Source organism: Myodes glareolus, chromosome X (genome assembly GCF_982192425.1).
Source record: "Myodes glareolus chromosome X, mMyoGla1.1, whole genome shotgun sequence".
NCBI lineage: Eukaryota > Metazoa > Chordata > Mammalia > Rodentia > Cricetidae > Myodes > Myodes glareolus.
The window spans coordinates 75,231,451-75,303,539 of NC_142053.1; the positions used below are offsets into that span (position 1 = coordinate 75,231,451).

At 39.3% G+C, this 72,089-nt stretch overlaps 1 protein-coding gene across 1 annotated transcript; it reads right to left on the reverse strand.

The window, feature by feature from the left end:
- Nucleotides 1-30,131: 30,131 nt before the first annotated feature.
- LOC125389197 (uncharacterized) lies at nt 30,132-42,291 on the reverse strand. Its single transcript, XM_087902554.1, has 2 exons — nt 40,428-42,291; nt 30,132-30,401 (listed from the first exon to the last, which is right to left on the reverse strand). Exon 1 carries the CDS (start codon nt 42,289-42,291, stop codon nt 41,467-41,469), a length of 825 nt encoding a protein of 274 aa, XP_087758680.1. The 3' UTR covers nt 30,132-30,401; nt 40,428-41,466.
- Between the last annotated feature and the right edge of the window lie 29,798 nt (nt 42,292-72,089).

Below are 72,089 nucleotides of genomic sequence, written 5' to 3' on the forward strand. Positions count from 1 at the left end.
AGGCTATTTAAACTGCCCCTCCCAGAGAATGAACACGTGGTCTCCCAGTTCCTTATGGTCTTCCCTCTTCCCTCTCCGGTGGTCATTTTGGTCCCCCCCTCCGTGTTTTCCTGGGACCATCTGGGAGCACTGGCACCCTTTAAACCTGAGTATTTTTTAATTTGGTATGATTTGGTCTGATTGGAATTATTTGCATCAGTGGAGAGGTTTGTTGGCCAGAAAATATTTAACAATTGGCCCCACTGTTTCAGGACTATGGTGAGTCCACACATCATGGTGAGAGTGTAGGGTGGAGAACTGTCCAGGTAACTGCATAGCATAGAAGTAAAACAGTGACAATTGTGCTTGGGTCTCAGCATCACCTTCAAGGAACCATCCCCAGTAATCTGACACTTCACATAGGCTTCACCTTTTAACTGTTTAACTTCTATATTTTTGACCCCCCCTTTATTATTGACTTTAATAATTTGAGGCTTCTGATATTTTGCATGTCCAGTATGGCTAGGAAAATCTCAGTGTGTTGAATGTTACAGTGAACTGCCTTTTGGCCCCACTGATTTTTATTCAATTTATAGTTTGCTTTTTATTTCTCTCTAATCTAATATTTATAACTATTATTTTATTTATTGTGCTTGGCTTATTTCAATCTTATTTTTAAGGCACGGAGTCAGATTACTAATTTGAAATCATTTTTCTTTTCTACAGATATTCGCAACCACAAATTTGGTTCAAAATATTACTTTTTCTACTGAGCAGCCACTAGTTCCTCCGAGTTTCCAGTAGGAAGCATCTGTTGTTAGACTATCTGGTATCTAATTGTGTTAAATTCCCTTTTTAAAATATGAACTGAAATTCCTACAAAAAGAAAAACTTTGCACCTGTTGATGATCCTATGAAGCTGACTGATTAGAACCTAGAGGAGAGTTGTAATGTTTTAGGTCCAGTATCAAATTATCCTGGGACATCTTTAGATCCCTGATAGCCATCCATTATCCTCCTCCATGTCCATGTAGCTTATTGGAATACATTAACAGACCACTGGTTTTTCACTAAAATGATAAGGATGTTATCAGATAGCATTTAAAACCTATATGAGATATTTCTCTTTTTTTACTGTAAGCACTCAACTTACTGTTTCTACTAATATATATGAAATACTCCTTTGTTTATGACATTTTTGTTCTTTAACTGCAAAAACATCATAAAGCTGTTATTAAATTGACTGGTAGCATTTGTGTTACTTGGTTAAACTGGTTTATTATTATTGGTATTTGGTTTCAGAATAAATTATCTCTTATTATCTTTTATATCTTTTATTCTCTGAGGAGAGAGCTGTGTTTTTTGTTGACAGGAATCTTTTGTTTTCATATGAATTTTAGAATTTCTTTTTCCTTGTTCTTTGGAGCATATCATTGGAGTTTACATGGAGGCCACATTGACTCTGGAGGTCACTTTTGGGACTTTGGCTATTTTAAGAAGTATTAATTGCGATGCTTTATGGATACGGGTGGTCTTTCCATGTCCTGGTGCCATCTTATTTACTCTCCCTAGTGTTTTCACAGTGTTCAGTTCAGAAGTCTCTTACTTCTTCTGGTAAGTTTAGCTTATTCTTTGACACATTATTTTCAGACACTATTATGGATAAGGCACTGTACTAGTTAGTTTTTGTCAAGTTGACACAAACTAGGATCAAATAGGAGAGGGACTCTCAAGTGAAGAGTTGCTTCTGCCGTGCTGGGCTGTGGATATTTCTGTGGCAGTTTTTAAAATTGCCAACTGAGGGGGAAAGTCCAGCCCAGTGTGGGTGGTGCTATCCCTAGGCATGTAGGCCTGGATTATATAGGTAAAGTTAACTGAGCCAAGAGAACCAATCCAGTAAGCAGCATATTTACATAGTATGTTGAAAGCTCCTATTATGAGTTCCTGACTTGACTTCTCTCTTTGATGGATTGTAAACCAAAAGCAAAAGAAAAGTCCTCCTCCTCCCACAAGTTGCTGTAGGTCAGTGTATCACAGCAACTAAAACCAAAGTGAGCCAGTCAGTGGTGACACATGCCTTTAGCCGTTAATCCCAGCACTCCGGCGGCAGAGGCAGGCAGATCTCTGTGAGTTCGAGGCCAGTCTAGTCTACAGAGCAAGTTCCAAGACTGGTTCCACAGCTACTCAGAAACCCTGTCTCAAACAAACAAATAAACAAACAACAAACAAACAAAAGCAAAAGCAAACCAAAGTAGGACAAATAGTTTTCTTTATTTCTCAGTGAGCTAATTGTGGCTTAGGTGTTTTGGTTTTTCTATTCTAACACTGTGCCGAAATTGTTTCTATTCAAAAGTCTTTTGTTGTTTTGCATTGTTTTACTTTACTTTGTGGAGCTTTTTCAAATGTCAAGTTTCTGGCAATCTTACAACAGGCAAGTTTATTGGTGTGATTTCTGCTACAACAGTAATCATTTTGCTGGGCTTGCTCAGGAAACTCTATTGTTGCGAGTCCATGGGTTCATTTTCCCTGTCATATTTAGGGTAAACTATGTAATAACAGACATCCTGGGCTCCTGGATCTTATACCCTTGCTGCTCCTCCCTCAACCTTTTTACGGATTTCTCTGAGCCTTAGGCTTAGGAGTGCAGTGAAGATTTAGCAGATGAGGCCAAGCGCCCCGTAGTCAGTTCTTCTCCACATCTGGATCACTTGAAGATCTCCCCAATAGTCTTTATCCATTGCTAAAAGGAAGCTTCTGTGCTGAGCGAGCGACTATACTTGTCTGTGGATATAAGGATAAGTATTTAAGAAAAACAGGAATTCTATCCAGCTTAGGAAACTGGCAATAGTAGGTTCTCCTCATGGGTCTATGTTGTCTTCAGCCATGAATACTGGATAGGTTTACAGTACCAGGCATAAACCCTTCCTGCTGAATGGACCATAAATCCAGTTAAATACCTGATGGTTAAATCCAAGATAAAAAAAATGCCACCCTTGCACCATTGTGCATATCTTGTTGGTAGCGACCTTGTTGTCCATAAGCTTTACCACTGCATAGGTCATCTGTCTGCAGATTGCTCCTGTCTCTTGGCAGCTTGTATAGCATGCTCTGATATGGGCAGAGGCGCTTCTCAGTCTTTCAGCTCAGTTCTTCCAGGTCCTGTGTCTGAAGTGTGTAGAATCTCCAGCAGTAAAGATTTATCTTCAGATTTTAGGAGCCAATCAAGGGAAATGCAAATAGCCTATATTGCTGTGAAGCCTGTTAAACTTCCTTGATAACAGCTTGACATGAGGTTTCTCATTCCTGGTACAGAATTTTTGTGAGTTGACGGCTCCTGTGGAGAATTATCCGTCAAGTAGCTTAATTTCATTGAAACTATATATCTACACACATAACACACACACACACACACACACACACACACACAAATGCGCATGGGACGGCAGTAGTAGGGAGGAGGAGAGGGGGAGGGAGTAAATTTAGATAAATATAATATGACTCCCTATGCCTTTTTAAAATGTCCTTATTTGCTATTCGTTCTCCCTCCCTCCCCCCCCTTCCTCCCCCCTCCTTTAACATATTCCCAGTTAAAGATCCCCTGGAGCAATGGCTCAGTGGTTAAGTGCTTGGCGCTCTTTCAGAGGAGCCAGGATCTATGTCTAGCACCCACATAGTAACTCACAACCCATTTCTAATCAGTTCCAGGGGGTCTGAAGCCCTCTTCCGGTCTCTGAAGACACTGTGTGAACACAGTGCATTCATGTGCTAGTAGGCAAACACAACACACCTAAAATAAAAATAAAAAATATTTGTACAAAGAACTGATGTTTTAACAAATCTATTTAATGGAGAGGTCATTGTCCTGTAATTATAGGGTCATACAATTAAATTTTTAAAATTTTGAGATCACATCACCTACAACATTTAATATATTTCCTATTATTTGTGCCACATTTATTTCTTTCTTGCCTTATTGATATAAGATTTTAAGAAATATATTGATCAAATGTGGAGAAATCTGAGACCATTGTCCTATTTCTGATGTTAGATTTGACTCATTATAATATTGGCTGTATGTGTCTTATATATAACTTTATTGTATTGATAAATGGTCCTTCAATTACTGGTTTCTTTAGAACGTTTATAAGGATGGGAATGGGATTTTGTCACAGTCTTTATCTGCATCTACCAAGATGTGATTTTTATTTTTGTTTTTATGCATTGCTGTATTATGTGATTAAAATGTATATTTAAGGAAGGACATAGCCCTTGATTGAAAGCAACTATATCATGCTTTAGGATATGTTAACTACAACATTTAATTTGTTTTGCAAATATTATATTGAAGATTTTTTTTGTGCCTGGATTTATCCAATAAAGTAATTTATAGTTTGTTTTTATAGCCTTACCAGGTTTTGGCATTAAGTTGATTATTTACTTTGTCCAGTAACGTTCTATCTTGTGATCCAGTCTGAAGAACATTGATGTTAGTTTTATTTTGGAGTCTGATAATATTCAGAAGTGAAACCATCTTAGGCCTTTTGGTTGTTGCTGTGAGACATTACCCTTTTGACCTATAACTGTTCATTATAGATTTGTTTAGATTCTTTGTATCTTACTGGATTTATTTTGTTAAGCCATATGCTTCTAGAAATTTATATGCTTCTGTATTTTCTAATTTCTAGAGCATAAAGTTTTGTGCTGAAGAGATTGTACAGCAGGTAAGAGCACTGGTTGTTTTTCCAGAGGTCCCGAGTTCAATTTCCAGCAACCATATGGTGGCTCATAACCATCTGTAATTGCATCTGATAGGACTTTCTAGTGTTCAAGCATACACACAGACACACAAAAGCACGGATGTACATTTTTAAAAAGCTATCAACCATCATATTTTCACCCATTTGTGCTTTATGTCCAGGAATTTTGAGCTTATCGAAGTTCATTCACTAACATTCAATGTACATATATGTACAGTTCTTACATCTCCTTGATGAATATTTCTAAGTATCTCAATTATTTCTATCTATTCTATCCATCTCTTCTTTATCTTCTCTTGTTTACTTTGGCTTGAAATTTACTTTGTTAGATACTAATAGTATCACCCCTGCTTATTTTCAGGTTCAGATTTTTTTTTTCAGTCAGATAGTCCTCCACAGTTCCCAAATTCCTGACATAAACAACTTAAAGAGAGAAGAAATGATGTTCACCTGCTTTAGAGTAGGTCATTGTGGTGGTCAGCTATGCATTTATGAGGATTTTCAAGATTTCCCTTCTTCTTTTGCGGAAGACCTGTGAAGGGAGATCTTTGTCTTCTCTAGATGCTTTATAGACCCCGACTGCATCACTTAAAATTCCGAAGTCTGATATTCTGGCTTTCCTCTGATCGCCAGCTACTGTTGCACTCTTGTTTCTTTCCATGGCCCCCATCACTCCTTGTGACCTCATGTCTACTGATTTGCTTCAGCCTCCTGGAAGTATAAGAAACTGCAAAATTCTCTTACTTGCCATCTATCATGTAATCCTTAGATATATATTTTTAAAATACTCAGTTTTGTTGCATGTTAATGAATGTTTTGCTAGCATGTATATTCTCATACCACGTGCATGCACTGCCACAGTGGGCCATAAAATGACACTAAATTCTCTGGAACTGGAGTTATGGCTGGTTGTAAGCCACCGTGCGCTTTCTGGGAACCAAACCCATGTCCTATGCCAAAACAACTTTAATTGTTCGACAAAAGGTATCTCAGTGAACTTGAAACATATGGATTTGGTAGACTGGTTGGCCAACAAGTTTCAGAAATCTGTCTGTCTCTGCTCCAACCCCCCACTGCAGTCATTACAGGGATATGCCTCACTATTTTTTCTTTCTTTTTTAGTATTACCATGAGTTTGGGAGATCCAAAGATGGGTTCCTATTATTTTATAACATGTATTTTTTTTCTAACTGAGTAATTGCTCCATCTCTTTTCCCTTGTTGTCATTTTTATTTTATTTTAGTGTCTATTTGATTCATTTATTGTAGATATTAGCTATTTGTCTCCTTCTAAGATGTTTATTTACTTTGTTTTTATTTTCATATGTCCTTGAGATGACTTCTTAGGCTATTTGAGATCTATGTAAATATACATTTATGTAGATGTGTATTGTTTAAGCTTCTGTATTAGTTTTCGAGATAGGATTTATCTGTGTAACCCTGGCTGTCCTGGAACTCGCTATGTTGACTAGGCTGGACTCAAATTCTGAAATTCCCCTGCCTGTGTCTCCTGAGTACTGGGATTAAAGGCATGCACTACCACACACGGCCTGTATTATTGCTTTTGATGTGTTTCACATATTTCGGCATGATATGTTTTAATTTTCATTTGTTTTGAAAAATTTATTAAAGCCCATTTATCCAGATATAAATATAGTTAGAAATGGACCATTTAGGGTTACTTTTACTTGGGATATTAATTTTCCCCTTTCTTTTTATGTTCTAAGTGTCTTTAATCATAAGGGATTACCTGCAGAATAATATTCTTCTTTGCTAATCCATTGATCCATCCTGTGTCTCCTGATTTAAAATTTTATCTCATTTACTTTAAGTTATTTTTTGTTTGAGTGCATATGCATGTACGTGTGTTTGTGCAAATTTGTGTGCATTTATGTGTATGTGAAAGGCAAAGGTTAGTCAGGTGTGGTATAAATTAGGGTTCTCTAGAGGAACAGAACCCAAAGAATGAATGCACATGCATATATAATCAGCTTACACACACACACACACACACACACACACACATTCACCTTAGTTTGAATAACAATAGAAGGATAATACCTAAGAGTCTGATAACTGGTAGCTGTTTGGTCCTTGAGGCTGGGTGCCTCAACATTAAGAGTAATCATACAGTGGCTGTCTCACTAAGAACCGAGTAGTTGCTCAGTGATAGACTGGATGTACCAGCATTCTAAAAGTTTGAAACTGAAAACCTGGAGAGTTCTTGGAAAGCTAAAGTCTGGAAATGTTGGCTCTTAAATTAGCAAAGAAATCCTCATTCACAGCAATAGGATAAATCACTTTGGTAGCCGGAGAGAAGACCCAACCAACCAACTAACCAAAAAAAAAAAAAGCAAAAAAACAAAAAAATCCTTCCATCTATCATGCTCCTTTTAATCTGAGTTTTTATTAGTAGGTGTCACTCACATAAATCAAGGTATTTAAAAATAATTTCTCACTTGATACTTTGTGCTCAGGTGATTCTAATTTGTGGCACTTTGACATTAAAACTATCATAGATGCCTTCCTCAATTACAGTTCTTTTAAAAATATATATAAGATAAGGTCTTTTACTGAACAGGGATCTCACAAGTTATTCCAGACTGGCTAGCCAGAAAGTCCCTGAGATCTTCTAGTCTTCACCCTCCCAGCACGGGGACTTTAGGTGGATGCTACAGTGGTCAGCTTTTCTACATGTGTGCTAGAGGGCAAACTTAGGTCATCATGCTTATACTAAACCACCCTTACATTTAGTTATTAATAACAGTATGGACTATGTGACATTGTTGATTTTCCTCTAATTGTTCTAAATATTCATTTTTTTTGCTGTTTTTCGTGTTTGATGCCTTGGAGTTTTATGTAAAAATGTTTGGTTATTGTCTATTTCTCCTTCGTGTTTTCTTCTTGTGAGATTTATAATTTTATATTCTCTCTAGAATTTTTTAAAATGGTGGTTTGATAGCCATGAAGTCCTGCTGTTTTCTATTTGTCTGAAGGGACTTTATTTCTCCTTCACTTCTGAAAGACAGCCCTACTGAGTACAGTACTCATGCTGGGAATTACTCCTTTTAGAACTCAGACTATGCCTTTTGTTCCTTTTTTTGTCCTGTAGGGGGGAAATCTGCCTTTAGTTTCATGAAGCTACATTTAAATGTGACTTGACACACTTGTATTTTAGATTAAAAATAATCTTTCTTCATACTTTTGTCAGTTCAATCATATTCTACTATTATTAATAGAATTTCTCATCATATTCATTTGGGATTTATATGGACTTTCTTAGGGGATGCTTATAACCTCCCAAGATAAGGGAAGATTATTTCTACTAATTTATTTAATATGCTCTGTCATTAACTTTGTCCTTCTTGCTTTCAGGTATTATAAAAATGTGAATATTTGTTCATTTAATGGTGTTTCACGGGTCTTTAACGGTCTTTCCATTTTTATTATATTTTTTCTTTTTTAAAAGAGACTTTTCATAAAAAACACTTTTTAATTTCAAATATACATTCTTCCAATTGGTCTTCTGTTATTGAGACATTCAGTTTTTTTTGTGATACAACAAATTGCCTTTATTTAAGTATGCATACACATTTCAGCATTTAGTGGTTCTTAACAGAGTAGGGAACATGGCAACAAGTAGGAGGTCAGGCCCACCATCTGAAAATATGATTACACAGAGCTCCTCTGGGTCCCCATTGAGGATTTGAGGAATAGCAATGCTGAAACCTGAGTCTGAAGGAGACTTTCAATTTTTAAAATTTATATAATTAACATCTTCATTTACAGCATCTTTTTTTTTACCCTCAAGATATCTCTTGGCTGAATAACTTCATATTCTATATGGTATTCCTGATTACATCTGCCGTGTATATTCTTTTGGGTCTCATTGAGCTTTTAAACGTTATTTTGTTTGAGAATTTTATACATGTACATATTGTATTTTTGAACTTTTTGTTAATTCACTGAGAATTTCATACAATGTATTTTGATCTTATTTGTCACTCACTTCATTCAGGTACATTCCACCTCCTTAACCCATTGTCATTTCACATTCTTGCTTTTTAAATAGACAATTAACTCTAATTTAAGTTGCACATGTACGTTTGGGCATGGAACCATCTAATGAAGCCTAGTTGACTTATCAGGTTGACTTAAAGAAAACTGACTCTCCTTCCCCTAGAATCCACAAACTGTCCATAGGTCTTGAATTATAGGTGGAGGTTTATAACCCCTTTTCCACTCCATGTTAGAGTGTTGCCTGTTTTGGTCTTCTGCAGTTGTTGTTAAGCAACCTTAGCTTCTGTGAGCTCTTGAATCCTGCCATATCTAGAAGATACTATTTTACTCCAGTCCTTCTTGATCTCTGGTTCTTACAATGTTTCTGACCCCTCTTCAGAGATGTCCCTGAGCCTGGGTGTGTGTGGTACAGATGTCCCTTTTGTGGCCAAGGACTTTCTTAACATTAATACTCTGAACTCAGAACAGTTGTGAGTTTCTGCATTTACCACTGTCTTATTCTACAAAGAAACTCCTTTGATAAGGTCTGAGAGATGTATTAATCTGCAGATAGATACATACTAAGAGAAAGTTTGATACTATGTCCATTTAGCAGAAAATATAGTAATAGGTTTACCTCTAGGGCTTGTGAGATTCTTACTGTGGGTTCTTGGCCACATTTATGTGCCAAACACGTGTTTCTTCCTGTGTAATGGACCTTAAATCCAAGCAGAAAGTAGTTGATTGCTCCCATTTCATTCATATTTGTAGTGTACCCATGGATCTATCTAACATCATTGGTCATTACTACAGTTCAAATGGTTCCAAGCTGGGTAAGACAGAGATTTACCTCCTAGTAGTGCACATAGCACCTTCCAGTACTATGAAAATAGCAGGGAGGAAACTTCCTGGTCAGGAACAACTTAATTTTTCCGTTTCTTATGACCACTGTGTGTAGTGCCTTCAGCAATACTGTCTCACCATCAAGTTCTGGTGGATGTCTAAAAGCAATGTCAATAGCCTGCATTGTTTTGGAGGAGTCTCCCGGACACCTCTGACTGAAAACTTGAGGAAATGTATCTCCCAATTAGCTCAGGACATTTTATTTGGCAATCTATGTAGAGTAACTCAAATTTCACTCTTTTGTGACTGTATATTATATGGTAGGTTTTCATATGACATTTTCCAAATATCCTTAGAAATATCTATCCCTTACCCTCTTTGCTTCTTGGAAATACACATTCTCCATTACCCGTTCCAGTTTGGTTTTCTGCTGCTATTGACAAAACACCGATCCAAATCACCTTGGAGGAGGAAAGTTTTCATCTGGCTTATTATTAAGGAAAGTCCAGGAAAGCGCTCAGAGCAATATCTGTAGGCAGGAACTGAAGCAGAGATTGTGGTGGAATGCGGCTTACTTCCTTGAACTCCAAAGCTTTCTCAATGCTTTCTTTAGTACCTGCAACCTCCTTCCCAGGAGTGGCACTACCCATGGTGGACTGGGCCCTTCCACACTAGGCACTCATTAAGAAAATAGTCCCACAGATTCCCCACAGTCCATTCTGGGTGAAGAAATTCCTTAGTCATGATTACCTAACTTTGACAAAAACTAGCCAGCACCCCCAACTTTCACGTCTTCCTTTTATATTTTTAACTCAGAGTATAAGAAGTGCTGTCCATATTCATATGTGTGGGGTTGTTCACTGAAACATGGGCAACCTATCAGGGGCCACAAATATAAAAAAAACTGACTTGCCCTTTTTCAGTAGTAGTAATTACCAAAATAGCTCCTTAGCTAGGCATGGGGCTTCATGAGCTTTTCCCCTGCTCCCCCAAGACTCAGGGGACACAGAAGAAGAGGAGGCAGGAAGAACACTGAGATTTTTAATAATCAGAATTTTAAATGTTTTATTGATAATTTTGCCACAAATAATATTGTTGAAATCTATTGCCAGAAATTATTATTTATAAAACATCATAGTGTCTTGGCTCCACCCTGTCCTATTGCTCTTATTGTTTCAAGATCAGAATTTGACAAGTCATATATTTTCACCAATTTTATTGGGGGTGTTATTCTTTTTTGTATGTGTGATAAAGTCTCCTGGATGACCTGGAGCTCACTGTGTTGGAATGCATTATGTTGACAAAACTGGCTTTGACCACACAGATCTAATTGCTTCTACTTTCCCAGTGCTGGGTTTTAAAGTAGGTACTATCATGCCTGGCCTTATGGACAGTAATTTTCATTTATGTATTTATCTTATAACATATCTTGAAGTTTTGATTATTCACTGTTGACTTGACTCTAGCTAGACTCCCATAGTTTGGTCTCTCCATGGCTTCTCTAGATATCAATAAGTAATTGGACACAGAGATCACTGGTGAATTCAGAGAGAATCGTTCTCTGTGGTTCAAACAAGAGTGGAATCATTCTAGCAGCTCAAGCAGAACGGAATAGAGAAAATGGGTGCATGAACCTCATCATTTTGATACTTCTCTAGTGGTTTTCCCAGTCACAGTTTATGCTGGCTCCACTAATGGTAGGATCCCTGGCATTGCCAGACCAGAAATGTTGTTGAGGGACCTGAAGTACATATTCTCTGAATAGTCGATGGTTTGGGCTTAGATACTGCCCAAAGGATGTGATAATAGAAATTGAAGCATTTTTCTGTTGTCCTACGCTCTATTCTGACTTAGTTTATGATTAAAGTAGTTGCATGTAGAGTTGAGACAGCAGTGGGAATAACATAAAAACAAGGGTGTGTAGAACGTCCTTCTTTATTTGTGTTGCTTTCATTGGTTGAATAAAGAGACTGCCTTGGTCTTTTGATAGGGCAGCCCTTAAGTCGGTGGAGTAGACAGAAGAGAATGCTGGGAAGAAGGGAAGTGTGGCAGATGCCATGATACTCCTGCTCGAGATGGACGCTGGTTAGACTCATGCCGGTAAACCACAGTCAAGTGGCGATACACATTAATGGAGATGGGATAAACAAATATGTAAGAGTTAGCCAATAAGAGGTTAAAACTAATGGGCCAGGCAGTAATTTAATTAATACAATTTCCGTGTGATTATTTCAGATGTAAGATAGCCAGTCAGGATGGAACAAGGAGCCCCACTCCCCTACAACACAAGGGGAATTAGAATGTTCCTATCTGCCACTTTCGCCAGTGATCCCTGGGAGGGAAAATGCACTTTGGACTTGGGAAAATTCTTCCTGAGGTGTCTTTTTTCTCTGTGTGCTCATGCTTAGGGTGAGCTTATTGTTGAATGTACGTGTTTTTGTAGCTTGACTTGCTCGATTGTAATGCATTCCTGGGAGCAAGACTGCAGTCTGGAAAAGTTGTTCCCTGACCAATAGTCTGAGGGACTATGCTCAGAGGGAGAGGGACAGCCAGAGTCATGGAGTCACAAGCATTCTGTCCAGTGTGTGTAGAAGGAGCGGTGGGCCGCTTCCCGTCGCCCGCCTCCCAGCTAGCTTTACCCCTAAAATAATTACAGGGAAACTGTGCTGCTGTCCTATCAAAAGCCAAGGGAGTTTCTTTATTAACCAATGAAAGTAACACATAGACAGTTAACCCTCCTCCATCAAGTGTGTCTGTGTTCATACCCAACCTACCTTTGGAATGGGAGGAGGGGTTATTAGTAACTATGTTTGTATATAATGCAATCATGCCTTCAGTACTGTGCTGACCCGAGTCTGCACATTGCTTGCCATGTATTTGTTATTAGAGAGCACGTTGCTTGATTCTTTTATAAAGGTTGATTGTTTTCCTTTAGTGTCACAATACTCAACCTCTACAATGAAGACAATCAATGTGACTTGAGTTACAATCCCTGCTGAGCCACAGTGGGCTTAGAAGGCAGCTAAACATATCCTTGAGACAGAGTGGTAAAATTGTGAACTCTTGGAGACCATGATATTCTATGGTTTCTTTTTATTTATTTATTTACTAAAAATTTCCACCTCCTCCCTGCCTCCCTTTACCCTCCCCCTCCCCAAATCCCCCTTCCTATCTAGTCTTAAGAGCAGTCAGGGTTCCCTGCCCCGTGGGAAGTCCAAGGTCCTCCCCGCTCCATCCAGTTCTATAAAGGTGAGCATGCAAACAAACCAGGCTCCCACAAAGTCAGTCCATGCAGTAGAATCAAAACCCAGTGCCATTGTCCTTAACTTCTCAGTCAGCCATCATTGCCAGCCACATTCAGGGTGTCCAGTTTGATCACATGCTCCATCACTCCCAGTCCAGCTGGCCTTGGTGAGCTCCCATTAGATCAGTCCCACCGTCTCAGTGGGTGGACACACCCCTCATGATCCTGACTTCCTTGCTCATGTTCTCCCTCCTTCTGCTCCTCATTTGGACCTTGGGAGTTAAGTCCAGTGCTCCAAAGTGGGTCTCTGTCTCTATCTCCATCCATTGCCAGATGAAGGTTCTATGGTGATATTCAAGATATTCATCAGTGTGGCTATGGGACAAGGCCAGTTCAGGCACCCTCTCTTCTGCTGCCCAAGGAACAATCTGGGGACTTCTATTCTATGGTTCCTAAACCCTAAGTTGTCCCAAATTTAGATAAAAGATAATTCCTGACTAACTTCAAAGATAGACTAGATCCCGGATAGTTCCTAAGGACCCCCAAGTTTCACTATCAATTGATGTGAGATGATTTTCTTAAGCAGGGTAATTGTGTACTTTTAAGGTTATTTACCTAAGAGCTGTACAACCTGAGAGGAATGGAAAACTTCCCAGCAGCAGGGCTCTTAGCATCTTTCAGTGTACTAGAAGATTTTTGGGAGTGATTATTTTATCTTTCACATTTGCCCTGGCAAAAACGGGACTCTCCCTGCTCCATCTAGGGAGAAGAGGTGACAGACGCTCAAACAACTTGTTCTTTCTTCATATGCTTTTATCTCAGATCTCCAAATCTGAACCATTTCAGCCTTTACTCATTTCTGTCATTCTCCCGTGGTCACTCATTTAAAGTGTAACTACATGCCTGTTACTCTGTTCTTTGTGAAGATGTCAATTGCTGTGCATCTCAAGTCAGGTGTTTGCTCTCTTCTTTCAATTATTTTGAAACATATATTATTGCTCATCTCCATTTTGATGTATAATTTCATCCAACTGCTATCGGATGACAACTTTTGTATGAATCTAATTTATTTTAAATTTGTGGAGGCTTAAATGGTCCAATTTTTAGTTTGTCCTGTAGAGAATTTGATGTGTGCCAAAAATGTGTATTTTGTTGTTTAGTGGTTTGTTCTCTGGATATATGTTTGATACATTTACTTACAATGTTCAACTTTTCCATTTTACTATTTGTGATTTAGTTATTTGTTCTATATGAATTGTATGCACTATAGCCATTTTTGAAATATTATTGATATTTGTCTATTTTCTCACTTGGTTGGTTTTGCTTCCTTTATTTTTATTATCCTGTTAGCTGGATGTGTTTGTAGTTGTTATATCTTCTAGATTGGAAACATTTCTATTATAATAAAATTCCCTACATTTAACTAATAATGATTCCTATTTTGAAGTCAGTTTTATTTGAAATTAGAACAGTTTTAGCAGAATCTTATTCCTAAACTTGGTTTACCCATTTTACTTATCTTTAATCTGTATGAAATTTGATTGAATATGGAATGTCTGCTCTGGACAACAAACACACTTTTAAATAATATTAAAAACTTCAAGTGTTAATTCATTTTTTCTTATTATCATTTAATCCATTTTCAGATGTTGATACCACTGGTATATTTCAATTTTAGCCTGGCATTTTGTTCTTCTTGGGATCAAAGCCAGAGCCTTGAACATATTCTACCACCTACGCTATCTTAGCTTACCAAAAACTTCTTCAGATTTTGACTGCTTTCTAGTGAAATGTAAAAATTTTACTTCCATAATGCTGCACTCTCTCTTCCTTTCTATACTACTAATTTTATGCATACTATATGTCACAGCTATATAGTGTTTTCAAAATGTGGGCACCTTGATCAAAGATTCTCAGCTTCAAGAACTATGAGAAATAATTTTGTGGGTTTTTTGTTTGCTGTTTGTTTTTAGATATTAGACAGTGGCAGAAATTATGATACAGTAGCAAAAATGAAATAAGATACATACCATTTTCTTTCACATGAAAGAACTTACTTGGCATTTATTATCTACTTAATCTGATCAATAAACTCTTTAAAATTGTGTTTACCCAGGAACACTGTTACTGAATTTGTAAAAGCTTTTCTAGATACAGGATTCTTGCTTGGTTTTTGTTGTTACTGTTGTCATGTATTTGGTTGCTTCTTTGGTTTGATTTCCATTCATCACTCACTTCTGGTGTTTATTATTTATGGTAAGGAGTAAATTGCAATCTTATTGCAGTTCCCTATTTATGATTTTTGTGACATGTCTATGTACTATTTGAACATAATTATAACTGCTTAAATACGTATATGCTTAGATTGTGTTTAAATCAATATCTACTGACTACTTTTGTTATTTAAAGTTTAACCCAGTATTTCCTGTTCCATATCTCAAATATTTGGAGGGAAATAGACCTTAATAAAGCACATTGAAACAAGTTTAGATCCTGACATCCCTTCCTTTGGGCTTTGCAGTTCTTGGTTGCTATATGTAGCTTGTTCATTTAGTGACTTAAATCTTTCAACTGCATATTCTCAACTCCATTACATAGACGGCTCTACTTTTAGTTCAGGTTTCTTTATTATCTTTCCATCATCTCATTAGGATTTTGGTAATTGTATCCCTTTTTGATATCATAACCAGCCAGGAACCTCAATCGATTGCTAGCATAGTTTTTTCTTTTCTTTTCTTTTCTTTCTTTTTTTTTTGCTGCTTTCAGAATTTTCCTTTTCATTAACTGCCTCACTATCAGTTTAAAGTGAAGTTCTGTTTTTCGGTTGAAAGGTGGTGTTCCATTCTTTACATAGAACCTTGTCCGTTAACAGTTTCCTTGGTTATAGCCATTAAACAACTGTTTCTATGGTTTTCTAAAGTAACCCCTTCCTTGTTGTATTTGACAGAACCGTGGAGTATATGCTCCACAGTGCAATCCAAATAAGGTAACATCTGTTTCAGAGACAGTACATTGACAGTGTTTGATGTCTTTGCTGATATCATGAGAGTATTTTGTTATCTTTTCCTTAGGTTTTATTTCTGAACGTTCTAGCTGATTTATCATACTTCCTGCTAACTGTATTACAGAAATGTTTGTCATCTGTATAGTTTTAAAATTTTGTATATATGTTTTCTCAAATAAGGAAATTAAGCAGTTTTTAGTTAGAAGCTTCATATTCCATTTGGGAAGCAAGGTGAAATTGAAAAACAGCTTATTTTTGTGATTGGTAGTACATTTTCATAGATACAATAATTCTTGAAGAACCCAGAAATATATGGTACAGATATAAAGGTCACAAAAGGACATTTTTAAAACTGAAAGAAAGTCTCTCTCACTTCTGGAACATTTGAAGATTGGGAACATTTAAAATTCTTTTCTGTTTGAGAATTCCATGCATATTTATTTAGAGTTACTATTGCTGCGATGAAACCCCATAAGCAAAAGAAGCCGGGGAGGAAAGGGTTTATTCGGCTTACATATCCTGAGTCACAGTCCACTGAGGGAAGTCAGGGCAGTAACTCAAACTGGGCAGGAATCTGCAAGCAAGAGTTGATTCAAAGGCCATGAGGGATTGACACTTACTGGCTTGCTACTCATGGCTTGCTCAGTCTTCTTTCTTTTAGATCCCAGGACCAACAACCCATGGTAGCCCTACCCACAATGGGCTGGGCCTTCGTCCATCATTCAATAATTAAGAACATGCCCTACAAGCTCATTTGTTTGCAGCCCGATCATCTAGAGGCATTTCCCCAAAAGATTTTCCCTTATTCTCAGCTGACTATGGAGGTAAATTAACCAGCCATATAAACAACCTACAACCCTCATACACACACGAGAATTAACACTAATAGCCTTTCATATCCTGACCAAAAGCTAGCCAGCATAACACATACAGTGTGTTTTGATGAAGTCTAGTTCCTATTCCCTACCCTACACTCCTTCTTCTAGCCCTCTCCCCACTATTCCCTTCAAATGTCATGTGTTCCTTTAAAATTTAATTTATTTAATTTAAAAATTCATGCAATATATTTTGATCATGTTTTCCTCTCCTCCAGCTCCTCCCAAATCCTCTCTACCTCCCTCCTTATTCAACTTTACGCTCTTTCTCTTTCACAAAAACAGACAATAATCAACCCCCCCAAAAAAACCTCCATAGAAACACACAAAGGGAAATTAAAATAAACAAACAAAAGATGAATAAAACAAACAAATGCTCAAACAAACAAAATGTACCAAAACAAAAAATTCATTAAAAAAAATGTCACTGAGTTCATTCTGTGATGGTCAATCACTCCTAGATATTGGGCATGGACCTGTAGTGTGGTTGCTTTACCAGTTGACACTAGAGTGGAGAAAACTGTTTTCCCCTTTTTTAGTAGGTATCAGTTGTAAGTAGCTTCCTGACTAGGGATGGTACCCTGTGTCCATCATCTCTCCCTCTCAGTGCTGAGCCCCTGCCTGGATGAACTTGCTTAGGTCTTGTGCGTGCAACCCCAGTCTCTGAGTTCGTATGTGCTCTAGCTCTCTTATGTCTGGAAGACACTTTCGCTTTGGAGTCATCCGTTACCTCTGGCTCTTACAATATGTCTGCCTCCTCCTCCACATAGATTCCTGAGCACTTGAAGGAGGGATTAGATAAAGCTATCTCATTTAGGGCTTATTGCTCCAAAGTCTTTTCACACTCTGTACATTGTTCAGTTATGGGTGTCTGTGTTGATTACTATCTACAGTAAAGAGTCGCTTCTCTGACTAGAGATAAGTGGTGTACTGACATATAGCTATAGCAATATGCTCCCAGGAGGCATTTAACTGGTATGTTTCTGTTGCAGAATAATAGTAGTTGGTTTTCCCTTGGGGGTCATGACTATTATAGAGGGAATTCTCCCTGTTGCCGGTAACTCCTCAGCTATGGGTGGGATTTTGTAACCATGTCCCTGATCCAAGCTTTGATTTTGTCTGGCCTGGTCTTTAGCAGATCGTGTGCATGCAGTTACAGGTACTGTTGGTTCCTATGTGTAACTTCCCTGTTGTGCCCAGAAAACACTGTTTCCTTGTAGGTATCCAATACCTTCTGACTCTTAACGATCTTTTCTCCCTCTTTCACAATGCTCCCTGAGACCTGATGACTTGATATATTCTCTCTTATATATTAGTCTTGCTAATAGTCTCTCTCTCTCTCTCTCTCTCCCTCTCTCTCTCTCTCTCTTTCTCTCTCTCTCTCTTTCATATTTTAATACAGGGTGTCACAATGTAGCCTGATCACTATGTAGATCAGGATGCCCTGGAACTCTTTTGTTTTTTTTTTTTAATTTTTATTTTTCCATTCAATTATTTACACTTCCTTCCCGCTCCCCCACACCCCCTCCCTCCTCTCCCGCCCTGCTTGAGAGAGGGCCAGGAATCCTGCCCTGTGGGACACATGCCATAAAAATAAGTCCCAGTGCCTTTATCAGTGGCTTCTCAGTCAGCCCCCATTGTAAGCCACAATCAGAGAGTCCGGTTTGATCACATGCTCATTCAGACCCGGTCCAGCTGGATTTGGTGAGCTCCCATTAGAACAGGCACACTGCCTCAGTTGGTGGACCAACCCCTCGCAGTCCTGACTCCCTTGCTCATCTTCTCCCTCCTTCTGCCCTTCAACTGGGCCTTGGGAGCCCAGTCCGTTGCTCTGATGAGGGTCTCTGTCTCTATCTTCATCCATCTCCCATCCATCGCCGGACAAAGATTCTATGGTGCTATTCGAGATAATCATCAGTGTGATAGTGGGGCAAGGACAGATCTCCTCTGCCGCCTAAGGACCTAGCTGGGGACATCCCGTGGACACCTGAGATCCCCTCTAGAGCCAAGTCTCTTGCCAACCCTAAAATGGATCCCTTACTGTAGGTATCTTTTTCCCTGCTCCTATATCTGCCCTTCCTCTATCTCCACCCTCCCACTCCCCCAAGCTCTTGCCAGACCTTCCCTTCTCCCTTCCCTCTCCCCTTCTCCCCTTCCCCCAAACTCACCTCCACCCCTGCCCCCACCCCCATGCTCACAGCTTTTGCCCTGCAATCTTGTTTGCTTCCAATTTCCAGGAGGATCTATATATGGTTTTCTTTGGGTTCACCTTGTTATTTGACTTCTCTGAGTTTGTGAACTATGGGCTTAATGACCTTGGTTTATGGCTAGAGTCCACAAATGAGTGAGTACATACCAAAATCCATCTTTTTGGGTCTGGGTTATCTCACTCAGGATAGTGTTTTCTATTTCCATCCATTTGCACATTTGCATGCAAAATTCTTGCTAATAGTCTCTCTCTCTCTCTCATATTTTAATACAGGGTATCACCATGTAGCCTTGGCTAGTTTGGAACTCACTATGTAGATCAGGATGTTCTGGAAGTCCTACAGCTCCTCCTGCCCCTTCCTTCCAAGTTCTGGGATTAAAGGCATGTGATACCATTCAGTGTCTCTGTTAGTCTTTTTTCTCTGCACATGGACCAGTTTTGGGTCACTGTATCAATCGTCATCTACTACAGAAACAAAGTTCTCTGATGAGGATTAGGGAAGTACTGATCTATGGATGTAGCTGTAAGTCCTGAGGAGTTTGGTCTAATACTGTATCCATTCAGAAAAATAAAAGTAGTAGCCTCTCTCCTATAAGGCCTATGTCCTACCCAGACACAGGCTCATGGCCACATAAATGGTGCAGGCATGTGCTATGTTTTGTGGAGTAGGCCTTAAATTGAACCAGAAATTGATTGTTTATAATATTATATAATTATTTACTATGCAAAGTTCATGCCAATATTGCACTAGTGGGCATATTTTGCGAAGACATCATTATTATAGAAGAAGTTAGTGGAGTTTTAGCAGCAATGTTAGAGAACACAGAATTCATAATGCTCTTATTAAAGACTGAAGTACATAGAGTTTATCACCTTACCTTTACATTGTAAATGAACCTTGACCAAACAGGAGCTTCAAATGGCATAGAAGCGGTAAACAGAAAGCCCTAATAGTCACCACCTATACCAGGAGTAGCTGGAATAGTTTCTCTTGGAGAAGACTATAGTTTGCACAGGCCCTGAATTATGTTTGGTGGGAAGCCAGAGTCACACTGATGCATTGCCCTCTAGTAACTTCCAAGACAAAATTATACACTCTTTTACCTGACTTCTTGCTTATAGTGGTTTGAATGAGGATGGTCCCTATAGTCTCTGCTATTGGAATACTTGGTCCTTAGTTGGTGGTGCTGTTTGAGGAAGCTTAGTAGGAAAAGCTTTTCTGAAGGGAGTATGTTACTGGGAGCAGGCTTGTAAGCTAAAAGTCTTTTGACCACCTCAATGAACACTTTCTCTCTGCTTCATATGCATGACTGAGATATAAGCTCTCACTTTTCTGTTCCTGTTGTCATTGCTGTAATCTGTCATTTGTCTCTTGCTGCCATGCCGGCCCCTGTACAATGTGAACTCACATCTCTCTGGAACAGTAAGCCCAAATAAACTCTTTCTTCTATAAGTTGCCTTGGTCATGATGTCTTATCAAAGCAACTGATACACGGCTGTACAGATCTATCTTGAGATTTCACTTACTGGGGTCTTAAGGAACATCCAAGTAAGTGTCTCTAGAAGCACTATACTTCTGCTTCCATAAACAAGCTTCTTATCCTCTTGTATCAACAATATGCTGTTTCTCTAAAATTTTGTAGTCTTGTGAAATTCCTAGATAGCTCTGTTTCTCTACCCTTCCCTTTTGAATGTAGAACTGGGCTTTTTGATAGGTTTTCTTTGTTGGATATTCTCTTTGGGGAGATTCACCTGACTACCTAAGTTTGGATGAAGGCATTCACACTGTCTATGGACAATGATGGTCTGTCCTAGTGTGGTCTGGATTTCGTGCTACAATCAGATACATACAGGTGCTAATTGGTTTCTGTAATACGATTACATGTTCCTCTGCCAACACAGTAAGCCAGATCAAATAAAATTGGAAAAGTAAAAGAGCAGGCATATTTGAACAAAGCAAATCCCAGATGAACATTCTGGTCCCAGAGATTGGGGCCAGAGAAAGTCACACAGCTGCCGTAAAGCAGCGAGCATACATACACTGTAGGTGAGGAGTGGTGACCTGTCCTCCACAAGCTGGCTTTGTACCCAAGTATGATCAAAGCTGACCACTTTAGGCAGGGTCTTGGGCTGCTGGCAACTTCAGGGATGAAGCTGCCATAGCCACCAAGAATGCAGATCTGGGCTTTTTGATTGCTTTTCTTTGTTGGAGATGCTCTGAGAGGGTGGGGTTTGGAGAGAGAGAAACAGGGTTTCACACATCAAGCCGGAGTGAGTTGAAAGTTCCAGTCAAACAGTGCCCATCCTTCCTTTCAACCATGTTTCACCTTAGTCACAAGACATGGCAGGGTGAGGTTGTCTCCATCCCTGCACAACGCTTATAAATTGATACGTATCTGGTCACCATGATAGGAATTATATCACCTATTCAAGTTATCCAGAGTGGTCCAATCCTGAGAAAAGAGCATAAGATGATGAAGGTTCATCACTCTGCTAACAAGAACTTCACTCAAGCTTGTAGAAATATCCCACAAAACACCAAAGCTTCAGCCACTGTGACACATTAAGACATGGCTTATATCCATTAGAACTGAAGAAGGCATAAAAACACTATTCAACTATCTGGAACCAAAATCAATATGGCCTACTTAACTGACATCATGAGACACATATCTGAGAGAAATACTTTGCTATGAAAACAGTGATATACATTTGATATAGTCTGTTGGTACCCCAGATACACAAATATCAATGGATGGCTATAAGGTAATATGATATTTTGGGGAAAACAATAATTCAAAATAATGATTTTTGAGGAAACTCAGTGAGATACCAGATGATACAGACAATCCATTGAAATTACAAAATATTTGAATAAGATAGGAGAGAGAGAGAGAGAGAGAGAGAGAGAGAGAGAGGAAGAGAGAGAGAGAATATGAGAAAAGGAAATAAAGAAAAATCTTGGGCTTAAGTACCTTCATATAAGACATAAAAATACAAATGAGAGTACCTATTCAAAAAGACTAAATTGAACAGAAGAAAAAAATATCTGAGCTTGAAGATAGGTCTTTTGAAATAATCTAGCCTGAAAAAGAAAAAAAATGGCAAAAGAAAAAGGAAAGACTGATGGAATATCATGAAACTAAATAACAAAATAACAAATATTCAACTGGCAAAGAAAAACTCATTTAATAAAATAAAAAATATGTATTTTTTCCAATTTTGAAAGATCTGGACATCAAATTCTAGGAACTTGAACAGAGTGCATATTGATTTTACCAAAGAGGTTCTTTTGAGGTACCTTATATTAAAACTACCAAATGTCCAAATAAAAAATAGTTATAAAAATATCAAGAGAAAAATAAAAAGACATAACAATATCATCTCCACTAGATTTATAACATATTTGTCAACAGAAACCTTACAGGAAAGAACAGAGTAAGATGATACATTTACAGTGCTAAAAGAGAAACACACACACACATACACAGAGGGGGGGAGAGATAGGGAGAGAGAGAGAGAGAGAGAGAGAGAGAGAGAGAGAGAGAGAGAGAGAGAGGAGAGAAACTCCTCCAAACCAAGAATGCAATACCCAGCTAATATGTTCTTAAGAAATGAAATCTTTGTAGGATAAGTGAATTTTTCACTGATCTTCAAACATAAATGATAGTAGAAGAAATAAACAAATAGTATTCTCATTGTTTAAATCAGATCTGGCCAAAGTTAAGACTTAAATGCCTCTGGGTCAGTCCAACAGAAACTCTGCAACCCAAAACTTCACCAGAGCCTCTGTGATCAACAAACACAGTTGAGACATTATTTCATAATGATTAGTCAATTTCAGGGTCTGGCTAATGCATAAAAATTTAATCTCATTCTGCTTATTTAAATTATAATAGAGTTTATATTTTGATTTTCATTTTGAGACAAAGACTCCTGATGCCCAGGTTCACCATGAATTCCTCATCCCTTTGTCTCAGTCCCCCAAATGTTGGGATTGCAGGTATGTAGAACAATAGTTGGCTCTTTGGTTTTTAAAAAATAATGTACACAATCAAAATGTCTAAGAACTCTAGAGTATGTTCAAGAGACAAAACCTAAAAATCCACGTGGCAGGATGAGGACATAAGAAGTTTGTTCAATAAAATGCAGCAAATAATTTCTCAATCGTAGATAAAAAACATACAAACACAAGAAAATTTTAGGGCCCCATATATGGCCTATAAGAACCTCTCCACAACCCAACATTGTTAAGATATCAATATACAAAGAATAGAAAGAATAAATTAAAATATGTAAGGGAAAAATACCAATGAGAGCAAAAACTATCAGAAAAACAGGCAGTAATCATAGGGGAAGGTCTTTTTGAAAATACTTGTATAATGAATTCTCATATACACTGAGCTGATCTCCCTTTACAGGCAAGGGTGATGGGAGAAGCATTTGGAGTTTGTTCGAGGTATGATAATAGCCAAGAATCGAGTTAAAAGAGAATAAGAACTGGGGTAACTTACTGCAGGCTTCACTGGATGAGCTAGCCAAGGCAGTGCTGGCGAGCTAGTCTGCCTAGTGATGATGAAGAAAGCCAGCAAGCTGACAAGACCAGCTACCATCCAGTCACAGGCCAGGGCTATGGATTGGCCAGCCCTGACATCTGCAGCATCAAGGAACTGTTGAAGCATGTGAAGGGGACAAACCTACAGACCCCAAACTGCAGGATCTCCATGACACGGGACAGCAGCAGCATATCCAAGAAGAAAGCAGAAGCTTTGAGCCAGAAGAATGACTCACAGCAATGAACAATTGTAATGAGATTCTTCATGTGTGTGTGTGTGTCCGTGTGTGTGTGTTTTGTTTTTTGTTGGGGAGTTCACAGGGGCAGAGAGCAGATGCAAGGGGATGGGGAGATAGGTGGGATCAGTATGCATGATGTAAAGTCCACAAATAATAAAAGTTAAAAAGTAAAGAACCAGACAAGCCAGGCAGTGGTGGCACACACCTTTAATCCCAGCTCTTGGGAGGCAGAGGCAGGCGGATCTCTGTGAGTTTGAGGCTAGCCTGGTCTACAGGAGCTAGTTCCAGGACAGGCTTCAAAGCCACAGAGAAACCCTGTCTCAAAAAACCAAAAAAAAAAAAAAGGAACCAAGACAAAAGGGGACGGTCCATTTACATAGCCATTTGACTTACTGGAACTTGGAAGGAAAGAGTTGATTGACAAAACTGCTAAGGATCTCATTTTAACCACCTATCTAAGAAAAATCTATGTAGTGATATCTCATTTGTATTTTAATGGTGACACACACCTTTAATCCCAGTAGCCACACAAGTTTGCTATAGAAACTGGGTAGTGATGTACACCTTTAATCCCAGTCCTAGAGAGGAATATAAAATGGGAAGAGACAGCTCTCACACCCAGTCTCATTCTGAGATTCCTGGAGGCAGGATCACCATTTCAGACTGAGGTAGAGATAAGACCCAGAGGCTGGCTATTTTGCTATTGTGACCTTCAGGTTGAATCCCAATTTCTGTCTCTGAGTTTTTATTAATCATGATACAAATCAATTACATTAAAGTTATATGGGATGATTGTGGTGTTTGGGGTTTTATACATGCTAGGCAAGCAGTCTGTCAATGAACTACGCCACTAGCCCACATGGGGTACCCTATTAACAGTAAGAAACTATGTTCTCTGAGAAGCAAAATGTGTGACTTGGTTATTAATCAGTAAATATGTGCAATGGTTACTGACAGCAATGTTCATAACTCTGGAAGGGATAAGAACTTGTCCTGGTGACTCTTGTGCTGTGATCTTAGAACCTATGAATGCTTGTTTGGTTATACTTTATATTTAGGTATCTGTGAGGCAGGAGATTCAGGGTCTGTTTGACTTTAAAGTGGATGCTTTTGAATTCTTAGGTTAAAGGGTTATATTACATGTGTAGATGGACGAATTTATTGACGGAGTTATCTTGTGCTAAGATAACTGCCTGATGCTGAGCACAGTATCTCCTCTACCCCCATCTGGTATAGGAGGGTCTTCTTTCTATGTGTTGCTTTCATTGGTTGAATAAAGAACCTGCCTTGACCATTTGATAGGGCAGCCCTTAGGTGGGTGAAGTAGACAGAACAGAATGCTGGGAAGAAGGGAAGTCTGGCAGACACCATGAATCTCCGACCTGAGACGGACATAGGTTAAGCCATAGTCATGTGGTGATACACAGATTTAATAGAAATGGGTTAATCAAGATGTGAGAGTTAGCCAATAAGAGGCCAGGCAGTAATTTTAATTAATACAATTTCTGTGTGATTATTTTGGGTGTAAGCTAGCTGGGCGGCCAGGATGGAACAAAGGGTCCCCTGATCCTTTTACTACACCCATCCTTTATTATGGACATCCTGGCTGAAGGATGGAAGGCAAAAATATTCTATCACGTATCATCACATATTGTAGTTGGTATTGGCCAGTTCCTATTTTGTGAATGCCTATTATTATTCATGTCACTAATCCCATGGATTTTTCTGGTGGTTTCAGTATCAGAGGAGGACATCATCCATTGGCAAGGTACACAGAGAGAGCACCCTGTTGTGCAGGTGGAATATTATCAGCAGTCCTTGGTTTTATTCCACTGTTGTAAGGATGCCTCAGGAGCAATCCCAAGATAATAGGGTGCTTTTCCCTGGCCCAAAGCATAATGGCCAGCGGTATATGGAATGTTATGTGCTTAAGTTCTGTGTGAGCCTATGTTGCTGAGAGCTGAAGAAACAGCCAGTCACTTTTGGAATGCTGGATGGCATGATATCAAGAGGGTGGTTTTGCTTGATCTTACCCAAAAGGTGAAATGTATAGATCAACAAAAACAATAAAATAAGTAAATGACATCCATTTTTCCCACAAAAAGAGAGTGATTTCTTTTATAGGAAGCTTTGAAGGGAGTAATGGCCATTATGTATGGTTGAGAGACTTTTGGATACAAGATTGACAAAGGTACTGGGCGGGACAGATACCCCGACAAGCCCGCCATCATGTTACAAGTAGGTTTTGTTCAAAACTTATATACATACACTTTGTGATGGCAACACTGCTGCTGTACCTAATTGGTGGGCTGAAAAGCTGCAAGGGGTACCTTTGCAGTCTGTGCTGCTGTGATGCAGAATGGCTGCTGAAAGAACACCAAACACAAGAGTTTAGCAAAAGGCATTAGAACAAGATGTTTGCTGCTTGTTAGCTGAAGAGAACAAGTAATTTTAATACCACTTGTCATCAGTGATCAGGCTTTCAGGGCACTGAGCTATACACCCAGCCGCCACGTAAACCACGTTTGTTTGGTATTTTGAGACAGGTTTTCCTGTAGCCCAGACTGATGTGGAACTTGCTATATAGCCTAGGATGACCTTGAACTCGTGATCCTTCTCCTTCTTTTACTTACCAAGTTCTTGAATTATAGGTATATGATACCATAGCGGCCTAAACATTTTCTTGACACAGTGTCCAAACTTTCTCCAGTGCTCCTTCCTCAGTCTCTCAAGGGAAGGAAGGCGATTTATAGGGGTGAGCCACCGTACTAAGCTATTTGTGTCTACATTATATTTACTAAACTTTTAAGGATTATTGGGACAGATGTTTTTAAATTATTGGGATAATTTGAGCCTTCCTATAATTAGCCCTTGAAGTTTGTGAGCTGATGCAGTTAGAAACTTATAGTTGTAATGCGTTATAGAGGCTCAAATACCAGTCAGTAACAAAATTATTTCCTTAAGTGCTCCTTAGTTATACAGTTTGTTTACTTCGAGGTTAAAAGTCATGAAACGCCATAAACTCTGGGTTCAAGTGATCTAGCTTCAGCTACCTGAATAGCTGGCCCTATTGACAGGCATTACCAAACCAACATAGTATATAAATTAGTGTGCAGATTTTGAGTTTAACATGGTATCTAACAATGGAAAATACTTTTACTTAGTTATATGTCATAAAATGTACACTGTCACTAATATATTTAAATATTATAGATATATGTGATCACTAATATATTTAAATATTATAGATATATGTGATTTATTTTATGTAGGCGTGTTTATAAATTAATAAGTAACCTAGGGATCAGATTGCTCTTCCTAGACCTAGTGTTTGAAATTAAAGTTCAGTCCCCTCCCCATTTTGTGCATTTGTAGTCACTTGAAGCAATAGTGGGTGTGGCAGGGAGGTTCAGTAGCTACTTTGTTTGGTAGCCATCTCCCTCTGTCAAGGGTCCTAAGAAATCTCACCTTGGTCTGGACAGGCACCATTAGAGCAAAGAGGGCGACATCACTTCCGAGACCTCCTGAGCACTCTGCAGAGCCCAGTGAGGTTAAACAGGCATTTTTAATTTCTGTAGCTTGCTGATCTCCTCAGCAGTCTCCTGAGTCAGTGAGAAGTCACCACTGATAGAATGCTATAGCTGTGTCTGTGGAGAAAAGCAGATGTCCTCAAGATCTTACATGAAATGGCTGTGTCTGATAAGAAGGCTTCAGGCCATTCATTATGGGCATCCTAGAAAAGGTAGGCTGTCTTTTTGGAGGTATACTGCAACAGCGAAACTGTTGAAAGAGGAACTGGGCAGAGCAAGTTAGGCAAATTTGTAAAAGGAAGTTATTTACTAGTTTGAATAGAATGACTAAAGCCAGTGATATTGGATAGTGGGTATAGACTCTTCCACGTATGTCAGCAGTTGTAAGCAATAGTAAGAGGCACTATTTGCTGTATTTATTTTAGGTAGGCAGGTGTATACATGGAGAACTAGTGAGGCTAATTAACTGATTCAACAGGCTTTTTATTACTTTTAGACTAAGGAACTCAGAAAACATGGCTTCATTTACAATGAGTCACGTTAACTGTTTTAACCGAAGGACTATGGGATCCTAGTTTACTAAGCCAGTTTGTAAGTGGCAAAGGCACCTAAGTTTTCCCTCCATCAGAGCATCTCTCTGAGGGAACATCTCACAGGAGTGGATACTAACAGTGTACTTTACTCGAGACAGGCAGGCATAAGCATTCTCTCTGTATTATATTTAGTTACCTAAAATATTCGAGGCAGCACAAACTTTGAATCTTGCTCAGGTATAACTATAATCTGAGTCTCAAGAAAACTGACCTCATTGATGATACAGTTGGATAACTATTAACATTAAGTTATAATGGATGTTATACACTTAGAAAACACAACTGATACTTTTAAAAATTTTTACGCTCCTCTAAATTATTATTATATGGTTTAACAAACTTATAATGGATTATAAACTTCCAGTTGAATCAAAGTATACACATTTTTGACAATTTACTTCTATATTATGGATATGAGGATAATTTATCATGTGTTACTATTAAAATGCTATATGCCTATAATTTTGGCTTCCCATCTGTCGTCCCTAGTGGTTTATTGTAAGCAAGCTGCACTGAAACCTCTGAACTAGACCACTCTGTGTGTGGAAACAGACTTTCCCGGGGGACAAACTGCTGGACTACCTCCTGAGAGTAGAGAGCAGAAGCTTAGGGGGAGTGTAAGGGGACTTTCCATGAAGGTCGGTGCGGTGGGGTGTTTGTGCTGAAACCGGCTCTTTGGGTGAATCAGGACCCATGTGGATTTTGCTTGTGGTAGACGACTGTTGGGCAGAGAAGGGTGGTGGCATTCCTGACGAACAGAACACACACCACTAGACTGCTGAGGAATGTTGAGATTAGGTTTCTGTTTACCTGATAAGAATCTGGTCTGGGTTGGGCTCATCACCTTAAGCCATTGTCAGCAGCACTGGCAAATTTTGGGAACCTTTGTTGCCTAACACTTAGAAATTGACATGTAATCTGGAGGAGCACCGTGTCCCTTACAGGTGGTATTTGCTCAGTCACTAAAGTTTAAAATTCATCATCTTTTTTGCCTACGAGGTCAAGAGAGCAGCAGGATTTTCTTTTCTTTCTTTTCTTTTTTTTTTGCTATTATTTCCTTTAGGTTCACAGGTGATGTAAATTGCTTGTGTGTTTCCCATCCCCCACTCCTGACTTTTACCCTCAGAGTTGCAGGTTTTCCTTGATCTTCCTGGTTTCTAAGAGGAAATGCAGGAGAGGAAGTTACCTGGTTCCTGCAGGCCGGAGCCTTCGAGTGACCCTTCTTCCCAAAGGACAGAATAAAAAACACAATTGCCTTCCCCCATCCTTTTAAGGCAAAATCTCTAGAGTAGCTTTGGCATCTAGGTGGCTTTAAAGAATAGTTCCTCTGTCTTGGGATGCTCACCCGACAACTTCCTAGAGTTTCCAGGGACTTCTCAAGTGGGTAGTGGCCTCCATTTGTGGGTCCCATGGTATCCAATGCTGGGCAGCCACTGCCTTCTCCAGGGGGACCCAGTGGATCTGCTACGGTTTAGATCAAGTGTCCCCAAAGCAAGGAGGGCAGGATCCCTGTGCAAGGTCCCGAGAGCTCCTGAGCACCGTGCAGTGCACAGAGGCTCTGGCCAGGCCTTTTCCATTCTGTACCCTCAGGCTCCCGGGGCAGGGGTGAGGATGAGATGTTCCTGCCTTTTAACAGGAAGCATTACGTCTTTTGTCATTTTCCCCTAGAAGCTGGAGGTGGATAGGTCAGGACCTGAAGAGACACAGGGGCAAGGGAAGGCAGTGCTGCTCTGGCTGGTGAGGATTCTTATCTCTCTAGTCAATGGGACACTCTTATTTTGCCAGGTTGAAAATTCCAGCCTCATTTACTGCCTCACCAAGTTTGTAGGTGGACAGAATGTGAGCCCCTCTTGCAATCTGCTAGTCTTTGCGCCTGCCCAGTATCTACCTGATAGCTGTTTCCTGGAGCTTAACCCTTTCCCCTCTTCCTCACTGGAACAAGCCACAGGAGCTCAGACGGAGCCTTGCAAGTAGACTCAATTTAATTCTACTAGTAGCTCCCATGTGGACACCCTCATTGGGATATGAACACTAAAAATTCTTGGGTTTTAGCCCTGCCTTCATAGAACTCCGGAGTATTTGGTTGTGGAAGAGAGCCTTTGACTCTTGTGTGACCTCTGGTTTATTTTATTTTATTTTTACCAAGAAAGCCCCTGTCTTAGAGAGTATGTAGCATGAGAGTTACTGACTGTGCAGTGTGTCAGTCCATCATGACACAGAAGAGAAAGTGCAAAGCCCAAAACCAAACCAAAGCAAAAACCACAGAGAGACTTCCATGTGAAACAACACAATCTTTTACCTCAAATCTTAAAGAAAATACAGAAGCAAAGCACATACAATAAACAGCTCAACCACTGTGCAGGAAACAAGGCAAAATAACAGCTAAACTAATCAGGCACCAACTGTGTGGTTTCACACTGTGGCTGAGAGGCCCTTTCTATGGCTTATGTGCACAGCGAATGCCAGGTATGAAGGTCTTCAGGTTAGCCCAAGAGCTTGGGAACTGTTCCATAAGGAGGTAGTCACCAGTGTTTTGCTGCAGAAAGCAGCTCTCTGGATGGCTTACACTGAAAACCTGAAAGAAGACAGAGAGGTAAAAACTGAATAAGGTTACTAATGTCTGAGAGAGGTCAATTTTCATTTAAAATGCAAACTACAACAATGTGCAATTACAATTATAATTCTGACTCAGCATCATTTATAAATATAAGCTTAGGAAGCTATTTAGCCTTCTATTACTGCAACAAAAAAAGTGAAATCATTAACTTAGCAATGTCCATTCTGGCTTACTGTTTCAGAGGTTCAAACCCATGTCTGGTTGGTCCAGGATTTGTGCCTGTGGTGAGGTAACACCATGGCATGGAGCATTCGACTCATAGTCAGAAGAGTAAGAGGCACAATTTCCTTGTAAGCACATACTCCAAATGACCCAGACCCTCCTGAAGGACAGGCCTAAAAGTTCTTAATATACAGTGCCATCTCCCTGTATAACTGAAGAGGATCAAGATCCTCATCTTTCCTCTTTCCAAAGTGCTGAGTAGACAGGTATGCACCACCATGCCAAGCTACTTCACAAATTCTTCATAATTGCCACTTCTACCCAAATTTTAAAGGTTTTGTATGAAACAGGCCCTGCAAATATCTTTTAGAAAGTACAACGATGTTAATTTGGGACATGATAATATTTAAATTTGAAGCCTCATTATTATAGTGAACTTTCAAACACTCTTATTTTTAACCAGTGACAAAATAACAGAAAATTCAGCTTTAAATACGGTTGGTGGCCATGTAGAGAAGCAGCAGCTGGCAACTGAAGTTCAAGAAGAGGTTATTCCCTAATGGATAAATCTCGGATAGGCAAAGGCGCTGAGACCACAGATCCTAGAATGTCTTTTGCTTCTGCTGTGCTTTTGCATGTTTGCTCTTGTTATCTTTTTCTGGTATCTGGCATGGTGTGAGTGGGTATGGGGAGATCCCCGCTGTCTGTAATGTAGTGTGTTTACATTACAATGGAAACATTCTGGTCTATTGGGCATTTTTATCTGTGGATTATTACGAAGATGATTCCTCCCTAAGTTGTACTGTCTAACTGAAAATAACACCAGTTTGAATAGAGATCTAATGATAACATAAAAAACAAGGAAGTGTTATACAGTTAGAACTCATGAGTTTCTATTGAGAAGCCATATGGACTGTGGTTTAGGTTAACGATTTAAAAAAAAAAAAACAAACAATTGAGTCCCAGTCACCCAGCTAGTTTAAATTCTTTTAATCTTTTTTATGGTTTTTCGAGACAGGGTTTCTCTGTAGCTTTGGAGCCTGTCCTGGAACTAGCTCTTGTAGACCAGGCTGACCTTGAATTCACAGAGATCCTCCTCTGCCTCCCGAGTGCTGGGTTTAAAGGCATATACAACCACTCGGCTAAATTCTTTAAATCTTAATGTTGGGAGATGACTTCACAGGTTTCTGGATGCACAGCTGAAACAAGGCTTTGAAAATAACTTAAAGTTAGACTAAGATGTTTTCATCGAATAGCTTTGAGGTCAAAAACCCAAGAAGACAATCTAAAGTTTTAGCAAGGCCCATAGTAGAATGAGGAACTATTTAAGGTCAGGGAGCAAGAACAAAGCAGCCCAACTATTAGCTGATGTGACTTTCTCGCTAGGATTGACTGACTATTAAAGTACAGTGATGTATTATTTGTGTTTTAATAAATAAAGCTTGCCTGAAGATCAGAGCAAAACAGCCATACTAGTCAGCCATACAGACCAAACAGTGGTGGCACACACCTTTAATCACAACAACCATAGAGCCCAGACAGTAGTGGTGCACACGCCCTTAATCCAAGCACTACAGAGGAATATAAGATGGGAGGAGCCGTGTCTCAGCTCAGTCTCAGTCTGAGGATTTGTGGAGGCAGGACTGCCCTTTTCAGCCTGAGGTAGAGGTAAGAGCTAGTGGCGCGGCTGCTTTACTTTTATGATCTTCAGCTTGAATCCCAATATCTGTTTCTGAGTTTTTATTATTTGTGCTACATCTGGTTCTCAACATTTGGGGTACAAATTCATGAAAAAGCCCTTTGCCTGTGTCTTTACAGCTACTGGAATAGGCCAGAGCTACACGTAGCTGGAGTCACCACCCTACCAACTAAGTTTTCCTTTCTTCTCTCCTGGGGGGTCTTCCCTGAACACCTTCTCTCGTTGTTGCCAAACTAGGTAGCTGCTTTGAAATTCAGTCAGGATTTTGCTGTTCTATGCAGCCTCATATCTTCTTATTCATTGGTGGCAGATTTGGTGAGAAAATTGGGAATTCTTTTACGGAGGAATTAGTAAAAAGGGGGATTTTTTTTCCCACAAGTTAAAAAAATGGAAAACACAATTACAGTAGAGAAAATCAGGTCTCTGTATGATTATGTAATGCATGATATAAAATGGAAAAATCAAATGAAGGGATAAATAACTTAACCGGGAATGACGTACTATTAATTATCATTTTGATAATCCTTGTTGTTGTTTTGATAATTCTTGGTTCATCTCTTAAAAAGTTGTTTGGTTTGACTGCCAAGATCAAGTTCTTAGAAAAACTTAAAACTGATCACAGATATTCAAATCAAGACAGAGGAATTTAATGGGGAACCAATTTCAGCATTGCATTATAAAGGTTAGGGAGGAATAGCCTAAGGTTTTCAAACAACCAACTTTAATATATCCAATTACCTTACAGGAATTGCCAAATTCTAGAGGCACTGTAAGAGCTGAGTGGACTCCTGTGCCAATGTTAGATTTAAGGAGATTCATGGAAGCAACAGTCTCATCTGGTAGGCATTCACCTTTTGTGAAGCAAATGTTAAACTTATGGTCAGTTTGTAATAGAATTATCCCTAATGACTGGACCGTTTGTGAAGTAAATGTTAAACTTGTGGTCAGTTTGTAATAGAATTATCCCTAAAGACTGGATAGAGTTGGTTAAAGCTGTTTTAGAGCCTGGTCCACAATTACAATGGAGTACCTGGTTCAGAGAAGAGGCTAAGACTATTGAACAACGGAGTAGAGCTAGAGGTAGGGAAATCTCCTAAGATCAACTTCTCAGAGAAGGAGATTATGCTATAGAAAGGTAATATAGAAAGGTAATCTCTATATGATGAATCCCTAAATGATGGCCACATCCTGGCTTTAAGCTGTGTAGCAGCTTTGAATGCCTTGGACAGAACTGAAGAAGTAAGAAAGAAGATAGAATCATTACGAAAATCATACAGGGCCCAAAAGAAACCACAGATTTCTTACAAAGATTGACCTCAGCAGTAAATATAATATAATAATACCAAATTCAGAAGCTAGATAAATAATAATTGAATCTCTGGCTTTTGAAAATGTTAATTATCTATGCAAAAGGATAATTATGCCTTTAAAGGCAAAGTCAGTACTTTTGAAGAAATGGATCTGAGATACAATAAATATTGAATCTCATGACCATGATAATGCATGGATAGGAGAGGTGATTTCCAGAAGTTTAAGGAAAAAATGAAATATCAGGTGTTATAATTGTGGCAAACAAGGTCACCTTAAAATGTTTTGTAAACAGAGAATTCCTAGAAACAATGCTTTTCTAAGCATAATCCAAACAGAATGCCCCTTTTCTGGATAAGCAGACAGTATGGCAAAGGCAGGCACTGGAGTAATAAATGTAGAACAACAAGAGATTTCCAAGGTGATTCTTGGCCATTGGGAAACTCCTTGAGAGGCCTCTTGCAGGCCCCTATCCCAAATCTAGTTTAGTTATTTCCTGTAACCACAGAGGAAACTCCTTCCCAGAGTAATTAAATGACCTAATGCATATTGTAAGAAACAGTACTGCTCCAGTTAACAAAACAGGTACGAAAATGAAAACAAAAATTCAGGAAAAACCATAAATCAAGTATTTTGGCAAACTTCTATAAATGAACAAAAACCAAAATTAAAAATATGAGTAAATGATGTTATCATTGAAGGTTTGATAGACATACGTACAGATATAATAATAATCTCACCAGAATTTTGGCATCCATATTAGCCTCTTCAGGAGGTAAATGTTCAGCTTTTAGGGACTGGAACTTTATCTCAGGTAAAACAGAGTGTTAGATGGGTCAAGTGTATAGTGCCAGAAGAACAGAAAGGAAAACTAAAGCCATATCTTGTTAACATAGCAATGAATTGTTATAGCAATAGAATAATCAGATTAACATTCCTTCCAAATCAGGAATAACCATAAATTAACATATATTTCTAGGAAAAATATTACAAGATATTATTAAGAACAGCCAAAGACCATTCAGATTGTACAAGAACAGGACACAATACTACTGATCTTTCAAAGGCACCAAAAGCCCTACCCTTAAAATGGTAGACAGACAAACCAGTATGGGTTGCCCAATGGCCTTTAACAACGGAGAAACTGCAGGCTTCAGAACAGCTGGTACAGAAGCAACTAAAGGCTCAGCATATTGAAGACTAGCCAGCTCTTTGAATTCTCCTGAATTTGTTGTTAAAAAGAAATCTGGGTGAGTCCAGGACCTCTGAGGGAGTAGACCTAAACCAGAGACCTCTGTGGGACCAGGCCCAAGCCAGGGACCTCCATCCATGTGAGCAGGTCCAAGGTGGGGTCCAAGCCATGCACCTCCACGGGAGTGGGCCCAGGTCAGGAACATCTACTGAAACAGGCCTGAACCAGTGACCTCCACTGGAGCAGGTCTGAAGTAGCAAACTTCACAGGAGTAGGTACAAGGAAGCAACTGCCGAGGGAGTAGGCTGGAGCCTGAGACCTCTGCGGGTCCAGATTCGAGTCCAGTCTTGGACCTCTGAGGGAGCAGGTCCAAGCCAGAGACCTCTGTCAGACTGGGCAAGAATCAGTGACCTCTGAGGTAGCAGGCCTGAGCCAGCGACTTTCCCTGGAGCTGGCCCAAACTAGCAACCTCCACGAGAGCAGGCACGAGCCTGCAACATCTGTCAGAGCAGGCCCAAGGCAGGAACCACAGTAGAAACTGTCTCAAGCAAGCAACCTCCATGGTGCAGGCCTGTAGGACCTCTGATATTGCAGAGAGACACCCAGGAGCACTGAGCAACCTCCAGGAACATTGAGAGACCAACAGGGTGACGGGAACTGTGGCCCTGACTGCAACACAAGGAACAAACATCTGAGCCTTGGATCCACTGGCACCTGGAAGATTGATCACAGTTCCAACTACACCAATCAGAGCAAAGATGGGTGGAGAAGGTAAGAACACATGCAACACCACAAAGGGCAACATGACAACAACAAAAACTAGTGGTCCTACAACAGCAAGACCTGAACAACCAAATATAGATGAAGCAGAAAAAAATGACCTAAAAATAATTTTAGAAGAACATTTGAGGCCCTTAAAGAGGAAATGAAAGATTCCCTCAAAGATCAAAAACACTGATGACAACTTATGCTGGAAAGGTTGTGGGGTAAAGGGAACACTACTGCATTGCTGGTGGGAGTGCAAGGTGGTACAGCTCCTTTGGATATCAGTGTGGTGATTTCTCAAAAATTAGAAAACAACCTTCTTCAAGACTCAGTAATACCACTTTTTGGTATATACCCAAAGGATGTTCAATTGTACCACAAGGACATGTGCTTAGCTATGCGCATAGCAGCATTGTTTGTCATAGACAGAACCTAGAAACAACCCCTTGACTAAATAATGGATAAGGAAAATATGATACTTTTATACAATGGAGTACTACACAGCAGAAAAAATATGACATTTTGAAATTTGCAGGCAAATGGATGGATCTAGAAAACATCATATTGAGTGAGGTAACTCAGACCCAGAAAGACAAGTATCACAAGTACTCACTCATAAGTGGTTTTCAGACATAAAGCAAAGAAAACCAGCCTACAATTCATAATCCCAGAGAACCAAGACAACAATGAGGACCCTAAGATATACATAAATGAATCTAATCTACATGGGAAGTAGAAAAAGAAAAGATCTCCTGAGTAATTGGGAACATGAGGACCATGGGAGAAGGTTGAAGGGGAAGGGAAAGGAAGAGAGAGAAGCATAATGGGGTTTTCTTTTTGTTTCCACAGGAGAAGAAAAGCTATGGATACCATCAAAATTGATAGAGATTCAATTTGAACAAGAGACACCTCTTAATTAGAAAAGATGATAGTTCATCAAACAACATGGTTGTTTAATTTAAACAAACCTGTAAAAATAAAAAGTGCTTTTCATTTAATTAGAAATAACTTGCTAAAAGAGAATTTCTTCAAATTTAGGATTGGGGAAGTGTTTTGTTTCTATCTGTTCAGGAGAATAAAGGCATCTAGTTAAGAAATCTGGAGACCACTGGACAAATGAGACAACAGAAAATAAAGGACAAATCACCCAGAAAAAAATGTCCCAAGAAAAAGAGTAAATTGGCCTATTGGTATATCACATTTCCAATAAGAAAATAATTCAAAAATCTTCCCAAATGTTTGTTTCTGCTTTTATCTACAGACATATAGAACAAAGGTTTTTTTTTTTTTTGTCCCAGTCCAATTCACGATTAAAGCTGGATTTGGAGTTGGAGTGTGGCTCTCCTTCTGTAAACCTAAGCATGCTTGTTAAAATGAAATCCAAAATCTCTTTCTCATGTCAGAAGAGCCACCTGATATGGATATGGGAAAGAAGAAAAACAAATATATAAGGCCAAGTGGCGGTGGTACATGCCTTTAATCCCAGCACTCAGGAGGCAGAGGCAGGTGGATCTCTGTTAGTTCAGGGCCAGCCTGGTCTGCAAGAGCTAGTTCTAGGACAGGCTCCAAAGTTGCACAGAGAAACCCTGTCTCAAAAAAACACAAAACATAAATAAATAAATACACCTCCCCAACCCTAATATTTAAGGACTACTTTATTGCCGCTAATCTCATAATCTTTTGGTTTTACATTGACTCTTTAACAACTTTTCTTATAAAATTTATAAAATTAATATATATATATATTCTAAACTTTTTATCATGGTCTTAATGGTCATATAGAGTACTAACTAATTCTACAAAAAAGTGTCATCTATCTTTCTGTACATGATGTTAGGTTTGAGCCTCTATCAGTATTCCGCAGTGAATCATGTGCATGCCTAACAGCGACCTTTGAAGTCTCCAAAAGACTTGTGGGGCCCCACAATGATGATTCCTTCAGGACTATGATACTACCACTATGCTGAAAAACACCACATAAAGATCAAATTTGGACTACAAACTTCTCAGAACAATTTCAAGGTGGCCAACCAAGATGATCCAACCTAACAGATTACTCTATCCAGGATAAGACAAATCCATTATGCAGAGACAGGACAACAAATGATATAGCTACCTCTCCCAGGACTTGACAATGAACCCAAATATTTCTTTTCATGATCCCCTAAAGATACTGTTGCCCCAGACAGCAGAAAATAATTTTAAGAATACAACGTTCACATTCCCAAGAGGTGGGGTGGGTAGTTTTCGGCCTTTCATTGGGTTATGGATATTTGTCATTGCTTAGGGTCATTGGTTACAAGGTATTATTGGTAATGGTCAGGAAAAAAGCTAAACAAAGGAAATTAGATTCAAGGTTCTTATTTTGAAAAGAAAAAAAGAGGGATATAAATATGATAAGATAAAAGATAGACTATTGAGTCTACTTTTAAAAAGCAACTACTAGATTTAAATATTGGATTGCACTTTTGTATATTGTATACAAATTTTGCATATTGATACAAATTTAAGATTAATTTTGTTAAAATCTACTGTGCATATGTTTCTTATTTTATCCGAGGTATTGCAACTATACAACTCATTTAACAATGTAATGCAAATTTCTAGTTCTTGAAAGTTATTATTACAACTGTTTGGGATAATAAGAAAATGCAGGTTAGTAATTAGTCACCTACTACAATTAAACTTGTAGTCATATTGTATGTTTTCAAGGTCAAACAGATATATTTTAAATAGGTCATCTCCAAATACTTCAGAGAGTTAAGAATATGGCATTTAAGATGTTTTATTAACATAGTTTTTTTTTTAATGACAATGAGACATATCTGCTCCTGGCAATACCAATCTACTTCACAGAATGGGCATTGAAGAAATTGCACATGGAGTTTACTCTCTTTGTGGCAAAAAAGTAAGCCACTGGGCAAGAAAGTGCTCTCACCTCGATTGCTGATAGTATGCTATACAAATTGGACAAGAAGGACATAAAAGAGAGGACTGTCGAACTTTGCCAAGGCAACGTAGGACTGCCCTTCAGAATATCCTGCTTCATAGAAAATTCTGTCAGATATGCTAGGCCTAGAGGTCAAAGATAGATGCACCAATGTTGCAGAGGATCCTTGGTTGACTGTCCAGGCAGCCAGCTATTCCTGTCATTTCTCACATTTTTGGAAGTCTTTTGTTTGCACTTCCTGCTTACTCAGTTATTATTTCCTTCTCTGTTCTCCGAGGTAGTTGAAGACTAGATAGTTATTGCTATAATTTTCCTTATTTAGCAGACTCAGAGAAGAAACTCACTAAAGAGGTATAAAGTGTAAAAGGTTGAGAGATACCAAAAGATAATTTGATAATGCAAATTAGAATAGAAAGTAAATTAGGTCTAACCTTTTGGACTCATCAAGATAGGATAGATATGGAGTATTTTCTCTGAATTTGTCAAATGCAAACGGGCTAGACATTGTTGATGTATTTATTGCCTACATATAGTATATAGTTATTGTACTTACTGTATATAGTTTTTCTTATATTATTTATAGCCTTTTTAGACAAAAATGGGAAATATAATGGTATAAATTATTTGTGTTTTAAAAAAAGGAGCTTGCCTGAAAATCAAAATGCAAAGCTGCCACACTAGCCAGCCATACAGACCAGGCAGCCGTGGCACACACCTTTAATCCCAGCAGCCACACTAGTTAGCCATAGAGGGCAGGCAGTGGTGATACACATCTTTAATCCCAGCACTGGAGAGGAATATAAGACAGGAAGAGACAGGTCTCAGCTCAGTCTCATTCTAATAATTTGTAGAGGCAGGATCACTGATTTTGGTCTGAGGTAGAAGTTAAAGAGCTAGTGGCTTGGTTGCTTTGCTTTTCTGATCTTTAGCTTGAACCCCAATATCTGTCTCTGGGTTTTTATTATCTGTGCTACACTAAATGTAACAACTCAATTTACCCATTTCTGCCTTTAGTCTCCTGATATAAGAAACTGTTGATATAAGTTATTGATATAAGAGATACAGTAGCTATGAACCCTGAAGATTTAAAGCATAACTGACTGACTCTTTTTCATATATAAAAGTTTAAGTTTGTGATTCCTCATAATATTACCTTTCAAGATAAGTAATAAAGTAGTTGGCCCTTTCTTTGTAACTGCAAAACATAGCCTGACAGTAAAAGACCTGATTGAGAAGCATATTTTGTTTGCCTACACAGTTAATCTACAACAAATTGCTTGGGTATGAATGTACATGGATTCTTGGGATAATTTGCTTTTTACCTGTAATGTATAAAATGTTTCATCATGTAAGGGAGATGAAAAACATGTTTTTACCTGTATTCATTATAATCATTCTCTTGAAAAATAGAATGTAACAATACTGTAGTTACTATATTGCCTGCAAAACTTTGTTGGGGTATATAAGCTGTAGAAAAAAAGTATACAGTAGAAAAATAATACATAGGAAAAGAAAATAAAGGAGGAAACCATCAAGAGAGGGTGTTAGTGTTTCCCCCAAACCCCTCAGATAGAAAAGTCATAGTACGTGCTGACTCTTTGGATTCCCTTTGCTACTGGGGTCAGGTCTCCCAGGCACTGTTAAAATATTCAATCAATGAAGCTAATTTTCGGAAGAAACACTAAGTAAATATTCTGTAACTTTCCAGATTCACCTGGACCTTTCCATTTCAGAAGTGGTGTCATTACAAGGTATCAGCCACCACTGATAACACCTATGGTGTGTAAAATTCACCAAGGAACACCTCTTATTCTAAGACATACTAAAATGTCCTACTACAATGAAGGTTTATGGCTCAAGTCATACACCCTACAGGAGACAGTCTCCCTTACACAAAACAATTCATACCTTTTAGAGCTGAATAGCATCTCTTCAGGAGTGTTGCGAGTTGTAAAAATGCAAAGTTCAAAATAGGACAATAACATAAAAACATAGTCAATAATTTTGGCATCGGACAGCAAGTTTACTCTGCAGTTCAACAAAGACTGGCTTTGCATATCCACGCTGAAAGCAAACTTCGTTTTCCAAAAGGAAAGTCACCTGATGCCATCCCACAGGGGAATATCCCAACTTGATGAGAAGTTACTTAGCCTTCTAATATTGCGAGAAACAAGTGCAGTGTTTAATTTAAGCACATCCATTTTGGCTCACTGTTCGTTCACAAGTTCAAACCCATGACTGGTTTGTTCCTGATTGGGCCTGTGGTGAGATAAAAACGTAGCATATAACGTTCAACTTATAGTCAGTTCAACAGAGAAGAAAACTATAAGAAACTTTTCTAAAAGACAATAAGCAAAAAACAACTTTGAAGTCTTTCAAATCCAAAAGAATTTTAAAACTTGACATTCGACTTTTTCTCAAGCTCTGAGTGCTTTCTACAGTCTGCATTGAAACGGACACACTCTATTGTTCCAAGCTGTGCCTAAATGTAGGATTCCGGGTGCAGGAAACAGGTGTGTCAGACACAGTACAAATTCTGGGGATTCCACGTTTTCTGGCACTCTTCAGTAAGATGCAGTTCTGCAGAGGCCTTCTTACTTTCTGTCCCTTCATACCATCCCTCCTAGCAGGTCACGTTGGGAGGAGAAAGCACAACACTGTAATAAAAGACTAGCAGACCATCCTGCATCCCAGCATCCCCGACTGTACACTGAACTTCTTGCAGAGTTTGAAAGTCCTTCAGCAACTGCCCACCGCACATGATATCTACCTGATACGCTGCAGCAAGGTCCATTTTTCGTTTGAGAAATTTTTCTATATGTCCAATGGTTGCATTTCCTGAGACTTGCACAAATTTTATCTTCAGTAATTTACAATGTCCAATGTCTGCATTAAAGCCCATAGAGTCCAGGACTGAAGACGTATCAGGTTCATGTGAACTAAGGCACTATTCTACAAGGTCCTTAGTGCTCCCTTCGCTTGAAGGGCCTGGCTGCAGAACAGCAGCAGGTTTGGGTGTTTCTGGACAATTTCCTTTGGCGAATTCACGTCTTTGCTTTTGCTCCTTTTCCTCTAGACCTGCCACTAATTTGTACACTATGTTTTGTAATTGTGGATCCAACCTCAGGCTATTATGAGGTTTGGCCTCATGCACTACAGTGTTACATTTTGGACATGTGTTGCTATGTTCAAAATGTTTTATGATGCAGCTTTTACAGAAGCTATGAAGACATTCTGTGATGGTTGCTGCATCTATTAAGTAGCCTTTGCAAATGTAACAGGAGATGTAGGGAGTCAGCTGTGAGAGAGGAATGAGGTTCTCCTCCTGGTCAGACTCCACCTCTGCCTTCTCCTTTACCTCTTTGGGAGACTCGGCCTCCAGGCATTTCTGAGTCTCCACATCCCCACTAGTGGACTGGCCCTCCTTGCCAGCTGGAGGTGCCATGGTGCTTGCAGAAGGCGAGCCCTGGTTTGCAGGACACAAAGCTCCCTCTGTTTCGGCAGCAGCTAGGCTGCCCTCTTGGACCTCTGGGCTGCTGCCCTCTTGGACCTCTGGGCTGCTGCCCTCTTGGACCTCTGGGCTGCTGCCCTCTTGGACCTCTGGGCTGCTGCCCTCTTGGACCTCTGGGCTGCTGCCCTCTTGGACCTCTGGGCTGCTGCCCTCTTGGACCTCTGGGCTGCTGCCCTCTTGGACCTCTGGGCTGCTGCCCTCTTGGACCTCTGGGCTGCTCTCCTTGACTGGCGTGGCAGGGGACAAACTGGGCAAGGGCATGGCCAGATTCTGATGTAAGGCAGAGATGTGAGGCAGAGGCGAGAGATAGCTTGAGATGTGGAGGCAACGATACCTTGGAGTGAGACCGAAAGGGAAGACCTGGCAAGGTAAGACAAGGCGAGACCAGACCTTAAGCCGAGACCACCTGCGAAATCCTGGGCTGAAGCAAGGCAAGACCAGGAAGCAAGTCAAAATGCAGAGACGAGATGAGGCGAGGCGAAACCCGGATTCAGGCGAGATGAGACCCCGAGGTAGACCAGATGAGACCCAGAGCTGATCCAGATGAAACCCCCGGAATCAGCCAAAATGAGGTCAGATGAGATCTCGGAATCAGGCGAGGTGAGACCTGGAGTCAGGCGAGATGAAATCCTGGAATCGGGCCAGATGAGACCCGGAGTCAGGTCCGAGGAGACCCCGGAATCAGGCGAGATGAGACGCAGAGTCAGAGGAGGATAGACTGGGCGTTGCAGCAGCGAAACTGGATTCCGGAGCTCAGGAAGTGAAGCTATATCAGGAAGCAACGGGAGACTGGGAGGCGCTTAGAGCCTCGGGGTAGCACGAGGGGGCGAGGCCAGGAAGTTAGGCCTGACTAGAAGATGAGACTGGATCTTGAGATAAGATCTCCAGGGAAGGTGAGGTGAGGAATCCGGGTGCTACCATAAGAGGAAGGCAGAGTCATCAGGCAAGGTGAGACCCTGGGGTGAAGTGAGACCAAGAGGTGAACAATTTGAAGCAAGATGAGGGTTGGTAAGACCACAAGGCAAAGGGATGATGAGCGCAAAGAGAAAGCCAGGCAAATACACAATAGTACGGCAAAGTGGCCTTAAGCAAAGAGTTCTGCCAGACCAAGAGGCGGTGCCAGACGTACGAGCAGAGAGTGGGAGGAGAAGAGAGGAATGAGGCCGCTAGCTTACGTAATGTGTGTGGGGGGGATCTGCAGGGGTGGCTGAGAACCCGTTCATCTAAAACAAATGGAAATTTCAGTGGTAAATCAGTGGGTGGTGGCACACATCTTTATTCCCAGCAATTGGGTGGCAGAGGCAGGCAGATCTCTGAGTTAGAAGTCAGCCTGGGAGCCTGCAGCTCGTTTTAAAGGGACCGCACCCAATTTTCCTTATCAAAGGTTTCATACTCAGCAGTAGTTTGTTTTTCTTCGAGCCACGGTTTCTCTGTGTAACAGTTCTAGCTGTCCTGGAACTAGCTCTTGTAGACCAGACTGGCCCAACTCACAGAGATCTGCTTGTCTCTGCCTCCTGGGGATTAATCTCTTTAATCTCTGGGATTAAAGGTGTGTGCCACCACCACCCGGCTTCAGCAGTAGTTTTTAAAAACTACCAAAATCCTGTTGCAGTCCAGCAACATATATTTTCTGGTATAACAGCCACATTAATTAATTAATTGATTAATTAACTTAATGTGTATCATGTGTACGCAGACATGTACCACTGTAGAGGTCAGAGGAAAACTTGAGAATTGGTTGTCACCTTCCACCTTGTGAGTCCCAGAGAACTCATAACTTCTAGGCAATCTTGCCTGTCCCCTAGTAACATTGTTTGCCTAGAGCATTGAGCTAGATCCCGTGTGATGTTGCATTAGGAATAATAAAGATTTTTGAGCGCTAAATGTGGCTTCCTCTAGCAAATTAAATACATTCAAAATTATTTCTTCTAGAAAATATGAAGTTTCTCTTTTGAAACATACACTGTGGAGAACAGTTCATGGAGGCAGGTTGGAAATCCATTTTTTTTGAGCTCTCCCTTCCCCCTTCCTCTCTTTTCTACCCCTTTTACTCTCTCCTTTCTGTATCCTCTTTCCCTCTTCCTTCCTGTACCCTTCTTTCCCCCTTTACCTCCTTTCCCCTGTTGTTGACTGTTGTACAATTGTTATGTATAATTTGTTTTATATAGAATATGTAACAATATATATAACAAATGCATATGCACTTATATATGTCGTGGTAGTAGAAATTGAATGTAGGATCTTGTCTATGCTCAGGGAGTCGTCAACCACTGAACTATATACTCATTTTTACTTTTCATTTGGAGCCATCTAACAGGACACTTTAAATTTCTGAGTGAGCTGCAGGATATATTGAGTGGGTGAAATGGGGTGGGATGTAGGCAAGATAAGAGAAAATGTTCTCTCCTTCCTTTCTAGTAAGCATTCTGCCTCTGAGTTCCAAGTTGTGAATATAATAGGAGCCCTTACGATTAGAATTTTCTGGAAAAGTGTATGCTTGGAATGTGACTAGGCATCGACTCTCAGGAGCCGTGGCCCTTGTGAAATAGCTCATCTTGCAGGAGACTTGTTACCACTTTTAATAGCTTCGGTTTCCTGATGAGTCTACACCATGCACACTTCCTGTCTTTGATTTTTTTCTGTAAATTATAATACCTTTATGGGTAAAATGGAAAGAGCCCAAGGAGTTCTGTATTCTGAGTTCTAGGAGAACGATAAACAAATGTATTTCCTTCTACTGATTTCTCTATTTATTTTTTTAGCGTTGTGAACAATGAACCTTAGTTTGCTGCAATGTGATCTCCTGTTCCCCACTGGATGTGAGAAAGAACCAAAATGTAGCCAAGGTAATGGAGGACTCGGTTATAGCCACAACACCTCTGGAAAGGGGCTTGCTTAGCCTTGGAGAAACCTCACGCTGACGTTTGGCTGACCACACACAAGAGGCTCTGAAGTGTGTTTTCCTCCCACTCAACAGGATAGATCCACTGGATAGGAAAGCAACGGTAATAGTTGTCCCACCACTCATAAGTGCTGCTGCTCTGTTCACTGAGCAGGCTCGTTCATCAGACTTGTTCTAAGACACTTGTAGGTAAATTGCACCTCACTATTTGGAAGAAGGTTTTTTTTTTTTTAAACTTAGTCTTCTAGTCAGTGTAAAGGGAGTGCACTCACGAGGGAACTCTGAATCTAAGTTATTTAACTCAGATTACATCAGCACTTGTGGAAAAGTCAGCTCCATGGGGTGAATTTAGAGTGAGAATCCACAGCAGTATGCCGCAAAAGGAAAGCAACGAAGGCATTAACTGCAGCAATGCAAGTATATAGCAGCAGTGTAAGTGATGGGCCTTGGTATCATTGATTGGGCCTTAGGATGAGAGGGAGAGCATTATAAAGGAATGTGTGTGTGTGTGTGTGTGTGTGTGTGTGTGTGTGTGTGTGTGTGTGTAAAGCTGGGCATAACAGGGCCTTCAAGGGAAAGAGGTTTCCATTTGGAGAGGAATCTTATTGCAAAAAATCACTGAAAGTGTTTCTCTGGTGCCTGCTGGTGCCTTTGCAGTGTTTGTAAGCAAAGAAATTTAGTTACATGTTGTCCTAGAGAGAAGCCAAACCACCCTTCTTCCTATTTGGGATGTTCTACACTACTGTTCTTTAGTCATAGTGGTTAGAAACAATCAGGAGATAATTGTCATTCAAAAGACATTTTGTTAGATTCATAAATGTCAATACAAAAGACTGAGCCATTTTGTGTGAGATCAAAGGAAGGGCTCTGGTTGGTCAGAAGGAAAGAAAGAGCAAAAATGTGGGCAAGAACTTTTTATTGGGGTCTCCCAAAGAAGCACATGTTTATCTTTTGACTTTTTGATGGTAGCATTCTTACTAGAATGAGAAGGACTTGGTGTTCATTTTCTTGTGATTAGTAATGTTGAGATTTTTCCATATATCCGTTAGCCATTTGCATTTCAGAGGACCCAGAATCAATTCCCAGAACACACACCAGGCAGTTCACAATGGCCTGTAACTACGTATCCAGGGTATTTGATAAAAGCCTTGTGGGCAACTGCATAAACATGGTGCACATATATGTACTCAAGCATACACATAAAATAAATCTTTAAGAACACAGTCGGAACTAATAAAGTGAAAATAGCCGATGAGCAAAGTGGCATCCTAGCAAACAGAAACCCTTCTACATGTGTCATTATGCTCCTTCACATATGTGTGTTCACATGTATATGTTTCCCCCATGTGTATAATCATTTGTATTTCATGAGATATTATATTTTATATTTGAAGTAGTTAAGATAATCTATTATTGTACAATTTTAGCTTTTCTTTTGGAGGCTTTGATTTCGTATCTGAACCCACATGCAGAGTGGATAGCTCTAATTTTTCTGAAATATTGTTCTGTTATATATAAGTTATTATCATGTAAATGATCTAAATCCGCATTTACAGATACTAGCTTGATTGTGTTGTTTGGGCATTGTACAGTATTTTAGTTGGGGGAGGTAAATGGGTGGTTACATTACAGAAGCACTCAGAGAAATACAACATTTTTATGTATTTTTAAACAAAATTGTTTTTCACATACCAGATATTAAACATGGATAGAAACATGTTAGACTTGGGAGAATTCAGAATTTGCTAGGTTTTATAAGCACAACCAAATCTTATTTCTCACTTTACAACCAGAGAAGGAGATGGGCCTCCACTAACAGTTGTTCCGTAACGTTGCTCACCTGCTTCTCATTGGTATAAGAATGGTAGTCATGATTTTTCTACTCGTGACTGACCTGACTATAGGACATCATAAATACTCAATTAATAATGAAATCAGTTCTTAGATAGGAAGCATCATAAGTATTGTTATTGTTAAGGATCTTGTGTGATTTTGTTAAGAAGTGTTATCCCAGCTCTTCAGGTACCTTTAATGAGTAAATGGAGATAAATTTACCTTAAGTTTGAAGTGTACTTTCTTTTTGAAAACCTCCATTCACACTAAGTTGCTCAGGGTAGCCTTAAATTTGTGATTCTTCTAATTCAGAGTTCAGAGTAGCTGTGATTACAGGCTTGTGCTGCCAGGCTCTGCTAATGAGTGTTTTGAATGCTGCTTTGAAAATCAGTGGGCTGTAGATGAGGAAGATTATTTCTGGGCCCTTCTATTCCGTGGGTTAACATTTCATGCCAAGACCATGCTGTTTACTACAGTTTTAGTGATATATTTTGAAGTTAGATAGTGTAATTTTGTTCTTTTTGTTCAACATTTCTTTAATTGCTTCTTTTTTATCAAAACATTTTTTATGTTTTATAATTTTTTTGACCACACTTTCCCCTACTTCCATTCCTCCCATTCCATTTCCTCTCTCCCCCGATTCACTCTTCCTGCTTCCCTTCAGAAAAGAGCAAAACTTTTTAAGGTCTATGAACATTGTTATTGGCATTTTAGTCTAGATTTCATTGAGAATCTGTAATTCGCTTTGGTAGTGAGGGCATTTTCATGAATGCCGGATGCCTTTCCATTTTTGTGTCCTTTTAAATTTCTCTTATAGTTTATATTATAGACATTTTCATCTCTGGCTATATTTATTCTTAGATATTTTAAACAGATATTGTAAATGAGATTGTGCTCTTGAATTTCATTTCAAATAATTCCCTATTGTCATCCAGAACTCAATTCATTTTGTGTGCTGCTTTGTGGCTTAGAGTATAACCTTGCTGAATTGGTTTATTATTTTGTGTGCTGTTTGTGGCTTAGACTGTAACCTTGCTGAATTCGTTTATTATTCCCAGTAGCTCTTCTATCTGTTGCATTTTGGGTTTGTGTCTGGGTCTTGCTATACAGTTTTGGCTCTCCTCAAACTCATGCTTTCCCTGCACCAGAACTTGTGAGCTGGTGGGTAACTGATGACATTACAGGCATGTGCCACCAAGCACACTATCCCATAATTTTTTGATGTAACCTTTAAAGTCTTCTACATACAGGATCATATATTTTTCAGGCAGTGGTTGTTTCACCCATACTTCTAATTTCTTTTCTTTTTCAATTTTTGAAGTAGGGTTTCTCTGTGTAGCCCTGGCTATCCCCAGAACTCACAATGTAGACCAGCTTGGCTTTGAACTCACAGAGAAATGTCTGCCTCTGCCTCCCAGGTTCTGGTATTAAAGGTGTGTGCCACTACCACCAGGCCTATTTTCTAATCTTAATTTAATTTCTTTCTCTTGTCTGATCATACTTTTCTATTTTTCTCTTTTATTAATGTATGCTCTGATCTTTATTTTTTCTTTCCTTCAATTAACTTGTGTTTTATCTGTTATGTTCTCTTTCTGTAACATGTAGCAATAGTGTAACTTCAACTAAAAAGGACTTCAGTTTAAAGACCAATTTAAAGCTGGGTGTTCTGGTATACTCCTGTAAAGGAAGGTAGAGGGAGGAGGATCCAGAATTCAAGGCCAGATTGGGCTACAGGAAATACATAAACAAACAAACAAACAAACAAACAAACGAATGAATAAATACATAGCAGGGCCAGTAAGATGACTCATCTTGTAAAGGTGCCAGCCACCAAACCCGAGGAACTATGTAGTATTCCTGGAACACATGTGGTGGAAGGAGAAAACTAACATTCCCATGTCATCCTCTGACCTCCATGCACAAGCCAATGGCAAAAACATGCCAACAACATAGATACATACACATATGCATGCACACACACATAAATAAATAAAAATAAAGGTTTTAAATAGAGGTTTCTATGTTCTGCCCTGTTCCTTGGCTTTTTCCTGATAATCACTCATAGGCTTATATTAATTATAAACTTTTTGCTGATGGTTCAGGTTTAGTACTAGGTAACTATTATATTTAAATTAACCCATATATTTAAATATATGCTGTTTCACATGGTTTGTGGTTTGTTACCTCATTTTCTATATGTCTTGCTATTTCAGTGGCTGACTGGTGTCTCCCAGACTGTACCCTTCTTCTCCTTTATCTTTGCTTGGATTTGCCACCCAACTCTATCTTGCCTTTCCATAGGCCAAAGCAGTTTTATTTATCAACCAGTGAGAACAACACATATTCACAGTGTACAGAAATACATCCCGCAGCATTTACCCATTTATGTCTAATAAAAAAGGAATGTTTTAATTTTGACATAGTAAAATTACATATAACAAAACAGGTATCAAGTCAGAATTACAGTTAAAATATCTAGTCTATTTGTATCTGGAAAAATTATAGAAAATATTCTATTATATAGCGTATCTTTGTGAATCTAAAATTTTATATCTAATTTATCTTTTATCATAACTAGGAAAACTATAATTATAACTATTTAGTCTTTAACTCTATCAAAGACACCAGAAGAATATATTACTTGAGTAAACTGGAAGTGCATTGCAAGTAACTTTCAAAACTCTAGTAATGACAGAGACATCTGACTGTCTAGACAGTTACCCAAAGTTATTCCATAATATTGGGGTATCCATCTTCAGCCTACTGGCCTAGAATATCTGACAGGAAATTTGAAGGACTGCTATGCCTATATTGGCAAAGTTCATCAGTTGCTTTTCTCTGTGTTCTGCAAAATGGCTGACAGTTTCTTCTGTGAAGCATGACCCTAAAGAACCATGTTACCTTATTTAGGCAAAGTTTAGTGATCATTTTTCTGTGGGTCCTGCATGTCTAATTTATGCAACATTCTGTAAAGCAGTTCAGGCAAGAGCAGTTTCAGGCCCAAATGTCTAGCTTTGCCACATTGAAATCAATTTCTGTAATGAGTTTGTTTGATGCCCACATCATCCTCTTTGAAGTAATTAGTGCTGACATGTCAAGTAAAGTCAAAGTTCTTAAAACATTTTAGATGCTATACTCTGTAGGTCTTTGAAGTGTTTGAAGATTACCCATCTAATTGAAATATATCTTTGTATCCCTAAAGAATCTAGCTAACTTCCATAGGGCCTGAGAAAGCTTTAAAAAAAAGAGGAGATGGCTCTTTTAAGAGTTCTGTGGGACAGTGAGCCATTGAGCAGCTAGTACAGTAAACTAATTAAAAATGCCTGCCACAGCACAAGCATTAGCATTTTAGAGCTCTAGGAAAAGTTTAATGTAGTTCTTGGTTTCCAACCTCCAATTGGGCTGTGAGCTTTGGCTAGACTTTCATGATCAGAGAAGCAGGTGGAGCCAGTTGCCAAAACTGTAGGCAGAGGTCCACACCTCTTAGCAGTTTAAATGTTTACCAACAGGGTCAAAAAAGGCTAAAAGATACACAGTAAATGGGTTCCAGATGAAAAATCATCTAAACAAGTTCCAATATGTTTTACAATGGATATAGGCTTAAGATAGAAATAAAAATGTATCAAAATGTATCAACAGTTATAAAAAGGAATAAATATTTCAAAAATAATATAATAAGGCTTTTAAAGAGAGAAATAGAATAAAAATAAGTCATGTAGAGATGGAAAATACACAGGGAGTCTGGATCATATATGTTACTGTGTTGATTTTGATTTTTTGATGGCTGATGGGCTTTCTCAGGCCCTATGGAAATTCGAGAGCACCACATTGGGTACTATTTGTAAGCAGGGGTTTCTCTGTCCTGCCCCATTCTTCAACTGTTTTCAAATAATTACTCAGAGACTGTGTAACAGTCCTAGCTGTCCTGGAACTAGCTCTTGTAGACCAGGCTGGCCTTGAACTCAACAAGGATTTGCCTGCCTCTGCCTCCCCGAGTGCTGGGATTAAAGGCATGCACCACCACCACCACCACCGCCACCACCACCACCACCGCCACCACCACCACCACCACCACCACCACCACCGCCTGGCTCAGGCTTGTTAATAATTAGCTCTTATGTTTACTGGCTGGCATCTCCCAGACTCTGCCCTTCTTCTGTACCTCTGCTTGGATTTGCCATCTGGCTCTATCCTGCCTTGCTGTAGGCCAAAGCAGTTTTATTTATCAACCAATGAGAGCAACACATATTCACACCAAACAGAAAGACATCCCACAGCTGGAGCTGGAGAGATGGCTCAAGGGTAAAGGTACATACTGTTCTTAAAGAGGACAACCATGTTAGGCATCTGATAAGTTCCTGTGACTCCAGGGGTTCCAGTGGATGCTTTTGGCCCTCATAGGCACTCGTAGTCAGTGTGCACATGTCTATACACTCAAACACATAATAACGGTAAATTAAGTCTTCAAAATGGTTAAGGTAATTTTTTTAATAAATGGGAGGTTCAAATGTCTAGTGTCCTTTGATTTTCCTGTGACCTGAATGTTTTCATTCTTCAGTAAATTCAGATATTCAATGTTAGTACCTGTTTGAATGAATTTTTTTTTTTTTTACTGATTTGGCATTTGCCTGTATGCTTTGCTTTTCTTACTTCATCTTAAATATATTAATGCTGCCCCAAAGTAATCTTTATTCATTCCTCTTCATTGCACCTCCCCAGTGTATTTTCCAGAAACCTATCTGCAGTCTCCCTGACATGTTTTCGGCTCTCCTACTGATGCCTTTGATCCTAATTTCAGATTCTCCTCAGTTTGTTTTTCAGATCAAGGATCCCCCCATGTATGTGTGTTCCTGTGTCTGTTGGTCTGTCTCTGTCGCAATCTCTCTCTCTCTGTGTTTTTACAAAGTGAGAATCTCATTTATCCCATGTTGACCTCAACTTCACTATATAGCCAAAGCTGGCCTTGAACTCTGGTCCTCTTGTCCCCTTCTCTTATGTGTTATAATTAATGATGTGTACCATTAGCCCTTTTGTCTGAATTCTTAAATTGTTTCCATCTTCCTCTTTGATGTCTCCATTGCATAATTGAATAACTTCTCTATGTTTTGTTGAGGTTCATTAAGTTTCCTTAAAACAGCTTCTTTAAATTCCTTACCTGACAAGTTGTCAACATGGATTACTATTAGATCTGTTTCTTTGGCTTTGTTTTGACCATTAGGTGAGAGTTTAGGGATGCCTCAAATTTCTTGATGTTAGTTGATAGAGGACATTATTTTCTCACTGAAGGATTACATATTTATTCTCTTCTTAATAATCTGACTTTTTTTTAACTGTCCTCTATGCAGTCTGCCTATTTTCTCTGATTCTGTAATCAGATCCTCCATTTGTGCATGAAGTTGGGCCTTAAAGGTATAGTGGTTGTGGCTGGAATATTGGTGCATTGTCTTTGCTTTGGCTCTAGACTGTGATTCAAGTGTAGGCTGGTCCCATATTTGCAGTTTCTGTGCTATATAGCATAATCTGGAGGAGTCCTTGAAAAGAGAAATTCATCATCCTTAATCTCTATGTGAAGTTGAGATGAGCAATGGTATCTCAGGCAGCCACTTGTCTGAGATGGGGCACTACCAGAGGCAGGGCAGGGCAGGGCAGAATTTTTATTGTCCAGGCAGAATCTCTGGTAGAAATCATCCTCATCTTCCTTTCCAGGCTTATGATCTTAAACACTTCAATGTTGGATCATATACTCTGAGCCCACAGCCCACTGTGACCTGTTTAACTCTGGGTTGGGCCAAGGATATCATTGCTATGGACTGCCTGTTCAGATGTGCTTGTGGTACAAGTGCCAGGAACACTGCAAGCAACCAGAGATGTTGCTAGTCACAAGACATCTTTGATATACAGGGGCCACATGTCCCTACTTGGTGAGGGGTCTATTTTGGGTTTCCATCTGTAGGGAGTAGTCTGGAGGTGAGGCTTCTAGGGTCTGTACAGTGTTAAGCCTCACCAGTCTGCCACTAATTTCCAAGTAAATGGCTTGCTCTTGATACCTTCTGTCACCTGCAGTGAGGGAAGCTTACTCTGTACTGTGCTGTCTAATGTTGTGATGATATTGGTGAAAGCAGTCCCTTGGTCACTCAGGCTGACACTAAATTAGGTCCTGCCTAGGCCTTATGGGTATGTGGATCTGCTTAGTTTGAGCGGTATGCCTAGCTCCACATTGCAGCTGGAGCTGATTGAAGCAAGCCCAAACTGAAGAGTGACTATATCACTAGCTATATCCTAGCTATAGTCAACTGCAAGACAAAGAAGGAAACTTCCCAATCTACTTCCCACCTTTCTTCCTGTGCTCTGCCATGTCAGTCTGATCTCCCCCTGCCGTGATGCCCTCAGCCTGTCTGTGCTGTTAGCATCCCTTCTCCCAGATCTCTTATAGAAATTCTCAGCGTTTCATGGAACTCCAAACACAAAAGCTTTATCTTTTGGGTCAACCAAAGTAGGTACTAGAATCTTTGAGTCCTATTGTTTGATTTCCCTCTTCCCTTTCCTGCTATACCTATTCAAGGAGGGGGAGGAAATAAAGAATTAAGATTTAAAAAGGGAAAAAACTTAGGAGTGGTTGTCCACACTTAGGAAAGGTGACAAATATCTGTGAGTTTGCGGCCAGCCAGAACTATATAATGAAATATTGTCTCAAAGAAAGGAAGGAAGAAAGAGAAGAATGGGAAAAAGATGAAGAGAACTAAACAGAGGTAAATAAATAATATAGATAGCCAGTGACTTACGGTTGCTATTGCTGTGAAGAGACACCATAACCATGACTACTCTTATAAAGGAAAATATTTAACTGAGGTTGCTCACTTACAGATTCAGAAATTTAGTCCGTTATCATCATGTCAGGAAGCGTGGCAGCATGTAGGCAGACATGGTGCTGGAGGAGTTGAGGGTTTTACATGTGGATTGGCATACAGCAGGAGGTGAATGCAACACTGAACATGGCTTGAACATGAGACTTCAAAGCCTTCCCCCAGTGATACACTTCTTCCAACAAGGCCATACCCATTCCAACAAGGCCACACCTACTAATAGTCCCTCTCTGTTTGGGGGACATTTTCTTTCAGATCACCACAGCCAGTCTTGGTGGTTCAAGCCTGTAATCACAGCACTTGGAAGGTAGACATAGGAGATTCAGAATTCCAGGGTCATCACGGGCTAAATATTGAGTTCCGGGGCAGCCCAGCCTCAAAAGATTGATTCAAAAACAAAAATAAATAAAGCAATATACAATTAGGTAGGGCCCAGAAAAAAGAAATAAAAGGAAAAAATGGATAAAAAGAAAACTAGCAACAATAAACCTCCTCCACGGTAAAATACTTGGATCAGGGAACTTGCATGTGGGTCCTTTAGTAATTGGAATCTACCAGATATGGAGATGCCTGTGGATCATAGCTGGGGTCTGTTTTATTTCCTCTCTTTGCAGCCAGTCAGACTGGTATGGTAAGCAAGTTGAGAGGTATCGCTGCAAGAATATATTGTCAGCCTTGATCACACTTTCTCCGCAGAGGTTTCCCAGCTTTGCATTATCAGTTTGTGACTCCCTTGAGCTTCCCTATATTGAGATCTGGGAGGTTCTCAATGGTTTCAGATGGGCTCTAATCTGTGTACCTGCTTTTGAGGGAAACAGGAAGCCAGGGAGTTGTCCAGAAATTGCTTCAGAGTGCAGGAAGTAGATCAATTAACTGGGCACAAGATGGTGTGAGCCCAGGGACTAAGCAGCCTACCTGCCTCTTTCTCCACTGGTCTTGGCCTCCTTCAGCCTTTATTGCACTTCTCCATGTGGGAACAGGGACAAATCTTGGTGCACAGGACAGACACCTGCTCCTTTCTCACCTTAACTGATAATTTGAAAAGCTCCTCTTTTCCCTAGTTGACTGAGATTTGATTCCAAGTAGTAGAATGCTGTGTAATTCCTCTTCTGATAAGCCAGAGGGCCAAATCTTATCATCTCTGGAATTTTCCCAGTTTCTCTGCTCCCCTCCCATCCTCTCCCCTCCACTTCAACCTTCTCCCATGGTCCCCATGCTCCCAATTTACTCAGGAGATCTTTTTTTTAATTCCCATGCAGATTAGATCCATGTATGTCTCTCTTAGGGTCTTCATTGTTGTCTAGGTTCTCTGGGATTGTGATTTGTAGGCTGGTATTCTTTGCTTTATGTGTTAAAACCACTTATGAGTGAGTACATGTGATAATTGTCTTTCTCGGTCTGGGTTACCTCACTCAAAATGATGGTTTTTTTTTTAGCTCCGTCCATTTGCCTGCAAATTTCAAGGTGTCATTATTTTTTTTCTACTGTGTAGTACTCCATTGTATAAATGTACGACATTTTCCTTATCCATTCTTTGGTCTAGGGGAATTTAGGTTGTTTTCAAGTTCTGGCTATGACAAACAATGCTGCTATGAACATAGTTGAGCACATGTCCTTGTGGCATGATTGAGCATCCTTTGAATATATACCCAAAAGTGGTCTTGCTGGGTCTTGAGGAAGGTTGTTTCCTAATTTTCTGAGAAATCACCATACTGATATACAAAGGGGCTGTACCACCTTGCATTCCTACCAGCAATGCAGGAGTGTTCCCTTTACTGCAAACCTTTCCAGCATAAGTTGTCATCAGTGTTTGTAATCTTGGCCATTCTTACAGGTATAAGATGGAATCTCAGAGTTGTTTTGATTTGCATTTCTCTCATGACTATAAGGATGTTGAGCATTTCCTTAAGTGTTTTTCAGTCATTTTAGATTACTCTTTTTAGGTCTGTACCCCATTTTTATTAGATTATTTATTCTTTTGATGACCAATTTCTTGGTATATTTTGGAGATCAGCTCTCTGTCTGATGTGGGGTTTGGGGTTGGTGAAGGTTTTTTTCCATTTTGTAGGCTGCTGTTTTGTCTTGTTGACCATGACCTCTGCTTTACAAAAGCTTCTCAGTTTCAAAAGGTTTCATTTATTAATTGTTTCTCTCAGTGTTTGTGCTACTGGGGTTATATTTAGGAAGTGGTCTCCTGTGTCAATGTGTTCGAGTGTACTTCCCACTTTCTCTTCTATGAGGTACAGTGTGGCTGGCTTTATATTGAGGTCTTCAATTCATTTGGACTTTAGTTTTGTGCATGGTGATAGATATGGATGTATTTTCATTATTCTATGTGTTGATATCTAGTTAATGCCAGCACTATGTTAAACATGCTTTCTTTTCTCCATTTGTTATTTTTTGCTTTTTTGTCATAAGCCAGGTGTTCGAAGGTATGGATTAATATCTGGGTCTTTTATTTGGTTCCATTGGTGGTCCTGTCTTTTTTGTGCCAATACCAGGCTGTTTTCAGTACTGTAGCTCTGTAGTAGAGTTTGAAGTCAGGGATTGTGGTGCCTCCATTATTTTATTTTACAGAAATTGTTTTATTGTACAAGATTGTTTTGGTTATTCTGTTTTTTTTGTGTGTGTGTGCTTTTCCATTTGAAGTTGAGTACTGTTCTTTCAAGGTCTGTGAAGAATTTTGCTGAGCATTGCATTGAATCTATAGATTGCTTTTGGTAAGATTGCCATTTTTACTATATTAATTCTGCCCACCCAGGAGCATGGGAGATCTTTTCACTTTCTGGTGTCTTCTTCAGTTTCTTTTTTCAAGGATTTAAAATTTTTGTCATACACGTCTTCCGCTTGTTTAGTTAGGTATACCTCAAGATATTTTTGCTATTTGTGGCTATTGTGAAGCTAATTTCTCTGATTTCTTTCTCAGCCAATTTATCATCTGTGTACAGGAGGGATACTGGTTTTTTTGAGTTAATCTTGTATCCTGCTACATTACTGAAACTATTTATGAGTTGTAGAAGTTCCTTGGTAGAATTTTTTGGGTCTCTTTTATAAACTATCATATCATCAGCAAATAGTGAGAGTTTGACTTGTTTTTTGATTTGTATCCCCTAATCTCCTTTGTTGTTTTATTTCTCTAGCTGGGACCTCAGGAACTATATTGAATAGATATGATGAGAGTGGACAACCTTGCCTTGTTCCTGATTTCAGTGAGGTCGCTGTGAGTTTCTCTTCATTTAGTTTGATGTTGGCTGTTGGCTTGCTGTATATTGCCTTTATTATGTTTAGGTTATGTTCCTTGTATCCCTTCTCTTTCCAAGACCTTTATCATGAAGGGATGTTGTATTTTGTTGAAAGCTTTTTCGGCATCTAATGAGATGATATTTCTTGTGGTTTATATTTTTAAAGGCTAAGCTCACAACTAAAATCATATTTTTGATTTTCATGGGTGCAGTTTCTCTGTCATATATATTGGTCTTATGGCTATCAGCATCTTTCTGCCCTCACTTCCATGCTATCCTTGAGTTTTAGGTGCAGACATCATGTCATAAATGTATCAAATGGGATTGGTACCCCACTATCCGTTGTTCTCTGCATTTCGACCAGTTGTGGATTTCTGCAGTAGTTCTTAATCAGTTGCAAAAAAAGCTACTTTGAGAATGGAGTTCCTTTTATCTGTTGGCATAAGGGTATATGCATTTAGGTTGCAGTTAGAAATTAAAATCATTTTGGAAAGGTGCAGTAGTACATTTTCCTTTCTAGTCCACAGCCTCACCAGCTGTGGATATTTGCCTTGGTTAACAGTACCAGGCATGAATTCCCTTCTGCTGAGCAGGCCTTAAGTCCATTTAGGTGTTCCTTAACCCCAAGATGTAAGTGCCACTGTTGTACCAGTGGGTATATCTTGCTGGGCTGATCAGTGTTGTGGTTCATAGACTGTACTGATAGGTATGACTGTTTATTATTTTTCTCTCTTAGTAGCCTATTTAGCACCTCTGTGGTATGGGAGAATTGTCTGTATTCTGTCAATCATATTTTAATAAAACGCTGATTGGCCAGGTAGGCAGTATAGGCAGGAAAGCCAGACAGGAAGTAGGGGTGGAGCAAAGAGACTGGGAGTATTCTGGAAGCAGAAGCTCCCTCTCCAGTTCTGCCCAGACCACCGGAGAGGAAAGATGTAAGCTGCCCAGCTGAGAAAGGTACTGAGCCATGTGCTAACGTAGATAAGGATAATGGGGTAACATAAGTTATAAGAGCTAATAAGTAGCCTGACCTAATGGGCCAATCAGCTTTATAACTTATAGAGATCTCTGTGTGATTGATTTTCTCTGGGACTTGCCGGTTGTGGGGTACTGGGCGGGAACAGAAACCCCAACAAGCTGGCCCTCACTACAGATGGCGCCCAACATGGATAACTGAATCCACAGAAAGCTTGAGAAAGCTTGGGAAAGAATAGAGTAAAGCATATTTTCTTGGCAGCAGCAATTTTTCGGGTCTGCTCTGCTTGCTAGAGGCAAGCAAGCGCTCTCATCTAAGAGAGGCTTCCTGACTCAACTTTAGCTGCAAAACCTTGCAGCTCATTAAGAGGTCCTGCCACGAAATACTTAAATGGTGTTGATGAAAAGCTGAATGCATGCTTTTCAGTTTTCAGCCGTAGCAGGAAAAAAGCTGCACCATGTTAAAATGCCAGCTTTCTGGGCTGTCCTGCCAGGACAAACTCTGACTCTTGCAGGCAGGCAGTCCAACTGAGTGTGGCCTGTGAGCAGAATGCTGCAGCTTGCTTGCTGGCAGGGACCTTGAAATGCCATAGAGTTGTGGCAGTGAACACAGCTCTGACTGGTACCTCAGCCACGAGGCTGGAAAGCTAAGTAATGGGCTGGATCTAGCTGTCAAAGCCACGGCTTTAGTCCTACCAATATTGCTTAGTAAATTTAAGGCTCATGTGGTCAGAAAAAGAGAGATATACAGTAAAGAGAGATTCAAAGAGGAAGAAAACCTCTAAATGGTTTACAGTGTGTTAAAAATATATGTAGGCTAAAGGTTAACATCATTAAAAATAAAAAAAGAAAGAAAGGGAGAAATAGGGTGTGGTGGTACACACCTTTAAACCCAATGCCTGGGAGGCAGAGACAGACAGATCTCTGAGTTCAAGGTGTAGTAGCATACACCTTTGAGCCCAACACTGGGGAGGCAGAAACAGAGGGATCTCTGTGAGTTCAAGGACAGCCTGGTCTACAGAGTTATTCCAGGACAAAGATATATACAGAAAACCTGTCTCAAAAAGCCAAAAGTTAAAAGTAAAGATAAAAGAAATAGTGGTTAAAGTAAAGCCACATAAAGATGGAAAATAAACAGAGAATCTTGATACTGTATGCTATTATGCTCTCTTTGAATTGTTTGATTGCTGAGGAAGGAGCAACAGCTGCTAAAAGACTTTTGTTTATAAATGCTGCTGAACTAACCCAAGATAGGTATTTTGAAAATACCTTGGCTTCAAAACTGAAGTCAAAAGATATGTTACTTTGGAGAAGAGATTTTGCGTTTGTTTCTATAGAAAATGAGAGGCTGTGGATTCATTCTGAGTTGAGAAAAATCAGGTTCGAAAAAGGAAGACCACCTGAGAAATCTCTGATAGGAACAGATGGCCCAGATGACAGAGTTCTGGATGTCCAGATGACATCCAGAAAAGATTCAAGATGCTGCCTGAGATGATCAAGACTCACAGGATACTCCAGTCAGGTCTTGATTATAACTCTAAATTTTCTTTAGGTCCCTATAAGATTATCAGCGCCCCCAACCATTCTACTACGCCCACATTCCCAACAAATGAACTATGGGTATTTTCCTTTGTTTCAAAAAAAGAGGGAAATGGTGTGGGAGAATTGTCTGTATTCTGTCAATCATATTTTAATAAAACGCTGATTGGCCAGGCAGGCAGTATAGGCAGGAAAGCCAGACGGGAAGTAGGGGTGGAGCAAAGAGACTGGGAGTGTTCTGAGAAAACAGGAAGCTCCCTCCACCACTCCTGTGCAGACCACTGAAGAGGCAGCATGTAAACTGCCCTGCTGGAAAAGGTACTGAGCCATGTGCTAATGTAGATAAGGATAATGGGGTAACATAAGTTATAAGAGCTAATAAGTAGCCTGACCTAATGGGCCAATCAGCTTTATAACTTATAGAGATCTCTGTGTGATTGATTTTCTCTGGGACTTGCCGGTTGTGGGGTACTGGGCGGGAACAGAAACCCAACAAGCCGGCCCTTACTACATCTCTGTCATTATGAAAGCTAGTCCTTAGCAAGGATGCTTCCAGGTCAGCTCCATTGTGAATTCTCTCATGTCCTCTGTCTAAAGTGAATTGTTTCTTCAGTAGTAGGGACGTACCTTCAAATACTTGGATGCAGCCAAGGTTAATTTCAATAGCTCATATTGTTTAAGGAGTTTCCAGACCTCTCCTAGTCAATAGTTCAAAAGGAAGTTTCTTTTGCTTTGCACTGGAATTCTTTGTTAGACAGATTATGACTCTTGAGGGGAACATTATCACCCCCTGTAGCATAGTTCTACCTAAACTACACACACATACACACACACACACACACACACACACACACACACACACACACACATGCACTATAGATGCATTTTATAGTAAACTTAAAATAAGTTTCATGATGGCTTTTAAAAAGATCCCTGGTGCTATTGTATCCCTCCTCCCTCTGTGCTTCTCCTTTTGTATTATGTTCCCTCTCTCCTCCCCAGTTAATGTGATGTATGTCTTCTAGAAATTATAATTTGGGTTTAATTTTGATTTGAGGTGTTTTATCTGCCTGTCTATTTTCCCACGAGAAGATGTCATGCAATTCCACGGGGCTACAGTTATAGTTGGTTGTGAACTACCGTGTCGGTGGTGGAATTAAACTCAGAATCTGTGGAAAAACAGCCAGTAATTTCTCCAAGCCCTGGTTTTAATAATTGAAAAGCTAGTAGTGGTATAGAAGCCTTTCTTTGATTAGTAAATAATGGCCAACTTGGCAAGATATTCTTAAGGTGCATACAGCATTCACATTCATAACTTGGTAGTAATATAATGATCTCCTTTTTCATTCATTTTCCTGCAAATGTTATGGTTTCACATTCTTCTTTGGCTGATTAAATTCTGTTATGTATATGTACAACATTTCTCTAGCCATCTGTTTGTTGGTAGACATCTGGGTTAATTGTGCTTCCTACCTGTTAAAAATAGTGTTAATAATAAATATGGATATGAAAGTATCTACAGTATGTTGACTTAGAGTCCTTCAGTTATGTATCAAAGAATGGTATATCTGGGTCATGTGATAGTTGTATTTTCAGTTTTATTTTTTCCATACATTTTCTATAGTAACTGTATTAGTGCACCTTTCTACCCACAAGCTATAAGGATTACTATTTTCCATATTTTTACCAATATTTTTTGTCATTTGTTAAATTGATGGTATCTATTCTGATTGGCATGAAATTTAATCTCATAACAGTTTTAACTAGCATTACTGATAGCTAAGGATGATAAGATCTGTAGCAAATATTTAATGGCATTTTTAATTGCTCATTTGAGAAATTTCTACTAAATACATTAGCCAATATAATGATAGGATTTTTGTATGGTTTTGTGTTTAATTTCTTTAGTTATGTATATATTCTTAAGAGAAACTTCCTAGCTGATATATAGTTGGCAAAGATATTTTTCCCATTCTATGCATGGTCTTCTAGTCTGTTAGTCTATTAGTCTATTTTTAAGGCAATGCCATTGTTTCTTTTTAATATGGCTTTATAACATAATTTGAAGTCAATATTAATAATATCTCTTGTGATCCTTTTTCTTCAAAGGATTGTTTTGGATATTTGCATTATGTTGTGTAGAGTTTTTACTCTTCTAGTGTCGGAAAGAATGTCATTGGTATTTTAATGTGTACTTTGTTGAACTGGTAGATCAATTTAGGCAGTATAACCATTTCTACAATTTGATTCTGCCAATACGGCCATGAGAGGATGTTCCATCTTCTATTGACTTCTTCAATTTCTTTCCTCAGTGGTGTAAAACTTCCATTGTGTAAATCTTTCACCTTCTTAGTTAAGTTTATTCTTTGCTATGTAAGAGCTATTCTGAATAGGATTGTTTTCTGATTTCTTCCTGGAAAACTGTTTTTTTATCTCTCTATATAAAAGGAACTGATTTTCATACATTGATTTTTTTAAATCCTGTTGCTGTGACAAATTGTTTATAAAATCTCAAAGTTCTCTTGTGAAATATCTAGACTCTTAAAAAAATCTCATTTGTGTGTGTGCATGCGTACATGCGTGTGTGTTTGTGTGAGTGTGTATGTACCTGAGTGCTACCACACACATGTGGATGTAAGATGACAACTTTCAGGAGTCAATTCAGTCTGCATGCTTGCTGCCAAGCCTGATAATCTGATCCTCTAGGCATTGAAATAAAGAACCATGCCATCTGAAGAAAGAGTTTGATTTGACTATTTGTATTCATTTTATATACTTTTACTTTCATATTGCACTAACTAAAATATAGAACACTATGTAATACAGGAAAGAAAGAGTCATACTTGTTATGTTCCAAATGTCTTGGAAGATGTTTTAACTTTCCCCAATTTAGTATACAATTGGCTTTAGATTTGTCATATATAACCTTTAATATATTGATTATGCTCCTCTGGGTTTTGTTATGAAAGGATGGTAAATATTGTCAAAAATCTTTTCTGTATCAGCTAAGATGACCATGTGGTCTATGTCCTTAAGTCTATATATCATAAGTAGACTTATATATATATATATATATATATGTATATGTATGTGTGTATGTATATATACCATAAGTAAACTTATATATGTGTATGTGTGTATGTATGTATGTATGTATGTATGAATATCCTTTTATGTTGAACTACCTTTGCATCCCTGTAGGGAAATACATATGTTAAGTAGTGTATTAACTTCTTAGCATGTTATTAAACCCAGGTTTTAAGAAGTTTACTGAGAATTTCTGTGTCTATATTTTTAAGAGAAAGTGGTATGTCATTTTCTTCATGAAGTGAATCTGTCAAGTTTTGGGGTTTTCTTTGTTGGGATGCATTTTACTATTGCTTAAACTATATGTTATGGATATATTTCAGTTGTTTATATCCTATAGATTTAATTTTGTTAGGTCATATGTGTGCGGTAGCAATGCAACTGTTGATTTGGGCAATCTCATTTTTTTGTTACAAGCATTGTTCTGTCTCTTCAGTTCATCAATTCTTTGTATTATTATTTTTGTCTTCATTTGATTGATTTCTGTTTTTATCTTTTATTGCTGTTGAGTTGCTTACTCTTGCTTTACTAATACTATAAGATACATCATTAGACTATCTTGTTGATAGTTCTATTATTTTTATAGTATATTTTATTAATTATTTGAGCATCTCTTACAATGCATATTTATCACATTCATCTATGTCTTAGTTATGGTTATTGTTGTGAAGAAACAATCATGACCAAAAGCAACTTGGGAAGGAGAGGATTTATTTTGCTTAACACTTCCACACCTCTATTCATCATTGAAGAAAGTCAGGATAGGCATAGAAACAGAGCAGGAAGCTGGAGACAGGAGCTGATGAAGGAGCCATGGAGGATTTCTGCTTATTGGCTTGTGCCTCATGGCTTTATAAATCTTCTTTCTTACAGCACCTAAGATCACTGTGGGCTTGGCCTTCTCACATCAATCTCTTTTTAAAAAATTATTATTATTATTTGTTTTTCTTTTATTAAAAATTTCCACTTTCTCCCCTCCTCCTATTTCCCTTCCCCTTCCCCCACTCCCCTTCCCCCTCTTTTTCCAGTCCAATGAGCAGTCAGGGTTCCCTGCCCTGTGGGAAGTCCAAGGTCCTCACCCCTCTATCCAGGTCTAGGAAGGTGAGCATTCAAACAGACTAGGCTCCCACAAAGCCAGTCCATGCAGTAGAATCAAAACCCAGTGCCATTGTCCTTGGCTTCTCAGTGAGCCCTCATCGTCAGCCACATTCAGAGAGTCTGGTTTGATCACATGCTCCATCAGCCCCAGTCCAGCTGACCTTGGTGAGCTCCCATTAGATCAGTCCCCCGTCTCAGTGGGTGGACGCACACCTCGTAGTCCTAACTTCCTTGCTCATGTTCTCCCTTCTTTTGCTCCTCATTTGGACCTTGGGAGCTCAGTCCAGTGCTCCAATGTGGGTCTCTGTCTCTATCTCCATCCATCGCCAGATGAAGGTTCTGTGGTGATATGCAAGATATTCATCAGTGTGACTATAGGATAGGTCCAGTTCAGGCACCCTCTCCTCAGCTGCCCAAGGAACAAGCTGGGAACATCTCCTTGGACACCTGGGAACCTCTCTAGAGTCAAGTCTCAGCCACAACACCTTTGACCTACAGTTTTTCCTACCTGCAGGGTTCTGGAACTGGATCCTAGCAGAATTCCCATAAAAGAGAACAAAGAGACTTCCAGCAACTGTTGGGAACAGATGCAGAGTCCCACAGTCAAACATTATGCAAAGTTTGGGAAGTCCTGCAGAGGGGACATTTCTCTTTGACGGGAATTCTGCGAGACTCCAGTTCCAGAACCATGCAGGTAGGAAAAACTGTAGGTCAAAGGTGTTGTGGCTGGGTTGATGTCCCAGTCTTCACTTGAAGCCTTGCCTGGTTATAGAAGATGGCCAGTTCAGGGGAGGAGGGAGGATAGGAGAAATCTGAGGGATCAGAGGGGTCAGGAATATCACAAGAACACAGCCCACAAAATCAATTGACTGGGACTCTTGGCGCTGGCAGAGATCAGGGAGCCTGTAGGGTTTGACCTACGTCCTTTGTATATACATTATGCCTGAGTAGCTTGGTGTTCTTGTGGGATTCCTAACAGTGGGAGTGGGGGCAGTCTTTGCCTCTTTTGCCGACTTGTGGGACTCTTTGCTTCCTACTGGGTTGCCTCATTCAGCCTTAAAGTGATAGTATGTGCCTGATCTTATTGTAGCATGTTATACCATGTTTGGTTGATGTTCCTGGGAGGCCTGCTCTTTTCTGAGGGGAGATGAAGGGCAGGATGTATCTGGATGTGAGGGAAGGTAGGGGGAACACTGGGAGGAGGGGAAACTGTGGTCAGGGTGTAATATGTGAGGGAATTTTAAGAAAATGCCTTAATGGCTTGCCTACAGTCGTATCTTATGGAGGAAATTTTTCAAACAAGGTTTCTTCCTCCCAGATGACTCTGGCTTGTGTCAAGTTGACATAAAACAGCACAATTTCACTGCCCATCCCCAATCTACCCCTCCCTTTGAGTCTAGTTTGGGTTTACTGGTTATTCCTGAGCATGGGGACTGATCTAGAGTGTAGACCATGCATCAGGTGTCATAACATTACAGAAACTGACTCTCTTTCTAGCAGCAATATAATGCCAATAGCTCCTAAGCGAGGGGTGGGACGTGATGCCCATTTCCCCTCCTCCATCCTGGGATTTTGTCTGGCTTGAGTTTGTGCAAGTCTTATGCATGCTGTTCATAACTGATAAATGGATAATGAAAACATATACCTTACATTTATATATTTATAATATATATTATTTTATTTTGTATAATAACATATATATATATAGTTTAGACATTGCTTTATTGTCTAAAATGTGATTTCTTTTACAGTAGGTTTCACCTCCTCTTGAGAATAAATATATACTTATTTTGTATTGATTGAAATATTCTGTTTATTGTTACTAACTGTAATTGGTCATGGTACAATTTAACTCTAAAGTTTTTGTGATAATATTTAGTATATTTTATTTATTTATTATTACCATTTTATATTATTACTTTAAAAAATACAAATCTGTCCCCTCCTCCCTCTCCCTCCACGTACTCTCCCACCCCTCCCCCTCCAATTTTAAGAGAGGACCAGGCATCGTGTGGAAAGTCTAAGGCCCTCCCTACTACATCCAGGTTGAACAAGGTATACATCCAAAGAGAATAGGATCCCAAAAATCCAGTACATGCAGTTGAGACAAATCCCAGTGCCACAGTCACAGTTGAAGTCCCTCAGTGTTCTCCAACTGTCAGCCACATTCAGAGGGACTAGTTTGATCATTCATTCCCAGTCCAGTTGGAGTTGGTGAACTCCCATTAGTTCAGGCACATTGTCTCAGTGGGTGAACCCCTCATGGTCTTGACTTCCTTGCTTATACTCACCCTCCTTCTGCTCTTCAACTGGACCTCAGTCCAGTGCTCCAATGTGGATCTCTGTGTCTGTTTCCATCTGTTGTTGGACAAAGGCTCTATGGTGATATTTAAGATAATCATCAGTCTGACTACAGGGCAAGGCCAGTTCAGGCATCCTCTCCTCTATTGCTTAGGGTCTTAGCTGGGGTCATTCTTGTGGATTCCTGAGAATTTTTCTAGAGCCAGGTTTCTTGCTAATTCCAAAATGGCTCCCTCAGTCAAGGTATCTTTTTCCTTGCTCTCATATATGTCCTTCCTCCATCTCAACTATCTCATTTCCTCAAGCTCTCCCCAAACCTCTCCTTCTCCCCTCCTCTTCCCCTTCTCTTCTTCCTTTGACCCCTCACCCTCATGCTCCCAAATTTTTTCAAGTGATCTTGCTTGCTTTCAATTTCCAGGTGGATTTATGTTTTTCTTTGGGTTCACCTTATTACTTAGCTTCTCTAGGATCATAGGCTTAATGTCCTTTGTTTATGGCTAGTATCCTCTAATGAATGAATACATACTATGTTCATATTTTTGGGTCTGTATTATCTCACTAAGGAGAATGTTTTCTAATTCCATCCATGTGCATGCAAAATTCAAGATGCCATTTTTTTCCCGCTGAGTAGTACTCTAATGTGTAGATGTGTCACACTTTCTTTATCCATTTTTCCATCAAGGGGCATCTAGGTTGTTTCCAGGTTCAGGCTATTACAAATGATGGTGCTATGAACATAGTTGAACAAATGCTTCTGTAGTATAGTTGAGCATCTTTTGGGTATATTCTCAAGAGAGGTATTGCTGGATCCTGAGGTTGGTTGACTCCCAATTTTTTGGGAACCCCTATACTGATTTCCAAAGTGGTTGCACAAGTTTACATTCCCACCAGCAATGGATGAGTGTTCCCCTTACTCAACATCCTCTCCAGCATAATATATCATTAGTGTTTTTGATTTTAGCCATTCTGACAGGTGTAAGATGGTATCTCAAAGTTGTTTTTCCCTGATAACCAAGGAAGTTGAACATGTCCTTAAGTATCTTTGGCCATTTGAAATTCTTCTGTTGAGAATTCTCTGTTTAGTTCAGTACCCCATTTTTTAATTGGGTTATTTAGAATTTTAATGTCTAGTTTTTATATTTTGGATGTCAGTCGTTTGTCTGATGTGGGGTTGGTGAATATATTCTCCCATTCAGTAGGTTGCCTTTTGTCTTATTGACTGTGTCCATTGCTTTACAGAAGCTTCTCAGTTTAAAGATGTTCCATTTATTCCTAGTTGCTCTTATTGTCTGTGCTATTGGGGTTATACTTAGGAAGTGGACTCCTGTGCCCATGCATTGAAGGCAACTTCTCACTTTCTCCTCTATTAGGTTCAGTGTGGTCGGATTTATATTGAGGTTTTTAATTTGGACTTGCATTTTATGCATGGATCTATTTTCATTATTCTACAGGTTGACATCCAGTTATGCCAACACCATTTGTTGAAGATGTTTTCTTTCTTCTATTGCATAATTTTAGCTTCTTTGTAAAAAAAAAATCAGGTGTTCATAGGTGTGTGGATTAATATCCAGGTCTTCAATTTGATTCCATTGGTCAACATTTCTGTTTTTATGCCAATACCAAGCTGTTTTCATTACTGTAGCTCTGTGATGGAGCTTGATGTCAAGGATGGTAATGCCTTCAGAAGTTCCTTTATTGCAAAGATTGTTTTGGCTTTCCTTGGCTTTTTATTTTTCCATATGAAGTTAATTATTGTTCTCTCAAGGTCTGTGAAGAACTGTGTTGGAATTTTGATGGGGATTGCATTGAATTTATAGATTGCTTTGGGTAGAATTGCCATTTTTTCTATGTTGGTCCTTCCTATCCAAGAGCATGGGATATCTTTCCATTTTCTGCTATCTTCTTCAATTTCTTTCTTCAAAGACTTAAAGTTCTTGTCAAATAGATCTTTCACTTCCTTGGTTAGGGTTACCCCAAGATAATTTATGCTATTTGTGGCTATTGTGAAAGGTGATGTTTCTCTGATTTCCCCCTCAGCTTCTTTATCCTTTGTGTATAGGAGGGATACTGATTTTTTCGAGTTGAACTTGTATCCTGCCACATCACTGAAGGTATTGATCAGCTGTAGGAATTCTCTGGTAGAGTTTTTGGGGTCACTTATGTACACTATCTTATCATCTGCAAATAACGAAAGTTTGACTTCTTCCTTTCCAATATGAATCCCCTTGATCTTTTTATGTTGTCTTACTGCTATTGCTAGAACTTCAAGCACTATGTTAAAGAGATATGGAGAGAGTGGACAGCCTTGTCTTGTTCCTGATTTTAGTGGAATCGCTTTGAGTTTCTCTCTAATTAATTTGATGCTAGCTGTTAGCTTGCTGTATATTGCTTTTATTATATTTAGATATGATCCTTGTATTCCTAATCTCTCCAAGACCTTTATCATGAAGGAATGTTGAATTTTATCAAATGCTTTTTCGGGATCTAATGAAATGATTATATGGTTTTTCTTTCAGTTTATTTATATGATGGATTACATTGATAGATTTTCATATGTTGAACCAGCCCTGCATCTCTGGGATGAAGCCTACTTAATCATAATGGATGATTTTTTTTGATGTGTTCTTGTATTTGGTTTGCCAATATTTTATTGAGAATTTTTGCATTGATGTTTATGAGTGAGATTGGTCTGTAATTCTTGGTTGAGTCTTTGCGCAATTTTGGTTTCAGGGTAACTGTAAAAGGGTAAAAAGAGTTTGGCAATGACCCTTCTGTTTCTATTTTGTGGAACACATTGTGGCATATAGGTATTAGCTCTTCTTGGAACTTTTCATGGAAATGTGCACTTAAACCATCTGACCCTGGGCTTTTTTTTTGTTGCTGTTGTTGGGAGGATTTAGATTACAGTTTCTATCTCCTCACAGTATATAGGTCTATTTAAATTGTTTACCTGGTCTTGGTTTGATTTTGGTGTATTGTATCTATCTAAAAAAATATCCGTTTCTTTTACATTTTCCTATTTTTGTGGCGTACAGGCTTTTGTAGTAAGACCTATTGATTATCTGAATTTCCTCAGTGTCTGTTGTTATGTCCCCCTTTTCATTTCTGATCTTGTTAATTTGGGTGTTCTCTCTCTGCCTTTTGATTAGTTTGGATAAGGATTTGTCTATCTTGTTGATTTTCTCAAAGAACCAGCTCTTTGTTTCACTGATTCTTTGTGTTGTTTTCTGTTTCTATTTTGTTGATTTCAGCCCTCAGTTTGATTATTTCTGACTTCTCCTCCTGGATTAGTCTGCTTCTTTTTTTCTCTCTCTAGAACTTTCAGGTGTGCTGTTAAGTCTCTAATGTGAGCTTTCTCAGTTTTCTTTATGTGGGCACTTAGTGCTATGATCTTTTCTCTTAGCACTGCTTTGATAGTGTCCCATAGGTTTGGATATGTTGTGCCTTCATTTTCATTAATTCAAGGAAGACTTTAATTTCTTTATTTCTTCCTTGACCCAGGGGTGGTTCAGTAGTTGACTTCAGTTTCCATGAGTTTGTAGGCTTTCTGGGGGTAGTGTTGTTGTTAAATTCTAACTACTCCATGGTGATCCGATAAGACACAGGTGATTACTCCATTTTTTTTAATCTATGGATGTTTGCTTTGTTACTGCGTATGTGATTAATTTTAGAGAAGGTTCCCTGAGATGCTGAGAAGAAGGTATAGTCTTTTCTGTTTTCGTGGAATGTTCTATAGATGTCTGTTAAGTTTATTTGATTCATTACATCTGTTAGTTCTCTTATTTCCCTGTTAAGTTTCTATCTGGTTGACCTGTCCATTCTTGAGAGAGGAGTGTTGAAATCTCCTACTACTAGTGTGTGGGGTTTTGATGTGTGCTTTGAGTTCTAGTAATGTTTCTTTTACATAAGTGGGTGCTCTTATATTAGGAGCATAGATATTCAGGATTGAGACTTCATCTTGATGAATTGCTCCTGTTATGAGTATAAAGCGTCCTTATCCATCTCTTCTTATTGATTTCAGATCGATTTTCTGATCAATTTTGTTAGATATTAGGATAGCCACACCCGCTTGTTTCCTAGGTCCATTTGATTGGAACTCTGAGGTAGTGTCTGTCTTTGAGGTTGAGGTGTGCTTCTTGTAAGCAGCAGAATGTTGGATCCTGTTTTCGTATCCATTCTCTTAACCTGTGTCTTTTTATGGGTGAATTGAGTCCATTGATGTTAAGTGATATTAATGACCAGTGGCTGTTAACTCTGGTAATTTTTTGGTAGTAGTGTTTGTGTGTTTCTGCTTTGGGTTGTGTTGTTGGAGGGTTATCAGATGTCTGTGTTATTGTGGGTGTTGTTAGCTTCCTTGGGTTTAGGTTAAAAAATTTGTTGGATTTAATGTTTTCTTTTACTAATGAGTCTATTTCCTCAATAATATCTTCAGTGCCTGAGATTCTTCTATCTCTTGTATTCTGTTGGTAATACTTGTCTCTGTAGTCCCTGTTCGTTTACCCAGATTTTCTATATGCAGCCTTTCCTAGGTTTGTGTTTTCTTTATTACCTCCATTTCAGTCTTCAAGTCTTGAACTGTTTCCTTTACTTGTTTGATCGCTGTTTTGATTTTCTTTGGTATCTTTGAGGGACTTATTAATTTCTTCTAACTTTTTGTTTATCTTGTCTTCCATTTCTTTAACGGAGTTTTTCACTTCCTCTCTAAAGGTTTCCATCATTTTCATAAAGTTACGTTTAAAATCATTTTCTTCTACTTCTTCTGGGTTAGGATGATCAAGTCTTCCTGATGCATGTCCTTTGGATTTTGGTGTTACCATGTTGCTTTTTAGGATGTTGGAGGAATTCTTGCATTGGCGTCTACCCATCTCTTCCTTTAAATGAGGCCAGTAGTGTTTTGGTGTCTTGGACCCATCTTTGCTGTGACTGTCTGAGTCCTTGGGAGTTTTTCTTGTTTTGCTCACTCTTAGGTCCTCTCAGTATTGGAGCAAGCTCTGTTGCAGGGTTCCAAGGACCTTGCAGGTGAAAAGGCAGGCTTGGGGGCAAGGTGGGCTGGGGAAAAGCCCAGCAGGAATACTCCCTGCTGGCTGGCCAGAAGAGACTAGGGAGTTGGAGAGGGGCCCCTGGGTTCTGTTGCACTGGGAAGGTCCCAGGGAGTGGTGAATCAGGCTGTCTGGCCCTGTGGCCATTGACTCACCTCTCCAGTCCCCTCAGCCCTGGAGCAGCCTGTGTTGCAGGGTTCCAAGGACTTCGAAGCGAAGAGATGGGCTTGGGGGCAGGGTGGGTTGGTGGAAAGGAAGCCCAACAACAGGAACATTCCCTGCTGGTTGGCCAGAAAAACTGAGGGAGTTGGGGTGGGGCCCCTCAATTCTGTCCCAATGGGAAGATCCCAGAGAGTGGCGCTTCCAGCTGTCCATGTGGCCATTGACTCACCTTTCCAGTCCCCTCAGCAGTGAAGCAGGCTGTGTTGCAGGGTTCCCAGAACCTCACAAGCGAAAAGGCGAGCTTGGAGACAGGGTGGGTTGGCTGAAAGAAAGCCCAGCAGCAGGAACACTTCCCACTGGAGCAGGCTGTGTTTCAGGCTTCCAAGGAACTCACAGGTGAAAAGGCAGGCTTTGGGACAGGGTGGGTTGGGGGAAAGGATAAAATATATTTTAAATATATTCATTGAGAATTTTCTAAAAATATTCATTGTAGCTGCTAATATTCATTTCAGCAACTTCTTCCTTCAACTATACCTGGCTTTATGCGTGGGTACTTGGGATTCTAACTCAGGTCCTCATGAATGCACAGCAAGTGATCTTACCCACAGAACAATTTCCTCAGCCCCTAAATATTGTCCTAAATTATTTCACCATAATAGCTATTTTGTAAAAATCTGTCTTAATTAATCTATTTTTGTGAAAAACCAGCTTTTAAATAAACTTATACTCTATTAAAAGTGACTAACTCAAGTCTTATAAGAAAAATATCCCTTTTACTGATAAGTAAAGAAGAATGTCCATGTTAGTGTGTAGAGTTTTGATATTAAAATATTTCTATTTTATTGACATATGTTAATTATACATAATAGTGTGTTTCTTTATATGCTTTAATATAATTGATAATGTTTTAATCTTTTTTTCATTTAATATGCTGTGTAGGAATTTTTTTTTATTTAGAGATTACTCTTCTTCATCTTCTTCCCCCACTGTCCCTTTCTTTTTCCAAACTCATTCCCCT

Bases quoted from the DNA above. Each gene is read 5' to 3' on its own strand.
- LOC125389197 (XM_087902554.1), bottom strand. From the start codon at position 42,291: ATGCCCTTGCCCAGTTTGTCCCCTGCCACGCCAGTCAAGGAGAGCAGC.